At 55.1% G+C, this 66,533-nt stretch overlaps 3 protein-coding genes across 3 annotated transcripts in view; all 3 read right to left on the bottom strand.

Moving 5' to 3' along the window:
• Nucleotides 1-12,717: 12,717 nt before the first annotated feature.
• MS4A10 (membrane spanning 4-domains A10) lies at nucleotides 12,718-24,881 on the bottom strand. Its single transcript, XM_047072087.1, has 7 exons — nucleotides 24,846-24,881; nucleotides 21,201-21,419; nucleotides 20,628-20,747; nucleotides 20,059-20,115; nucleotides 18,300-18,431; nucleotides 17,014-17,124; nucleotides 12,718-15,209 (listed from the first exon to the last, which is right to left on the bottom strand). Exons 1-7 carry the CDS (start codon nucleotides 24,879-24,881, stop codon nucleotides 15,099-15,101), a joined length of 786 nt encoding a protein of 261 aa, XP_046928043.1. The 3' UTR covers nucleotides 12,718-15,098.
• A 5,302-nt stretch (nucleotides 24,882-30,183) lies between these two features.
• LOC124504717 (membrane-spanning 4-domains subfamily A member 15) lies at nucleotides 30,184-37,583 on the bottom strand. Its single transcript, XM_047070207.1, has 6 exons — nucleotides 37,353-37,583; nucleotides 34,736-34,858; nucleotides 33,679-33,735; nucleotides 31,691-31,783; nucleotides 31,209-31,322; nucleotides 30,184-30,300 (listed from the first exon to the last, which is right to left on the bottom strand). Exons 1-6 carry the CDS (start codon nucleotides 37,581-37,583, stop codon nucleotides 30,184-30,186), a joined length of 735 nt encoding a protein of 244 aa, XP_046926163.1.
• A 24,912-nt stretch (nucleotides 37,584-62,495) lies between these two features.
• The window catches only part of LOC124506096 (membrane-spanning 4-domains subfamily A member 8-like), a 9,714-nt gene continuing 5,676 nt past the window's right edge, over nucleotides 62,496-66,533 (bottom strand). Inside the window, exons 3-6 of the mRNA XM_047072086.1 lie at nucleotides 65,668-65,727; nucleotides 64,298-64,435; nucleotides 62,784-62,894; nucleotides 62,496-62,600 (exon numbers count right to left, since the gene is read on the bottom strand). Coding sequence (XP_046928042.1) covers nucleotides 62,496-62,600; nucleotides 62,784-62,894; nucleotides 64,298-64,435; nucleotides 65,668-65,727 — 414 coding nt within the window. The remainder of the gene's footprint in view (nucleotides 62,601-62,783; nucleotides 62,895-64,297; nucleotides 64,436-65,667; nucleotides 65,728-66,533) is intronic.

The raw sequence follows: 66,533 nt of genomic DNA, 5'->3' as shown, positions 1-66,533 counted from the left end.
CACTTAAGTGGCTGGAGCTGAGCAGACGTCTGTCCGGATGTCACTTGCCAAAAGGGATCTTAGGCAAACCTCTTCATCCACCTCCTGACTTGGCAGTGAGGGAAACCAAGGCCTGGAATGCCTGGCCAAGGGTCACACAGCCAGTTAGAGGCAGACCCAGGGCCCCCCACCCCCAGCTGGGCACCACTGGTCTGTAGAACTCTTGGAAGCCTTGAGGTAGGTCCATTTTGGGCATTCAGCCCGGTCCTCCTTCGCGGGAGATTAGCAGTTAGTAAGTGGGTTGCCTCCAAGGGACCAGGCTCCGAGCGTGCTAAGCACTCTGTGTGTGTCAACTCACTGAGCTGTCAGAACCCGGGGAGACAGGCACCCTTGTCTGTGCCCAAGCACAAAGCCTGTGTTCCTTGCGCGCTGTGTCCCTCATTCCATGTAAGCATCCTGATAGTTTCGACCTCGCCTTCCAGAATGCTGGGTTGCCTCGGCTGATTGCCCCAAATTTGTGGTCATTTGTTCCAAGCTGTGACCTTGTTCTTGGCTTCTTTGACCCCGGGAGCAGCACCGTGACCTTGCCCTTGACATGCTGCATCCCTGAGTGTCACCCAAGAGACGTAGCTTCTCCCAGGCTCTCTCCGCTCTTTCTATCCTTCTCTGCCCACGGACAAGGTGAGGGAGCCTCCATTCTGGAAAGAGGCTCAGAGCTCCCGGCTGGTGACCGGATGATGTAGGATTCAAACGTGCGGTTCGACTGCTACTGTGACCTCAGTGCCGGACAAACATCCTCAGCCCACACTTGCTGACCACGGGCCAAGACCCACTCAGGCCTGGTGGGGAGAACGGCCTGCAGGTGTGGGACATCAGCAAAGGACAGTCAAGGGGAAGCAGAGGGAAGCTGACTGCTTACCCCAGAGTGGCCCCAGGAGCAGGTCACCCCGCTGGCTCTGGGTTCAAGCAGCCACCCTCCGGGATGCGGTGGCAGCCCCCGGCTTCCTGTTATTTTCCCAAGCTGGAGGCCGTGCAGGGAAAGCCTTGCAGCTTTGGATGTTCTCCGGCTGCTCTAACTTTCCTGCTGGAACGTGCCCTTGGCCCTGCAACTCCTGCCCACTCCGTAGCTGCTGGGACTGGCAGTGGCTGTTTCGTGTCTACCTTGGAGGGAGGAGGGTCTGTGGGGACTGAGTGGTCCACTTACCCCCGAGGTGGCTGGCCGTCCCCGGAAGAAGAGGTCCTTCCTGCCGGGGCGGGGGAGGGGGTCTCCTGGGTCTGAGGCTGCAGGGGAGGCTCCTCCGGGCTCTGCCTTGACACCCTTGGGGTTTCGGGAGGAGGGGGCATCACTGGCTGTTGCTCCTGGCTTGTCACCCCTGATGCGCTGACTTCCAAGGGCAGCTGGGCGGGGGGGGCCGGGCTGCCTCAAGCTCGTGGGAGGGAGCTAGAGCTGGGGTCTCGGAGCCTGCCGCCTCAGACATCCTCTCCGTGGAGCTCCTGGGCACACCCCTATGTCATCCAAGGATGCGGCAAAACATTCCCAAGCGGATCCCCATGTCCCGGGTCCCAGTTTCCCCATCTGCATTGCCAGGAGAGGACATTGGTAAGACATGGGGGTTTACGCGTGTGCAACTTGCAGCCGTTAAAAGCAGAGGTCTGGCTGTCTGCAGAGAGCGATACGTATGCATCTTAAACAGGGCTGAGTAGGAAATTAAAGCCAGAAACCGAGCGAGACGTCACAATGCCGTTTGTGTCAATTAAATCCTTGCACACCGGACGGTTCCCCGGACAAACACACGCGGGCGCCAAAACATACCGAGGGCGCTGCCTGGGGCCGGAGGATGAGAGCCGGGAGGGCGGGTACAGGGACCAGTTGAAGCAGGTGGGGGCCGGGTTGGGACCACCTGCCTTAGGCTCAGGCTTACCAACGAGCATTTACAATTCCGTAACCCCCATCTCCGTCGCACTCACGGGAAACAGTACTAGCTTGCCTGGGTCACACCGTTCATAGGGACCGGAGCTGGCCTCCGAGGCAGGACAGCGGGCCACGGAACCCGAGTTGTTCCTGCTTTGGGGCTTCCCTCCCACCCCCACCCCTCCCCCTCCCCCTCCCCCTTCCTCTCCCCTCCCCCTCCCTCTCCCCCTCCTGCTCTGCCAGGCTAGTTAATAACCCCACCGACTCCGCAGCTCACGCCTGTCTCTGCGGCTCGTTAACCACGTCTCTAGTTCCCTCAAGTGGGTGCCCCTGCTTAATTACTACCCATCCCCACCCCCCCCCGCCGAGTTGTGAAGGGCTGTATCACAGGTCAGACGGACGGAAATGGGTGGGCCCACGCTAGCACCCATGCCTGTGGATGTGACCCCCACATCCTGTGTTCAGTCCACTGGCTCACGCTGCCTCCCTTTGCAAAAATGGGGGACCTTAAAAATAAACAACAGAAACCCCAAACACCTCAAATTATGAGTGAGCTCAGGAACGGAGAGCTGGGAGGCCCCCAGAGTCAGAGGCCTGAGACTTTGAGCCTTCCCCTGACCGTGGGGGCCTCCATCGGCAGCCTGGGCGCCTCCTCCCCTCCCGCCGCATGGCTCCTTCTCTTACCGAGCCCTGCAGCCTCTCCCTGCTCCAAAAAGGGCCCCGCTCCGTCCCGCTGCCCGGCCCCTGCTCCGACCGCATCCACAACCTGCCACCTTCTCCCTTCTCCCATCCCCTGTGGCCCAGTCTTGCTTGATCGCCACCCTCGGCTGGGTGCCTGCTAAAAGTAACCAACACTTGGGCCTCAGCATCTCCAGGTGAGGCGCCTGGGAATCCCGGCTTTGAGCACCCCCTCGGGTGATCCTTCCACTCAGGCCAGCTTGCGGGTCGCAACCACGCATCCACCCCTCGGGCCCTCGGCCCCTGCCGTGTCTCTGCGGCACCAATGAGGTCTGGCTGCGTGTGTGTTAGCTGCTTTTTTTCTGCTAGACGCAAACCATGTGCAGGAAGCATGGACCGGGGGGGCCTTCCTGAGGCTTGAAAGTGTGGTCCCCACTTGGGTCCTGTAGACCTGCCTCAGGGGGCCTCCTTTTATAAACGGGTGCCTCCTTTTGGGATGAGCACTGGGTGTTGTATGGAAACCAATTTGACAATAAATTTCATATATTGAAAAAAATAATGATAAAAATAAAAATATAAATGGGTGCCTGCCGATCGCTCGCCAGTCTCACATCAGCTCAGGGCCATGTCTGGGCCTAGGCAGGTGCTGGTCAGGCCGGCATCCCCACCCCTCCTTCTGCTGGAAGCATCCAGAGCCCCACGTTCACTGCCTCCCCAAGCTTACTGTGGGCGCCGCTGTTGCCCCTCAAAGGTCAGGCCTGGGTTCTCCTTCCTCCAAGCTCATGGCCACCTTCACTCTTTTATTTTCGCAACGATTATTTTCCTAGGCTTCCTTCGCCACTTCTGGGGGCCGTGACCGTGGAGGAGCTGTGGGCGGTGCCAGCGTCGGGTGGAAGGCAGGCGTTGGAGCTGGCGGAAGGGAATGTCTCCTGAGTTCAGTGGGAGTTGGCTGGTGACGGTAGAAGGAACAGTTTGGAGGGCGGGGGGTGGGGGGAAACGTAGCTTTTTCCTGTAAAGGTACTGACTTGCTGTGTGACTTTGGCAAGACCCTTCCCCTCATGGGCCTCAGTTTTCTCATCTGTAAAATGGAGATGTTGGACCAGCTCACGAGCCCCAAGGCCACTTCCAACTCTAACTGACATTCTTAGTCTCAGGTTGAGATCAAGTAGACATTCCTAGCATAATTGTTAGTGACGCAGGGAAAAAAAATGCGTCCATCGTCCAGGTGGGTGTGACTTCCATGCCTGACATTTGTGGGGTCCTGCCTGGACTCTGCCTGTATTTCTGCAGAATTTACCTTCCATCGACTGTATCCCAAAATTCGTATGTTGAACCCTGACCCCCAATGTGATGCTATTTGGGAGTGGGGTCTTTGAGAGGTGGTCTGCCCTCACGAATGGGCTTAGTGTCCTTACGAAAGAGGCCCCAGAAAATTCCCTTATTCCTTCTGCCATGGGAGGACACAGAAGACAGTCTGTGAACCTGGGAGGGGGCTCTCACAGGACACCAAATTTGCCAGCGCCTTGATCTTGGACTTCCAGCCTCCAGAACTGTGAGAAATGTCTGTAGTTTAAGCCACTCAGTCTATAGTGTTTTTGACGCAGCAGCTGAATTAAGACGGAAGCTTTTAGCCAGGCTCCGGGGCTCGCCTGAGTTAAGCAGTGATTGTTGTAAGGGCTGCACTGGGGTTCCATTAAATATGCTGCTTTGTGACCGGGAATGTCACCCCTCTGATGCTCGGCCTCCTCATCTATGTACGGGGTGGTGGTGGGGGGTGTATCCTCATGCCCGGGGCCCTGTGGGTGCCAAATCAATTCCTTCTGTCTCCCCTCTGCCCATCCAAGCTGGGGAGGGGTCTGAGCCGAACCCCAGCCACGTAGCTCTGCCCTCCTTCAGCCTTCCCCAGACACATCCGGAGAGGAGGACAAAGTCAGCACATGCCCGGGGATACAAAGCTGGAAAAATCCCAGCAGCCTCCCCCGTCTGGCCGGGCTAACACCTACGGAAGAGCAGCTGACCAGATTCAGTTTAAAAGGGAGAGATTGGCCAAGCACGGACATCTTAGGAAAGGATTAGCTCCCGAAGGTAGTTCATAAATGGGGTAGAGGAATGTGGGAGGGTCTCAGGGCAGGAGAAGCCACCGTGTGAGGGCCACGCATCCCCCATGAGGAAATGGACAAAGACAGAGTGTTTGGAACCTGAGGGAGGGGGACAAAGGCTCACAAGGAATAGGAATTTGTTGGGAATTCCTTCCTGGGTCATCTCAGGAAGAAACACGGACGCATAAGCCCCAGTGTCTGGGCCCCAAGAGCTTGTTGGAGGAACAATAATGGGTTCAAGTCTAATCACAAAGTTCAAGTCAGCTGTGCCACTAATGTTCTGTGGGGTGACGACGGGTCAGTTAATCCCTTCCCCGGGACTCAGTTTCCCCATTTGGAAGATAATGGGGATGAGCTGGAGTGATTAGTATCGTCAGAGTTCTGAGTGAGGCTGTCAACCCCATGCATGTTTCTAGCGGGGGTGGGGGGGGGAAGCGAGCACCTCGCTGGCTCCTGTTGCCATGGAAACAGAGGAGAATAAAGTCCTCCTGCCCGTGTGGTTTGAGATGCGGCTGGGGACACCCAGGGAGCAGGGAGCCCGGGCAAGTCGCTTCAGGGCACGGGACCCTGGTGCCCAGGAAGGCCGTGGAGCAGAGACTCCCGGGAGAGCTGAGACGCCAGTTTGGAAATTCGCTAACTCTGCCGACCACGCTCTGTCACCCTCCAGGGCTTCTAATTTGTACCCAGAGCACGGCGGAGACCCACTGTGGGTTGCCCACTGTTGTTCTCATCATCTGCGTTGTTATACAGACGATGAAAGACACCGTGCGAGGCAGGAGCTCGTGGGCGGGCGGGGAAGACGTGCACGGACCCAGGGCAAGTATTTGGGGCCCTGGACGGAACTCCCTGATTCCTGGGCCTTGTGTCACCGACAGGGTATGAAGTGCTTGGAAATAAGTGGCTTTAGGAGGGAAGCCTTCTTGCTGGCGGCCAGTTCCTCGTGACTTAACACTCACTTTCTTTATTCGTTTATGAGGCTTACTTGGCTCCTGGAGGGCTGGGACTTTGAGACCCTTAACCATGAAGGGCCCACCGTGAGAGCCAGCGTGCGGTGGCGGGCAAGGAGTGTGTTGGTGGGGAGGAGGGAGGGTTGGCTCCATGGAGGAGTAGGTGAGCCCGGGAACTTTCCAGGCAAAAGAGCCAGATGGGGGAGTGGAGACGCCACCTGATGGGGCTGGAGAAAGACGGTTCTGGAGAAAGACAGTTCTGGAAAGGAGAAGAGGCTGGAGGGATTCTCTAACGGCCACGGCCACGGCCACAAAGACAACCAGTGAGGGTAGGGTGGGTGAGACATACTCCTCCAGGCTTTCCCCCTCCAGAAAGCAGCCCCTGGGGCTGTTCACCTGTCCTCTGGAATCACAGGTGAGAGGGTCCCAGATAAGGGTGGCTGTTGGGGAGCCCTCTGCTCCCACCCTCCTCCCTTCCCTCTCCTCAGAGCCCCCTCAGCCACGTTCTTCCAGATGAGAGAAAGGGTCCGGCCCTGGGAACTCCTCAGAAAGAGTCTTTTCCAGGATTTGGAGTGGAAGCGGGAGGCCGGGACAGAAAGGGAGCAGCGGTGGCCACAGGACACAGAGCAGGGACAGCAGGGGGGAGGAGTGTGGGGTTGGGGCCGGATGGTGTCGCTCTGCCCTACGCCCGCCAGACGGGGACCTGGTGCAGGCCCCTCACACTCGTGGGCCTCGGTTTCTGCTCTGTAGCAGTGGAACAATGGCTAAATGCAGGGCTGTCTGCCCTGACCCTGCAGGGCTGTCTGTCCACCCTGACCCTGCACCTCTGCTGGTTAAAGGCCAGGAGCTGGAGCTTGGACTTCCCCCCGGCCAGCAAGGGGACTGCTTCTCATGCTGGGTGGAGGGGGGCAGAAGGACCTGCTGGAGGAATGAACCGTGCCTTTCCCCTCCTCTCCTCCAGTCTGTAGCCTCATTTGTTCTGCCTCCTGGGAAGGGTAGACACGTCTTCTGAGGTCTGTCTGAGGTCCAGAGAGTACAGGGGACAGTAAGAGCATCTTTATTTGTGTTAATTTATATATTTATTTATTATGAATTAATTTATTTATTTTGAGAGAGAGCAAGACAGCGTGAGCAGGGGAGGGGCAGAGAAAGAGGGAAACACAGAATCCGAAGCAGGCTCCAGGCTCCGAGCTGTCGGCACAGAGCCGGACGCGGGGCTCGAACACGAGAACCGCGAGATCATGACCTGAGCCGAAGTCAGACGCTTCACCCACTGAGCCACCAGGTGCCCCAGTGCTTTCAACATCACGTCACATCTGGTGGCTGTGTCCTTGGAGCAGCCTCGGGAGTGGGAAAGTCAGAGGGAAGCCACATTCCAAGGATGGGGGGGGGGCGGTGAGGAGCCTCCGAGTGCCCGGGTCTAGCTCACAGGACAATTGGCGGTCATGTCTTTTTTGATCATGGTCCCCCAGCGCTTGTCCACGTTTCCCTGAAATCCTTCTCCGAGAAAGTCACTGTGTTTGAGCGGGCGCTGCACCCACATCACTGGGATACGGAGGGGAGGTAGTGAGGCCAGATGCCCACACCCACACCCGTGCGCACATGCGTGCACACACACACACACACACACACACACGTTCTTGGGCCACTTTCACCTTCCCGATGTTGGAATCTTTGCCCCATGGCTGCTTTTGCTTCCCTCGGGTGCACCTTCCCCCTCTGTGCACTTCGTACACCCCGCCCCCACCCCCCTGCATCGCTGTTCTTTTCTCGGCCCTCCCTTCACCATGTCTGTCACCTTCCTGTGTCCTCACGAAGCCCCAGGCTCCCACCTGTTGAGGTGGGCTGGCCCAGCTTTGCTGGCCAATGGAGCTCCGGGGCAGAGAGGGGCCCTGTGCTGTGTCTGAGGTCTCACCCTCTTCAGGGCCACACGCGGCCCCGGCCCCACCCTGCCTCATACCTGCTGTGTCACCTTGGACAAGTCACTTAACCTCTCTGAGGGCTTGAGGTACCGGCCAGAGCAGGGCGGGAGACTGACTGTGAAGAGGGTCTTTACTTACCCTTCTGCAGGATTAAACAGGCAAGAAACTCCTGATTACCAAGCCTTGAGTGCCGGGCGCAGGGGCTTGCCCCTGAGCCGATGAGCCAGAGGTTAAGTGCTGGCCCCCACTGAGGTGAGAAATTCTCCTGACTTTTGCACACCACGGTCTCAGAGAGATCTCTCCAGAACATAAATCGATGGCTCCCTGTGGCCGACAGCACACTCTCGAAGTGCTGGCCTCATTCTAACACGGTTTCCCAGCTTTGGCAATATTGGCCTGGGGGGCTGGTCCTTGCTGGGGGAGGTGGGGCTGTCCCCGGCATTACCCCCGCCTCCGCTCACCAGAGCTGGTAGCATCCTCCACAACCAAAAATGTCTCCAGACGTTGCCCATGAGAACCACTGCTCTGGCCCAGTTAAGCCTGAGTGGCTGGAGGTAGGGCGTGGCGGGGTGGGGGGGAGAGGTCTGCACAATTTAAAGGCTCCCAGGTTCTGATCCAGGTGGTTCTGGGGAGGGCCCTCTTCCTGGCCTGCCGGTGGCCGCTTCTCACCGAATCTTCTCGTGGCAGAGAGCAGAGACGGGAGCGAGCGCTCCCCTGCCTCTTCCGAGGGCACGAATCCCAGTCACGAGGACCCCACCCTCGTGACCTAACTTCCTCCCGAAGGCCCCGCCTCCTAACACCGCCACACGGGAGACTGGGGTTTCCACATAGGAGTCTGGGGCGGCGTGGGTGGGGGGGGGGGCGCAGACCTTCAGGCCACTGCAACGCTTTTTATCTTACCTGCTGTCTGTGGATGCTTAACTCCCGTGTGGAGAGGTTCTTTTCTGTATTTGGAAATTCCATTTGTAATTTCTTTTTCTTTTTTTCAAGTTTATTTATTTATTTTGAGAGAGACAGAGGCAGCACGAGTAGGGCAGAACAGAGAAAGAGGGAAAGAGAGAGACAACCCCAGGCAGGCTCCGTGTTGCCAGCGCAGAGCCTGACTCGGGGCTTGAACTCACAAAACCTAGAGATCACGACCTGAGTGGAAACCGAGAGTCAGACGTTTGACTGGCTGAGCCACCCAGGCGCCCCCTCCATTTGTAAAAAAAATTTTTTTAATGTTTATTTATTTTTGAGACAGAGAGAGATAGAGCATGAATGGGGGAGGGTCAGAGAGAGAGGGAGACACGGAATCCGAAGCAGGCTCCAGGCTCTGAGCTGTCAGCACAGAGCCCGACTCGGGGCTCGAGCTCACGGACCGTGAGATCACGACCTGAAACGAAGTCGGACGCTCAACCGACTGAGCCACCCAGGCGCCCCAACCCCCCTCCATTTGCAATTTTATAACTGTTTCCTGCTTCCCTCATCCCGTGCCTTTGCCCATGCTGTTCCCCATATTAGGGCACTGTTCCTGCCTTGGAGGCCCACCTCAGGCACCCAACCCTCCTGCAGGGATTCCCTGAGCACCCCGTCCCCACGTTCCCCTGACACCCTGTCCTGCTGGTCCTGTGTTTACTTCCATTCCCGGGAGCCACCCGGCAGAGGGGCCTTTTTGCCTCTCTTTTAAATTCCCACGTATTCAAACACCAGTCTAGGGGTTTCTGTGAAAGTATTTTGTAGATGTGATTGGATCCATAATCAATCAACCGGCTTTATGTGAGGGAGAGTTTCCTAGATAACCTGGGTGGGCCTGATTCAATCAGTGGAAGGCTCAGAGAATAGAAGTGGAGCTTCCTTTACGAAGGAGAGACTCTCGTGGTGGAGGGCGGCTTCGGGCGGGGCCCCCCGAGATCCAGCACGCCCCCCCCCCCCCGTGTCTGCTGCGCCCAGGATACACCTGCCTGCCCGGCCCCCACAACCACGGCAGCCGATGCCTTGCAGCAAATCTCAGTGTGTGACTCCCCCTGGTTCTGACTCTGGCGGAGCGCTGACAGGTCCGGGTGGGCAGGGGCCTGGCGCACAGTAGGCCGTTTGCTACTGAATGCATGCAAGGCAGCAGGAGGGTGGGGAGCAGTGGGGAGGCGGCGGGGGGGGGGGGGGCAGGTGGTCTGGTCGCAGCCCTGGGGGCGGGGCGGGGGGTGGAGCCCAGCGGGTAAGCTCCAGGCTGTGGCCTGGAAGAAAGGCAGGTCCGCTCACGCCTTCTCTGCCTCACCCCTGAGGTGTTCCGGATCGGGTCCCTAGCACAGTCCTCACCACACCTGTTTCCCTTACAGCAGCTGCACATTTCTTTGTGCGATCGTTCGTGCCCGTCTCCACCCCAGAGAGGCCGGGGGCTGTCGTTGCTGGACTCATTCCCCAGACTCCCAGGGAAGGTGGGGGCTGGGGGTGGGGGTGGGGGGCACATCATGGGTAGTGGGGCGACGGCACCAGACCCGGGCTCCAGCCCCATCTTAGTCTAGGGCCTGCTAGGTCACCTTTCAGACACCCGGGCCTCAGTTTCTCCACGCGAGGGGTTAGGGAGATCACCCATGAAGAATCTTCCAGTGCAAAAGTTCCACGAGACCGGGAGGTCGAATCAGGTTCGAGGGTCCGAGTAAGCGTCTCAGCTCGGCCGCAGGGTGCAAACCCGCTTCCTTCTTGTGAACGGGGTGGGGAGGGCAGGTCCGCTTTCCTTGCTTCTCAGACGTCGGTCATTCAAGCTCTACTTTCGCAATTTTTATGGTTCTCTCTGTGCCTCGTACCATTATTTAACGGGCCTCTTCGGGTGGACTTCCTTTTTATAATTTTTTTTTCCAATGCGATGATGCTCGCTGCCCGAGGTCTGCTGTCTCCCCGTGAAGGGACATTAGCTGGTGTTAGTTAACGACACAGCAGTCCCAAAACGGAGACTTTCTCCCAAAAGAAATCCAAGAGATTGAAGGAGATTGAAAAGGGGACTCCTCCCTCCACACGCGCACTGATGTTCTTTATCACCATGTTCTTGTCTCCCACACCGTTCCCCACCGTGTCTCACGCTTCGGGGAACACTGAGTTGGTACTTTCCCATCCACAGTCTTCTCTGACCCTCACTACCACTCGGTGGGGGGAGGAAGCGCCATTCCCATTCTACAGATGAGAAAATGGAGGCTCAGTTCCATGAGGAGTCAGTGGTACAGGAAGTTCTTACCGCAGTGACTTTCTATCTCCCCCGAGCGCCGTGATGTCCCCTGCCCTGACCAGGACACGCACGACTCTGTGTGTGCTCATTTCTCAGGAACCCACCGCTCACAAAGCTGGTCCCTCCCCAGGCTCAGGGGTGATCGGCGGTGTCCTCACTGGGGAGGGGAAGGCCTCACTCCCCATGGGGACCGGGGGACAGAGCACTCTGGTTTATTTGCCCCAAGACCACTGAACTGACATCTCTAAGCAGCGGCATCTTGAGGCCAGCTGTGGGCCGTGACACCTTTTCTGCTGGCTCACTGTCGCGGAGATCTAAAGTGTTAGAGCTCGCTGAGGCCCTGAGGGTCATCGAGGCCACTGTCCACCCCCCCCACCCCCCGCCGGCCGCTAGGCTCATGAATCCCTTTTGGGGTTTGGTAATCGTATGAGCCCTGGGAGCATTTCCAATTTCCCTTCATTTACACATGGTATATATGATAATGAAGAAATTTTAAGAAGAAAGAATGAGTTTACATCACTGTACTCGATATAAGACTGTCGAGTTAGTGTTTGCGACATTTGAGAGTTTCGTATACTAGACATTCAGCTCTTACAGAAAGACCAACGTCGACATTTTCCCCTCTGATAAGTGATGTGACCTGTTTTGCTTTCTTAAAAACAACAACAACTCTGTAGGAAAAGCAGGTATAGAAAATGACAGTGGTTGGGGCGCCTGGGTGGCTCTGTCAGTTAAGCGTCCGACTTCGGCTCAGGTCATGATCTCACGGTTCGTGGGTTCGAGCCCCGCGTCGGGCTCTGTGCTGACAGCTCGGAGCCTGAAGCCTGCTTCGGATTCTGTGTCTCCCTCTCTCTCTCTGCTCCTGCCCTGCTCATACTCTGTCTCTGTCTCTCAAAAAGTGAATAAACGTTAAAAAAAATTTTAAAAAAATGACAGTGGCAGTGGCAAGCTATGACAGTGACCCCCATGCCCGGGATTACTAACCGAGGGACAAGCAGGTTCCCGGGTTTGGGACATGACGCAGCGAGAAGGCCCCGCACCACCCCTGCGGAGTTCTCCCCAACGTTCAACGTTCACCCTGCATCGACCCAGGCCTCCGGGTCACTGCCAGGTGACAAGAAAGGGGAGGATGGGGGGCAAGGGAAGGACACCGTGAGGAAAAAAACAGACGCTCCACAGACAGCTGTTCTTTTCAAAAAGCCCCTGTCATGAGAAAAACGTGGGAGGATTGTTCTAGATGAAAAAAAAACACAAAGTGATGTGACAAATATAGTGCATGAAACTTGACTGGGTCCAGGTTTAACCTGAAGTACAGTAAAGGACATTTTTGGCACCATGGGGGGAATTCAAATATGGACAGGGTCTCCATAAAAAAAAATTAAAAAAATTTTTTTAACATTTATTTATTATTGAGAGACAGAGAAAGACAGAACACGAGCAGGGGAGGGGCAGAGAGAGAGGGAGCCACAGAATCCGAAGCAGGCTCCAGGCTCTGAGCTGTCAGCACAGAGCCCGACGCGGGGCTCGAACCCACGAACCGCGAGATCATGACCTGAGCCAAAGTCAGACGCTTAACCGACGGAGCCACCCAGGCGCCCCCCCCAATTTTTTTTAATGTTTATTTATTTTTGAGAGCGGGAGGGGCAGGGGAGGGGGGGCACAGAGGATCTGAAGCAGGCTCTGAGCTGACAGCAGAGAGCCTGATGCGGGGTTTGAACCCACAAACCGTGAGATCACGACCTGGCCTGAAGTCAGACGCTCAACTGACCGAGCCATGTAGGCGCCCTGGAATTAAAAAAAAAAAAAAAATTATGTTTATTTATTCATTTTGAGAAAGGGAGTGAGAGAGAGAGAGAGAGGGAGGGAGAGAGAGAGAGAGAGGGAGGGAGAGAGAGAGAGAACAAGAGAGGGAAGGGCAGAGAGAAGGAGAGACAGAATTCCAAGCAGGCTCCTCGCCACCAGTGCAGAGCCTGATGTGGTGTCTGAAGTCACGAGCTGCGAGGCCGCGACGTGGGCCGAGGTCAAGAGTCGGATGCTTAACTGACTGAGCCAGCCAGGCGCCCCACCCTGGAATCATCTTTAATTTTCTTACTGTGATAATACTATTGTGATTATGCAGAATGCTCACATTCTCAGGAAGAAATGCAGGCAGAAGAATCTGGGGACGGAGGGTCCTGGTGTCTGCCACTTCCGGATGGTTCCACACAAAGGCTCACACGGAGGTGCAAGGGTGCCTGGGTGTGGACGTGCATGCACGAGACGGATACACATGGAGAAAGAGGAAGCAAGCGTGCTAACCTGACACCCCAGTTGAGTCGCTCTACTCTCCTTTTCATAGATTGGTTGAAACGAAACCGCCGGTCCAGTACAACATCCCATTTTACAGACGAGGAAACTGAGGCCCTGTAAGGGGATGGGGCCGGGTCAAGGTCACAGAGGAAGCGACCGCCTGAGCGGAAATTTGCACCTGGGATCTCCAGACAGCCAGGCTTTGAGGTTCTTTTCTTCGGATTCTTCGTCCTAACCGTTTGTCCCACACATCGGCCCTCTGATGCTCCGTCCAAGGCCAGGGACTTACGCTTGACATTCTGCTCCAAAGCCAGCTGTGACCCGCAGACGCAGCAGAACAGAAGCAGAGACCAGAGGTTACCGGCAAGTCACTAACTGAGACCAGAGGTGACAGGCAGGAGTGGCAACAAGGGAAGTGACGACAGAATTCAGACAACCTTGAACCCCGGGAATATTCAGTGCAGTGACGACAGAATTCAGACAACCTTGAACCCTGGGAGTATTCAGTGCGAGGCTCGGGAACCCCGAGGGCATCGCTGCACCCTGGGGTTTTGTAGGACTGCGATCCCGGACAGCTGAAAACCCGGGCTACCACACGGCAAACGACCCATCTGGGAAGACGGGGTTCCCGTGAACTTTGAGGGCTGACTTTGCCGTGTGCACTGTGGTGGCTGTCGTACGGGCACGTCTCATCTGACCAGTGAGAGTAGCGCTCCTGGAGAGCGGGGGCCATCCTGTCGCCACGTCTGGGCGCCGTCAGCGTGGAGTCAGGGTGCTCGGGTCCGAATCTGGGCTCTACTGCTTACCAGCTGGGTGCCTTCGGGAAGCTTGCTTAACATCTCTGAGCCTGCGTGTCACAGGGATAGTGACAGAAGCTACACCACAGATTGATGGGAGGGGCAAATGACACGAGCTGTGGCCCAGAGTCAGAAGCCCCGTCTCTATTGGGCAGAGTGAGTGCCGTGATTCTCCAGGGAAGAGAGTCCAGGCAGAGGAAGGGCAAGGCGGTGGCTCAGTGTCTGTGGAGCCTCAGGGAAGCCGGGGTGGCGAGAGGCAGAGAAGCAGGTGCTGAGATCACCGCGTGGGGTGGCAAGCGAGTTTCGTCTTATGTTTGCAGCGTTTCCATCGTTTTTGTGCTTTGCTTCTTTTCGTGGAAAGGTATCGGCTTCCTGTGTGTTGCTGACACAAAGTTCCCCTCGACGATAATGCGCGGCGAGAAGGAAAATCACTTTATGGAAACATGAGGGGAACAGAATACAGTCCGGAAATCGCAGGAATCACAGACTGTCCCGGGAAGGCTACATTCAGGAACGGAGAAGGCGGTTCTCCCTCGCTTGGCCTACTCCGCGGCGCCAGCCGGTGTGGACCTGGGACCTGAAGCCTCACTCACGGCCTTGGATATCACAGCTGGAATCCCGAACCTGACTCCTATCTCTGAGCTTTCCAGCTGCGAGGCCCAGGTCCCATCATCTACCTCTCCCTCAGAGTACAGGTGGAGACACTGAGGCCCAGGGAGGCAGGGAGATGCGTTAACCGTTTGTTGGGGGAGAACTGGGCCCCGTTTCCATCCGACTCGAGGCCCCGGCTGCGCCCACCCCCGATCCAGGGATTCAGACCCACGCTCCCCCAGAGACCTCACGGTGGGTTGAGTCTGGAGGCCAGGCCTCCCTGGGCTCTGAGGCTCCCTTCTGTGACTCGCCCCACGCCCCCCGTGGACGAGCTCCCCGTGTGTCCGCCAGTGACTGGAGGGCAGCGGACAGGGAGGGTAGAGGGGTGGAGTGGGGGCTGGGGTCTGTCCCTGGGTGGGTAGGACCTGGCCGTGCTCTGGTCCAGCTGAGAAGCTGACATGTTGCAGGGGGTGGGGCCCGGGGGTCCCTTCTGGGCCTGCGGGCATGGGGGCCGGCCTCTACCTCGGCCACCAGCACGGGGCAGACATTTCTAGCAATAGCCCCGTTTGCCCCTTTCTGGCAACCGCCTCTTCGGAACTGTGCAGGGAGAAGGGACCCGGGGGGAGGCGGTGAATTCTGACAGTTTGGGGAGCCCGGGGCCTCCTCACCTCTGCTCTGGCTCGTCTTACATGTCACCCCGAGTCATAGTCACATCCCCATAGGCTGGTGGAGGACTCATCGGTGGCCCCCGGAGCCCCCACGACGATGTGTCCGGAGCAAAGGATAAGTCACCTTCCTGCAAAAGAGAAGCCACCGTCCCTGCTGCTACAGTTGGGGAGTGAGTGGCCATTCACAAAGCACTTATCCACGGGCTTACGTGCTCAAGGTTCCCCCAAAGATGGGGAAACCGAGGCTTGAGAGACGACGGAGGGACTTCCAGAAGGCCAGTGTGTGCCTCTCTCTCCGCCTTCTTGTGGTCGAGGAGGGAGCAGGGAGAGGGGGACTGGCCCCTGGTTCTGAGCCTGTTACTAGTGTGCAGGTGACCTTGGGCAAATCACTTGCCCCGTCGGCTTCCCTGATGGGGCCGAGCCAGCTGATTTGCCAGGGTCCCTCCTCGCCAGAACACCTTCCAGGGGCCACGCTGGCAGTGTCCCCGGTGACTGCTGTCGTGTCCTCACCACTCGTTTGTGACGAGGGTGCTGCAAAGCCTGTGCCCGGAGCCATTCTCTCAGACAGAGGGGGGCACGGAGGCGTGTGGGGGAGGGCCAGCTTGGCCACTCACCGCGTGTGACAGTGGGGAGTCACTTAACCCTGCTGAGCCTCCTGCTTCCTCTTCCATATGCGTAAGCAGAATTAGTGATAATTTGTGGCCACGGCAATGGGCAACCAAGAGAGTCGCCTGCAGTGTTTAGCGCAGTGCCCAGCACACGGCAGATGCTGATATCCGGGAGCGGTGACTGTGAATTCCCCCAGCCGGGGAGGGGGCCTCGGTGTCCCCATCCTGTAGGGCGGGGTTGGCCTCAGTGACTCAAGGCCCCTTCCAGCTCTCTGATGTCTTAACGAGAAGACTTCCTGCCAGCCAGCCAGCCAGGCAGTAACTGGGACAACCAGAGGGGGTTTGGTAAAGCTCAGGGCCACACGATCCTATCTGTGCCAGGTGAAAACCCCAAAAACGGATGGCACTAATGAGAAAACGCTCCGAGTGTCGAACTCGAAGGATCGCCGGGATCACATGTTTTTAGTGTTCGGAAAGTTCAGATTATAATGGGAACTTTTTTCCTTTAAAGAAATGAGCCTAGGAAAGTCACCTCTGGTCAGGGTCAGGGTCACCGGCGTGGGGCGAAGCTAATCTATTCCAGAATGTACCTGGCCCCAGCCTGCCGTTCCGCCCTCCCCGCCCCAGGCGGACCAGCACTTGGCCATGGGGTGGACACACCTCGGACTGATTCCTGGATTTCCTTACGGGCTGACTGACCTTAGGAAGTGAAGGAAACTCTCTAAGCCTCAGTTTATTGATCTTAAGAATGGGGAAGTAACTACCTACCTCCAAGGGCTGTTGAGAAGATTAAGCTAAATCACGGTATGGGTTTTGGTTGTGTGTGTGTGTGTGTGTGTGTGTGTGTGTGTGTGTGTGTTAATCTTCAAGTCATGTTTTTCTAAAGTGCTCATAACGGGATTGCCTGTAGCTCGAAATGCTCAGTCTCCTAGGACGCCCCCCCCCATCCCGCCTCAGTTACTCCCTCCACAGCCAAACCCCACAACATGCTATAGCTCTCCTGGCCTTCCCCTTCCTGGCCCCAAGCCAGTGTCCATGACTTTCTCTCTGCTGGAGGTCCTTGCTCCCACCCTGCCTGCAAGTCGGGATCCCGCCCAGCCTCCAGCCATCTCCCTGTGACAGCTCCCTGGCCTGCAGATGTTTTCTCCTCAGTGACTCTGCAATTTTCACCTTCAATCAGCCTTTGCTCCCCCCTGACTTGTCTCCCCGGCTGGACTGTGGTCCCGCCTCTGTCTGTGGCCCCCACTAAGTGCTCAGCGACACCCCTGCCTGCCCCCTCCCCTTCCTGAACCTCGTGTCCCCACCCATCTCTGGAGGGCCTCACCTCTGCAGACCGGCGGCCAGCCCTGCAGACTGTGACGGCCGTGAAGCTCAGCAGGAAGAACTCCAGGAAGGAGAAACAGAGCAGAGCCAGCTCCAGCCTCTGGATGTAGACCTGCAGGGGAGGGGGGGAGAGGGAGACAGAGAGAGGCCTCCTGGGTATCTGCACCCCTCAGGCTGGCGCAGGCGGGGTCAGACCCAGCCAACAGGGGGCAGCAAGGGCTTCCGCCGCCAGGTGTGCCTGGGCGGGGCCGGGACTGGGTCCTTCTTAGGCGCTGCTCTACGCCCACCTCCCGGCATCTGTGGGTCCTCAGCGAGCATTTATTTGTCTGATGTTGGAGGGCTGGAGAATCTTGTGGGCCTCTGGTGGCACCGCAGGTGACCTTAAGTGCCATCTCATCCAGCCCCACTTAGATGGGGACACTGAGGCTCAGAGAGAAGGAGCGCCTTTTATTGTTGGGGCAGGGGGAGCTGGGCTTAGGACCACCAAGCAGCTGGGACATCTCACAGGGCACGAGCGTGTGGATGGGGAGTGTGTGTGTGTGTGTGTGTGTGTGTGTGTATGTGTGTGTGTGAGTAGGCCTGCCTCTGTGCCTGCACATGCGTGTGCATGGGGGAGCTCGATAAGGACCAGCCCCCCACCACCGTGGTCAGGGACCTGGCCCAGAGGCCGGCAGCCACCATGTGGAGTGTCGGGCCCACCTTCTGCTCCAGGGGCCCCACGCTGTGCTGAAAGGGCCCTGGGCTCCGAGTTGTAGGCCCAGCTTTGAGGCCTCGCTGCACCCCTGACACTTGCTGTGTGGCCTCGGTCTACGAATTTAACCTCTCTGGACCTCAGTGTTCACTCCCCTAAAACGGGGGTAATGAAGTAGACTCAGCCTGCTCTGCAGGGCTGCTGAGAGGCTCACCCATAGTGGGGTCACTGGGGCTATGTCGTTTACAGAGCCTTGACCAGGGAATTGGCCGTTCTAGAAGGGGGTCCTGAATTTGCTGCTCAGCCGTACACGGGCCCCTCTCCCTTCTGGGCCTCAGGTCCCCTACCTGCAACAGTGGGCTCGGACTCAGTGACCCGAGGCCTCCCGCAGCTCCCTGCCGCTGACCAGTGAGAAGCCAGCATCCCCCCTTTGCCCCGTGTCTCAGGAGGGACGGGGTGGGAACAGATTGGCTGAGGGCTTCAGCTCCGGTGCCTGGGCTCTGGAAGGTTTCCTGAGAGCCAGAAGCGTCCTCCTGGCCAAGCCCAAGGCCGCACCTTCCTGGGAGTCAGGGGACCCTCGGGGCTGGGGCACTCACTGTGCTGTTGGGGTACGGGGTCCAGATCGGGAAATCAAACGTCCTCTCCAGAAAGAGATCTTTGGCAATGACAAAGAGGCCCGCTAGCACGCAGAAGAAGCTGACGCCGTGTGCTGTCAGGCAAAGTATCTTCTACAAGCAAAAGTCACAACCGTCACCCAAAAGTTAGAGACCCAGATCTAGGCCCCGTGTCTAGGCCTGCCAGGTGCTTGCTCCGTGGCCTCAGGAAAGACTCTGCCTGTCTCTGGACCCGAGGCTCCTCATTTAAATGTGACTTTCTGAGATAGCTGACCACCGGGGAGGCCCCAGGTGGCTTTCACCTTCTATGGGACAGGGTTGGGGGAACGCAAGGGCTGCTTCCCGACCCACAGACTTTGTACCGAAGAGGGATGTTCCCACCACTGTCTCCCTCTCCAAGCTGGTTTTGACCATCCTGGCGTCAAATATGTCGCCTGGTCAGGGCACTGGACGTCCAAATGGCCCCTTACCCATCCCCCCCTCTCCATAGGCTAGAGCAGGAGGAGCCCCAAAGGTGCCCCACGCTCACACACTCTGGGTCTGCCTCCGTCCCCACCCGCCACGGTCCCTGAAATGTCCCCATTCCTCACCGTCTTGGGTTAAACACGATTCCAAGAGCCTCTTATCAAGAGCAAACCCTTGTAATGGACAGAGTGTGAACATATGGAAACTCCAACTTGTACCAGGACGGACGTCCCTGCAGTAAAGCCTCCCTCTGCCCAGGCGTAGGAAGGGGGAGCCTTCTGGTTCCGAAAGGGGCCCAGCCCAGGAGGAATGGCAGGTTTTTGCCATGCATCCCCTGCCTCTGTGGGTAAATGGCAGCACACTGCCCTGTTATCTATGCCTCTTGAGAAGGCAGGGGGATAGCCCCAGCCCAGCCCGGCCGGAAGGGCACAAATGTGGGCCAGGCCAGGGCTTGTGGGGCAGAAGGTGGGCTGAGGCCATGAAGTAGGAGGGGGTAGGAAGGGTCCTTCTGTCACCGATGTCCGTCCATCTGGCCAGTCTTGTGTCGGTGTTTACTCTGGGCCCACTCGGGCCACCCCGGGCTGCTCTAGCCCACCTGTGCCTAGGAAGGTGCTCAGACACCCCACGGCTTAGTGTACCGCAGAGAGATGAGAAGACAGGTAAGTCCAACAAGCTGTGGGGATACAGAAGCCAGCCATAGCAGGTGGGGAAAGACTACCAGGAGGACGGGGCACGGAGGCTGAGTTTTGAAGAATGATCAGGAGTGAGCCAAAGCGGGGTGAGAATGTGCCACCCGGAGCGGGCAAAGTTCTCAGGCCGCGGACAGGGTGGCACAGAGGAGGACAGAGTCCTGTCTGGCCGGTGGTGTCTCTGGAGATGAGAAGCAGATAGAAAGCGGGCCAGGGCCCGCAGGCCTCGTGGACTTGCTGCTATTGGAGGCAAGCAGGGGCTCCTGGGCACCAAGGAGGTGGACGGCCACGGAGGGGTGGGGTCAGACTTGCACTGCGGAACAACGGGTCGGGCTGCGGTGTGCAGACATGAGGCCAGACGGGCCGGACGTGAGGACAGAACTGGGGCCCAGGAAGGGCAGTGGGGGAGGGGCAGACCTCGGGGCCCCGGGGACCCTTCTGCTGTCGGGAAGACTCGTGCCTGCTCCCAGCGAATCCCAGAGAACGGCTTCCCGAATCTGTACTCCACACGGACGCCCTTCACAGAGCTGACCCGGGGAGGACTGGGGACTGGGATGGGAGGGAGTGACCTCACTGTTTCCACTCACCAGATAAGTCTTCAAGACCATGTCCGTCGTTATCACCAAGATCCCTGAAATGAGAAACTGCAGGCCAGATTGGCAACAGTCATGAGGGAGGTCGGGGTCCCCTGAAACCCAAAAATTTGCTCTCTTCTGGCTACTGTCTCAGAAAGCCGAGCTCTGGTGGCAAGGAGCTCCCCCTGCCCACCACGTGGCCCATCCTGGACCTGCCCTGGCCATGCTGGTCTCCCCTGGGCACCCGAGCCCCCACACCAGGGATGCAGCTGTGCCCGGCGCCTCCCGACCCCTCCCAAGTCCCCAGCTCGTGCTTGCCCTCCTGCCGATGCGCGTGTCCGGTTAGGGGAGTGTGCAGACAGCCCGGGAGTGCTCCCCTGGGATGCAGGCCTGAAGGGGCCTCCTGGGAGGGGCCGAGAGGACAGAAGCAGCGGCAGGGAGGCTGGAGAAAGGGGTGGGCACACGCTCCCCCCCCCCCCAGTAGCTCATTCTGACCCACCTACGTCCAGCCCCCAATGCCGGGGTCCCCCAGGCCTGCCCACGGACCCCCACATCCGGCCCGTGTTTTGGTACCTACTCACAGAGGCAGCCCCCCAGAACGGATACCAAGACTTCAGCACCACCAGGTGAAGATCCGTGACAGTAGAGACCAGGTAAGTCCCAAAGAACAAGTGCAGCAGAGCGATGACAACATGGAAGGCCTGGGGGCGGGAGGGAACAGGCAGCCACTGCTGGGGGACCCGCTGGTGCCCTGCGCCAGCTGGCTGGTCCCAGCCCACTGCCCACCTTCTAAGGGATCCTGGTGGGTCTACGGGGAAGGACTGGCCCCTTGGAGAGGCGGCTGGGAATCCAGTAATTGTCCCTCCGCCTGTGGTGCTGCTGGGGCCTCCCAGGGCGGGGGGGGGGGGGGGGGGAGGGGACGGAAGAGAAGGGAAGGGGAGAGACTTCTGTTGAGGACTTGCTGTGAGTGACACGGCGCCAGTGCTGGTGCAGGTGTAGACAGCCTCTCCCACCCCTCGGTGGCGTTTTCAGTTTTCAATCCGAGCAGGAGTGTGAAGCAGGGCAGCTGGAGGCTCTCCTCTCTCCCTCCCTCCTCGGGGCTCCCCGGGTGTCCCCCTCCTCCACTTCCGGGGCCCCAGGAAGTGGGCACTCACGCCCAGCTCCTTGAGAAGGCTGCTCCTCTTCCTGGGCTTCTGCTGGTGCCAGGCTGGAGGCAGGAAGCCCGGTGGGCTCGGCTCCTGGGGCAGGTATCTCTGGCCGGGCTGTGTTGGGCTGGGGGTCTGCCATGGCGGGAGCTCCCTCACTTCCGGTCTGGGAATAATTGTGGCCACCCCATAGCCTTCTGCTGCCAGGACTTGGGCCAAGGACCTTAGCTGCGGATGAGGGAGAGAGGCTGGGGCAGAACGCATCTCATTTCTGGGACTTATGTCTGGTCAGACTCAGTGTCACCTCTGTTCTCCGGGCCAGGGCCTTCCAGAACAGTCTGCTCTGCTCAGTAACCCCTGAACTTGGTTTGACCTGGAATAACCTGGCTTCTGGGGATGGGGAGGACCGGCCGCTTATAGCCTCTGTGGCACTGCAGGGACACCGCTCCTTCTGGGGCAGAAGAAAGGGTCAAATTCCCAGCCATTGCAAGACAGAACACATCCAAACTGGCGATGGTGGTTCCTCTTGATGGGAAAGAGGATGGAAGGAAACTTCTGCTGAGGACCTGCTATAGGTCAACGCTGAGCCAGGAAGTCAATATTTAACAGTGAGTCAACATTTACAAACATTTCCTCCATTCTTGGCAGTGGGATAAGCACTTTACATGCATTATCCGATGTCATCCTTGTCCCAAACCTCTGGGGAAGTCCTGTGGCTTGTTTCCATGTTGCAGATGAGGCCCAGAGAGGTTAAGCCACTTGCCCAAGGTCACACAGTCAGGAAATGACTGGGCTGGGACTCAAAGCCTGGCAGACTGGCTCCCGAGTGCGTGCGCTTAAATCGGTTACACACTGTTGCCTCAGTGAATGAAAGGAAACGTTCTGGATGTTTCAAGAGGCGTGAGAGAGAGGTTGAGGGAAAACCTTGCGGGGGACTGAAATCACCACTTGCTGAGGGTCCCGGTCACGATGTTGTATACTGATGGATGCTGGGGCACGTGGGGCTTGGGGGCTGCCTGGGGACTTAGTGAGAAAAGCTGGTCTTTCCCAGGAGAACGGGAGTGAGGTGGGGTGCGGAGGGGAGGGGAGACAGTTTATGGAAATCGAGGTAGGAGACAGTTGTCCACGGGGATGGGACTCACAAGTAACGGAAGTGGACCGTTCTTACTCTTTTTTGGTAAAAAGAAAGGGGGGGGCGCCTTCCCCTCAATCTTAATTCTCAACTTTAATCCCAACTGAATGCGTTCAGGAGGTGCTGCTTGAGCACCCCCATTTTTGCAGGTTTCCTGCCGTGGGGGTGCGGAAAGCAGGAGGGGGAAAGAGCTTTGGGGAGGCTGGGACGGACAAGGGGCCCGGATAGCTAAATTCCAGACGGGGAGGAAAGGAAGGGACCGTGTCCAAGGGCCAAAGGGCCAGACAGGGGGCACGGGCTCCATGCTACGTGACGTGCCTCAGTCCCCGGGAAGTTGGCTCCATTCTGTAAACGAAGACACGAAGCCTCAGAGAGGTCCGAGGCCTTGGCCGAAGTCACACAGCAAGAAAGCGCCTGAGGTTTGGGTCTCTGTGTGGTTGGATGCCACTGCTCTGCCCTGGCTGCTGGGCCCTCTGACAAATGTCTCCGTTGGCCTGGTTCCCGATTCGGAGGAGAGGCTGGGGGTCCCAGCAGCTGAGCCCAGATTCACCATGATGCACGACATCATGATGTGACTCTTCGGTGACCTGACCCAGCTACGTCTGGGGATTTGTTCTCTCGATTGCCAGCATTTCGAGCAGAGCCCCTCCGACAGAGACAGCTGGACCGGTGGGGGCACGGGGTGGGGGGCGCAGCTGGTGGCAGAGGCCTATCCAGTCAGCCACCCACTGCGACTAGACTTCTCTGGTGTACCAGGGGAAGGCGGGACTTAGAGCTGAGCCTGGACGCCACTGGGGAGCACGAAAGAAGGAAGATGCCCCGGCCGGACTGGGTCGTCCGGGGAGATCGTGAGACCTCGGTCCCCGGAGGTGCACCTCGTACCTGCGCTTTCGCTTTCCAGAATGTGGCAGTGGGAAGGGTTCAAATATCCACTTGGGGGTCGTGTTCAGGGAAGCAGAGTAACCCTTCTCAAGGTGTATTCCATGGAACACAGTTAAGGACAGAAAAGGAGCAGAAGGGAAATTCTGGGAAATCCTGGTTATCGACTTCGCCCTCTTTAGCAGAGTGGAGGGCCTGAGAATTCTTGTAGGGGAGCACTCGATTTTAACACTAAGGACATTTCCCACACTGAATTGGCCGTGGAACCTTTTTTCTCGTAGTCCACGGACCCTACAGTTGTTGTGTGTGGAACGCTTTTGGGCCGAGAGGCCTTAAACTGGCAAACATTTGGTTCTAGGGGATTTTGGCCTTCTTTGCCCCCGCTTTGGTTTTCTCCTGCACATATCGTGTGTGGTCGGGGTGGGGATTGGACTGCGATCCCTAGGTGCCACTTCCAATTTCAAACAACTCTCTCTCGGGACAGGGGTCTGCTGCGGGGATGTCCTGCCACCGGGAGGGAGGGGTGCTGAGGGCGGGACTTCGGGGAACCAGAGGGACAGTCTGTCTGCTGTGAGGTTCCCACTTTCTGAGGAGGGCGTGGGCTATGAGCCCTTAGAGGGCTTACACACTATTGCCCCCCCCTCTCCGCGCCCCCGCCCCCCGCCCCATGTCCCATTCCTCCAGAACCTGGTACAGAGCTGCTTGGGTGGAGATGGGCTGATTGGGGTGGGGGTGGGGGGCAGCCAGAGACCCAGGGGGGCGATGGCCTTGGTCCCTCCCCTGTCCCGCAGCCAGCTGAGGCCTTGAAGGCCCAGCCAACCTGGCGTTCCCAGGAAAGCCAGCCAGGGCCCAGGTACCCTTTGTTCCTTCAGCTCCTGGAAGCCGGCTTCCCCCGGTGTTTCAGGACAGCATGCTGGTATAAGGGGACAGTCCCCAGCAAGGAGCCCAGGGGCCAGCAGGAAATGGAGGCCTCCACTCTAGGGTGGAGTCAGGAGGCCTGGATTCTAGCACTGGCCCTGTGTGGTCTTGGGCAAATCCATTCCCCTCTTTGGGGCTCTGTTTTCTCATAATTTGTGTGTGTGTGTGTGTGTGTGAGAGAGAGAGAGAGAGAGAGAGAGAGAGAGAGTTTCTGGGAGTGGAATGGAAACAGCTACAGCCCTTCCCACCTCTAATGGTCAATGACTGGTGGCAGATGGGTTCTAGGCAGTGGGTTCCTCCTTGGGGCAAATGCTGTTGGTGCCCCCCGCTCCCCATTTACCGGGGGGTGGGGCACCCATTGCCAGCTGCTGTAATCGCTGGTGCTAAGGGCTCCTAACTGCTCCCCTCTGGGAGTTTAGTTACACCCCTCCCCCAATCTGCAGTCAATGACTGGCACGGGGTACAAGAGGACAGTCCCTTTGCCTCAGGGCAGGACCAAGCCTGTGCTCCCAAGCACCCCTGGCGTGGGATCAGGCTGAAGCCAGTGGTCAGCTGAAACCGCATCTGTCCTTGGATTGTTTCACCTGCCCGTCCTGCCTTTTGCTCTTCTCCCCAGAGCACTCCCTCATAAACCAGTCGCACAAAATCCTTGTCTCAGGCTCTGCTTCTATAGAATCTGACTGAAGACACTCCCCTCCTTATTCCTGCTGTAGGGGACCACTTACCTGGCCCTGGGACCTCAACTGGGAGCTTCCGGCCATGCTCTGCCCTCTGGATCCGACTCAGGCCCACAGAGACAATGGCAGAAGATCAGAACATCTTTATGACGTTAGACTTTGGATCTTTTCCCTCCTGGCCCCGCCTTCTGCTTCAAGCCCAGCAGCCTGTGAGCTGTCAGGATCTTCCCCACCCCCCAAACCCAGGCAGGTAGAAATCCTTGCACCCTCTTTACAGCTGCAAATTTCCTTCGGCAAATCAACCTGTTTACAATGCGGGACAGATGGGGTGAAGAAGGTTGTAAATCTTCATAGAGTCACGGTTGAGCCTTTTAAAATATCTTTCTGGGGGGCGCCTGGGTGGCGCAGTCGGTTAAGCGTCCGACTTCAGCCAGGTCATGATCTTGCGGTCCGTGAGTTCGAGCCCCAGGTCAGGTTCTGGGCTGATGGCTCGGAGCCTGGAGCCTGTTTCCGATTCTGTGTCTCCCTCTCTCTCTGCCCCTCCCCCGTTCATGCTCTGTCTCTCTCTGTCCCAAAAATAAATAAACATTGAAAAAAAAAATTAAAAAAAAAAAAAATAAAATATCTTTCTGGGGGCCTGGGTGACTCAGTCGGTTAGGTGCCTGACTCTTGATTTCGGCTCAGGTCATGATCTCACGGCTGGTGCATTCGAGTCCCTCGTTCGGCTGTGTGCTGACCGTGCAGAACCTGCTTGGGATTCTTTTCTCTCCCTCTCTCTCTGCCCCACCCCAATAAATAAATAAAGTTAAAAAAAAACTTTCCAGCTTTGGAAAATTTCAGACATTTCCAAAAGTAGAGAAAATGGTCTAGTGAACGCCCTCATACCATTGCCTGGGTTGCAGCGGTCATGGGCTTGTAGCTGACCTTGTCCATCTGCCCCCACTCCTCCCCACGGGGAAGCAGTGCTCTGGGGTCCCACAGCTGCATGTGTAAACATGGCAGGATTTATCTCTGAAAGATAAGGACTCTTTAAAAAGACTATGATCCCGGGGCGCCAGGCTCCGAGCTGTCAGCACAGAGCCTGACGCGGGACTCGAACTCACGAAACGTGAGCTCATGACCTGAGCCGAAGTCGGACGCCCAACTGACTGAGGCACCCAGGCACCCTCCCCTGTTTTTTTTTAAATATATATATATATTTTTAACATTTATTCGCTTTTTGAGAGACAGAGACAGAATGCGAGCAGGGCAGGAGCAGAGAGAGAGGGAGACACAGAATCCGCAACATTAAAAAATATTTAAAAAGACGACGATCCTGTGTCACAACTAAACAGTTAAGGCATGTGAGGTTTTGGTGCCCACTGGGCTGCACTGAAGCTCACCGCGGTGACCCTGCAGAGCCCTGGGCAGTACAGTTTTGCGACGACTCCCGTGCGGCACAGAGAGCTGCTCTGGCCCAGCCCTTGCTACCTACTGAGCGTCAAACGTCTGGTCAGTGTTCCGGTTCCTCCGATCGTGTCAGGAGCGTCTTGTTACCTCTGATTCTACCACTTTGTAGCCGTGAGAGCTCGGGTGAATTATCTGACCTCTCTGGGCCTCCGTTTTTCCCTCTGCAAAGCGGGGATCACAATACCTCTGGAAGGCGTTGCTAGAGGGTTCAACGAGTTAGAATATTAAAATGCTTCCAGCCGTGCCTGCCCCGTGTCAGGGGCTGTGTATGAGTATTAGAGTCACTGTGCGCTCCCAGGGGTCCCTCACACCCAGCCGTCACTCCCGCTGCAAGGTCGCTCGCCTGTCAGACCTGCCAGATTGGACAGCCTTTCTGCGAGAGGCGAGGCCGGGCCATCAGCGGCTCGGGAAGGTCCATTTCTCCTGTCGGGACACCCACCCACCACCGTCTGCAGGCTGGTTGGTGCCCCCTGACCTCCTGTGTTGTGCGTCCCCGCTTTGCACCGATTCGTCACCCACACCTTTAGTCCCTTGATCGTGGGATGAATGTTTTTCTGGAAGCTGTGGTTTTTCACTGGGTTAGAGGTTTCTGCTTCGCCACATAGTCACAAACAACACGCGACGCACACGCACACAGGCACACCCGTCCCCCCCCTCCCCGCACCCTCGTGCGTTAACCGACTCACTCTCAGAAGCTTTAAGGAGCGCTTAGGATGGGCCGGCCACGCTGCTATGGGCTGGAGGTCCCGCAGGGGCGGGGAATCTGCCCTGCCCTTGAGGAGCTTGGGGGCTGTGACAGGCAGGATAGGGACCCCCCCCCCCCCTGCCTGGCAGTGTACACATCCTGATCCTGGAACCTATGACTTGGTTACCTGCTGCCGTAGAAAGACTTTGCAGATGCCATTGAGTTAAGGGTCCTGAGAAGGGGGCATCATTCTGGCCTAGCGGGTGGACCCCATATAATCACAGGGGCCCTCCATGAGGGAGGCAGGAGGAGCTGAGTCGGTGACAGCGACCGGAAGCGCTGCTGGCTTTGAAGGTGGAGGCCAGGGTCACCCGCCGAGGGTTGCCGCAGGGCCCTGAAAGCTGGAAAAAGCAAGCAAAACGGTTCTCCCCTAGAGCTTCCACAAGGCACTTGGCCTTGCCAATTACCTTGACCTCAGGACTCCTGACCTCCGGAGGATGAATGTATTGTTGAAAACACTGAGTTTGTAGAAATTAGTTACAGCAGCTGCAGGAAACTGATAGAGCCCAGCGGGGAAGAGGGTCAGGGAGGCAGGCAGCTGCCTGGCGGGGACGAGATGTGACCCTGGATGTGTGGCTGTGTGAACAGCCCAGCAGAGGCCACCTCACCTAGACAGGGGAGAGAAGGATGGGGAGAGGGAAGGCTTCCTGGAGGAAGTGGCATCTACACGGAGGTCTGAAGGAGGGTGGGAGTTCAGTGGGACAGATGGGAGAATGGGGGGCCAGCAGGGACTGCTCTCCAGGCAGAAGGGTCTCCCAGGTTCAGTACGGCTGCGGGTCACGCGCCGGGGGAGGATGGGGAGAGACAAGAGAGGGGAGCAGGCTCTGTCTCCAGGGCTTTGTAAACCTCCCTGGGACTCTTGGACTTTAGCTTCAGGGCAAAGGAGAGCCCCAAGTGGCAGGGCAGTAACCCCATGGCTTTTGTGCCTTAGAAAATTCCCCCTGGTTGTTATCTAGCCTAGAGATGGGCAGAGCCAGCTAAGAGCTGGGGACACAGGCTATAAGGTCAGCTGATGGATGTCACAACGTGGGTGAGAGATGACAGTGGTCCAAAGGTGCTGGGAGGAGGCTGGAGGGAGGGGTCCGAGTTGGAAAGAGCCAGGAGAATCGCGTGGGTGATCATACGTGGGGATGAGTGTGTGGGGACCAAGATGGCTCTCAGATTCTGCCTTGGGCACTGACTGACACAGGGGACCCAGGAGGGAAAATGGTTTGAGCTGGAACAGAGGCTGCAAATTCCTTGTCGGTGGGAGGAAAGCCAATGCTGGAGCTGGCTCACAGGAGAGGTCTGGGTGCGAGGCAGATTTGGAAGCCAACGTAAGCGCCACGAGGACAGAGACATTGGCCAACTCCCGGTGTCCCCAGAGCCCGGACACACAGCAGGTGCTCAAGAAGCACTTGCCGAAGAGCGTGCAGTGCCCAGAGGAGTCCAGGGGAGGTGAATTTTAAGGGATGGATGGAGCGGTCGTTATTAAAACAAGGCTTTTTAAAAGCCCATTGATCTTGGTGACAAGGAGGTCACCAAGCATGGCAGCAGCCTTGGAGAGAACAATTTCAGCAGAGCGAGTGGGAAGGGAGGAAGCAGACTCCATCAAAAAGAGAGAAAGGAAGCCCGTAGTCGAAGGCTTTTGGGGTGGGTGGCTTTCAAGCTGGGAGAGAAGGGACACGCTGCAATTTTCACGCTGGGAAAATTAAACCGCACAAAACTCCCCGCTGTGAGTCCCCCGATCTGGTCTAGGGATTTTGAAAGCCAGAGCTGGTTGTAACCCCACCCCAACTCTGCCCTCGCAGCACCTGGGGGCCGGGGCTTCCTGAAAGGGCTGAACGGCACCAGCCAACTGCCTGCCTTTGGGAAGACCTCACGGAAGGGGCAACAGTCAAATAGGGTCTTGAGGCAGGAGTAGGAGCTTGTTAGATGAAGTGTGGGTGCTGAGAAACGCAGCCAACCCGTCTTTGGGATGAAAAAGCAGGAGGCAGGAGGGGCAGGGGTTGGTGGAAAGCACTTGGTTTTGGACCTGGAGAGCTGTGGTGGTGACACGCGGACTAGCGGGAGCTAGGTTCAAATCCCAGCATTGCCTCTCGCTGGCCCAGTGGCCTTGGGCACTTGATTCGATCTCTTCAAGCTCAGTTGTAGAACGGGGATATGGATGCCTGCTCGTGTGGGCTCAGGTGGGGCCAGACCAAGTGCCGGGATCGTACCACCCAGACCCCAGCTCCCACAGAAGCCCCCTTTCTGTGACGGGGGACCCAGATCTTCTGATAAATATGGGACAAGCCTTCGAAGCCCCTGTGGTTAAAAAGAAAAAGTCATTGCAGTGAGACCAGTTCAAAGTGTAAGCCACACTGTTTATTTCCCTCTGTGGTATGGATGAGATGAGCCACCCACCGGGACCTCTGACATCTGGTAGGGGTGTGTCCTCTGCCTCAGACCCCAGCTCAGCTCACAGTGACCTTCAGGGGAAGCTCTGGTCCCCGGGGGGGAGGGGCTGCCATGGCTGTGCACCTGTGGATGCTGACTGGGGTGCAGTGGGCTGGCCTCAGCCCTCCCCTGCACCCTCCCCAAACCTGACTCCATTTAATACATAAGGAAAATGAGCTTCTCCAGGGGGCGTGGGGGGACATCGCCTGACTTAGACCAGGACTTCGGGGAGCCCTGGGAAGGGCCTTGGATGCCATGTAGTTAATGCGATAGTTTCCAGGTGGGAAAACTGAGGCTCATGACATTGCCATGATTGCAAAGCAGAGAGCTGGTCCTGGAGCCTGGAGCCCTGAGGTCAGGCCGCGGCCAGCTGTGTGGCCTCAGCACTTGGACTCTTTTCTGGAGGATTCTGGGCTCCTGAGCTTAACGGTCTTCCCAAGACCCGAGGGCAGCCTTGAACCTGTCTGCCAGTGAGGCCAGGGATTCCCCCGAGGAAACCGAGAGAAATGCAGAGCAGCACATGGGGACAGTTCCAGAAGGGTGACAGGGCCCACGGAGCTGAGTGAGGGACACTCACCCTTGACATCAACTAGCTCTTTTAGGAAAGAAGCCACTGAGGGAGATGTGTGGGACAGACGTCCCCGGGGAACACTTCACCTGGGTGCCGCGATGTGTGAGGATGGGGGTGGGGGGATGGGCTGCCCCCAGATTAACGCGGTGGGGGTGGGGGGAAGGCTGGGCCCACGGGCTGGACTCCAACCGGCGGAGTGACCTCTACTCGGATGACTCCTTGGGCACATATGCCACATTGTCGTAGGCGGGGGGCGGAGAGGCTGCGGGGCTGGGGATGTTGAAGTCAGCGCTGAAGGCGTTGGGCAGGAAAATCACAGGCTGCAAAGAAAGAACCCGCGACAGTCCTGGAGGGCGCTGGTGCCTCCGGGCGGTGTTGCAACAGTGCCCCCCTGTGGTCATTCTGAGAACAGCGCCCTAGTAATGAATTCCGTAAGGGAATAAATAATAGGCTGACTCACCGGCTCCACTAATATTTCAAAAATATTTACGGGGGCCGATTAGGCGTTGGGAGTGCAGCAGTGAACAAAAGAGACAAGAGTCGCCTTTCTCTAGGAGCTAAAGTTCGGGCGTTCTTTCTCCCTGGGCGGCCCCTGCCCCGGCTCCCTCCCTTGGGTGTTCAAGGTTCAAGGCCGACCCTCCGGATTAGTTTCCCTCCCTGTGAGCGCGCACTCCTCCGCGCAAAGCCTTTCAGTGGCCTCACCTCCCAGTTTGCACAAAGCCACCTCCCAAGCAGCACCCCCGACCCTACGGCCTGCCTTTCCGCCTGAGGCCGCCTTTACTCCACCAACGCCCTACCCGCCCCCCTTCCTGTCTTCACTGTCCTCCAGATTTGGGGAAGCTAAGCTAATTTCCCCCTGAAGTGCGCTGCCCTCTGTGATGCCCCTGTCTGTGCCTCACGGCCTGCGAACTGCCTCTGTGCACAGTACTGCCCTCCAGGACCTCCCCGGGCTCTGCAACCAGGCTCCCAGAGCCGCTGGTCCCTTGGTCCTGGCGCCCCCTTGTGGTCGCGAGGAGAATAGTTCCATCCTCCCCAAAGACTTCGCTGGGTCCCCAGATGTGCAAGAGTGGGGTGGCGGGGAGGCGCAGAGGGGAGGAAGAGGGACTCGTTGCCGCTCCCAATTGCTTTCCCGAAGGAAGAAGGAAGAGGCTGGAAGCAGAGCCTTCCCAGCCAACAGCCCTCCTCAGAGGCCCCGGGTGGGGTGGGCGGATGGGGGTGGGGTGCTCACCGTGTTGGCTTGAGCGCGGGTGGCTTGACACCCGAAGTGGGTGGCAATGACCGCAATGAAGAACTCCAGGATGGTGAAGATGGTAAGCACGGCCAGATAGCCCCTGCCCACATCCTGGGGACCACACCCACAGTCAAGGCAAGCCCGGGGCTCTATGGGAGGAAGGGGCCCCAGGGGGACGGTAACTTGCCCGAGGTCCCACAGCCGGCTGGCAGAGCTGGAGCTGGAGCCAGGCCTCCTGCCGTGCGTCCTGTGCCCTCCCCTTCCCTCCGCGGGGCTGCCCCTCCGTGTCCCCAGGCCTGTTCTTGGGAATGGGATGTCACGGGGCTATGCCTCCATGGGGTCTGTGGGGACTGACAAACTCCGCCCAGGCCCAGGGCCCTGGGGCTCCGGGTGCCGCTCACTCTCGCCTCCCCCACCTCCTGGATGTGGCTCTCCCATGCTCTCCACTCCGGGGGGGGGGGGGGCGTCTGACAACACACCCAGTTAGTGACACCGAAATCCATGAGCAGAATGGCTGTCCCCGCAAAGGCCGCAACGGCGCTGAGAATGTTTGTCCCCAGGCTGCTTCTCACCTGCAGGAGGGAGAGGAGCAGAGGGAAGAGGCCAGGAGGAGAAGGGACAGAGGAAGGGGCAACAGCCCTCCCGCCCCCTCCTCCCTGGGCCAGGGCTCGGTGGCCACCCTGCGACGCATGCGTTTCTGACCCCTCCCCCTTCTCCGGTGCTCCTCCCACGCCTCAGGGTCGCCCTGCCGCTTTCACTGTGGGCGGGGTCTCCAGCAGGGTCCCTGCCTACCCTCGCGGTGCCCGCCCCCCAGGCCTGTGCCCTGCGGGTGCAGCTGCCCCGGAGCAAGAGTCAGGGAGGCCCTCTGCTGTGGACACCGAGGCCCAGCCGGGAGGGTGATGGGGTCCCTTCCATGAGATTCCACACTGCAGACCCCAGGGCGCAGGGGGCAGGGGAGAGTCTAGGGGCAGGTGCTGAGGTGAGGGTAGGCCAACCCCTCACGGGGAGGCCCCGGGCTTCGGGTCAAGGGGATGTCTGGGTGGTCCAGACGGTCACGCAGGGCTCACCCTCCCTCGGCAGCCGAAACCTGATGCTCTTTTGACCCAGCAGCTGGAACCTTCTGGCTGCATTGCCCTGGCCTTACATCGGGGGATTGGGACTGTGGGACCCACTCAGGTTCAAAGATCCCTGACTCTTCTTCTGCTTTTCTTTTCTTTTTTTATGCCATCGAGGAGGTCATGGGGCCCTGAGTGGCCTCACGGGAAATCAACTAATTGGTCAATTAATCCAACCAAGCGCTGTTGAGTGTGTGCTGCAGCCAGATGCTGTCAGAGGCGCTGTGAGCGCGGAGACAAGTCAGGTCCCTGAGCTCCTGGACTTCACAGCCTGAGGGTCCCCGAGTCCAGTCCTGCCCGGTTGTGACCCATTCTCCACCTGGCCCAGCACCGGACGGCCCCCGAGAGTCCACATAGGACAATGGGTCCCTGCTTCTGCTCGCAGTGGCCTCCCTTAAATAAAGGCCCTTAAAATAAATCCCACAGTCTCCTTTAGGCCCTGATTCGTCTCCCTCCCCTTGCCCTCTCTGTTGTGTCCTACCTCTCTGCCTCCTTCATCTCTTATAATCTGCCCTGGCTTCCGTCCCCACGGCCAGCCTCTTCCCCATGGGATACTGGTCCCCGGGCTCTTCTGTGGCTGTCTCCCTCTGAACAGCGAGCTCGGTGGCACCTGCCCCAGGACCCTAGACTGTCCGGGCTGAGCGGAATGACACCCGTTATTCCTCCCCCTTCTCCCCCCGTCCCCCTGCCCCTGCTTCTTTGTGGCACTTTTCACGATCTGTAACTACTTACAGATCTGTAACTGTTACCAGACTGTCTATAACTGTTACCAGACACTGGAGTGTAAGCCCCAGGAGGGCAGGGCCTTGGCCTTCCCTGCTGTGCTGAGCCTGGAGCCTGCTGGCTGGATGCGCTCCCCTGCAAAGCCCACATCGCCTCCCATTGCCCGCAGAGGGGTCCCAGCCACTACCCATGACGACCAAGCGCGTCTCTCCGTCTGATTTCTTTCCACTTGTCTCCCCAGACCTCTGCCCCGGTCTCGTGGAGCCACACATGGTTTCCATAGCAACCCTGCCCAGGCCTTCTCCTTGTCTTCTCATGCTTTTCCCGCCACCGGATTTCTAAATGCTCCCAGCCCACCAAGGCCTCGCTTAGCCTCCTCCTCTTCCAAGAGACCTTTTCTCTGAAGGGCCATGAGCACTCCGTCTGTGGACCCTCACTTGCTGCCCTGTATTGTATGTCGAAAGTGTATTTGCTTGGTTCCTCCTGTCCTGTGTCCGTGCTGTCTGGCTGTCCTCGGGCACCGGGCACTCAGCAGGCCCCCAGGGAATGTTTGTTGAGTGAGTGAATGGACGGGAGGGGCAGAGTGGAGAGGACCCAGCCGTGGCCCTGGGTCCCCCATTCAGACTTACGAGGCAGCTGGTGTGGTTCTTCTCGGCTGCCACGGAGAGGGACCCTGAGATGACGAACTGTGTGGAGACGAGGGGACCCCGGTGAGGCTTCGGCCGGGACACGGGGCAGGTCACACCATGCCTGGGCTCTGTCAAGGCCGTGGGCACCAGGGCGAGGGCAGTGGCCCCTTGGCTGTCACCTTCCCTGCCTCTCGGCCAGCAACCTTGGGATCTCTCTGTAAGGGTGTCCCCTGGTTACCAGGGGCCTGTCCCGGGAACTAGGGCGGTAGCTGGCGAGGTGCATGTTTTCGAGGGACATCATTCACATCTCATGCAAATCTGGCTCTCTCTAAAGGGGGAATTGTTGCAAAGTGATGGTCACCATTTGCTGGTAATTAGCTCCTACGCGCATTAGTTTTTGATTTCCTCAAACTAGAGGACAGGCAGGGCCAGGACTATGCTTTTCAGATGAGGACGCCAGGCCTGGAGACTGAGTGACTCCATGGTGGCCCACAGTGGTGCTGGGATTCAGACCCCACTGGCCTCACTCCCAAGTCTGCATGCCCCCCCCCCTCCCCGGGGCAGCTGGGAGACTCCCGTCTCAGATGGGGCTATGTAAACCCTGAAGTGCTCTCTTGACATTTGAGATTGCCCACTGGCCACGTGCTCCCCGATTCTGCTGCAGGAGTGGACGGCCAGGCAGGCGGGGTGGGATGTGAGCACAGGAGTGGGCTGGGGTGGGGGGGGGGGGAGGTTCGGAGCTGGTCAGACTCCCAGGGGACGGAGCTCTTGCAGGGCTGGGACCCATGAGGGGGAGTAGAAGGGTTTCTGGGGGGTGAGGCTTGGCATTCAGGTAATACCCAGGTGGTTAGTGCCCTTTAGCCCTGCGTCCCATCCTCTTGGCTCTTGGCTGGGAGCTTTTCCTAGGCAGGAGTGGCGCCTGGAGTAGGGTTTGCAGTTAGGAGCTGGATGTAGATTCAGGCCCCTTCCTCCCCGGGCAGCTGTGCGCCCCAGGGAATGTGGGAGGGGGCGGGTGCGGAGGTGAAAGGCGAGCCCCACATGGCCCCCCGGCACTCACGCAGGCTCCTCCCCAGAAGGGGACGCCGCCTTCGATGAAGAGCATCCCCACGTGGCCGCGGCGGACCATGAGCAGCACGCCGCCGAAGCCCAGGTGGATGAGGCCGATGAGGATCTGGACGGTCTGCGGGAGCAGGCGCGACTCAGCCGGGCGGGCTCCACACCGCCCCCTGCCGGCCGCGGGGAGAACCTGCGCTCCCCCCCCCCCCCCCCACCGTGATGCTTGGAACTAAACTCCGATTCTGCTCTTTTGAGGAGACATCCTTATAGCAACCATCAAGGACTGTCTTAAGGAGGAAAGCCAGCTCCCACATCTGAGGGCCCCCCCACCCCTCGCCTGTTGCCGCGTTTCTACAGATCTGCATCTGCTTTGCGCTCTGACCCGTGGATGCACGGCACCGCTGGGTTGCTACCTGGTTTTCTGAGCTCTCGTTTCAATGGCACAACATTCCCTGCACCGGATGCCTCACCCTTTCCCTCCTCGTCGCCCTGCATCCTGCAGAGAATATCTCCTCGAGCATCTCTCTCATTTCAGTGCCTGTCACCGATCCATTCCAGCTGTGTGCTGGTAGCTGACATCTGGACTCGGGTTTGGGTTTTTCGAAGCTGATCCATTCCCAGAAGTAGGACGGTTTTCCCAAGGAAGGGGACATGTGGGCTTCTGGTAAGTTCCGCCACGTTTTTTTTTCCCCATACGTTTTCGGTAACGATTGAGTTCTAGAACGGAGCAGGGACGTTGAAGGCCACCCCCCCCCCCCCCATTTCAACCTCTGCCTAACTCAGGAGCCCTTTCCAGCTCCTGACTTGTTAATAGCACCCCCCCCCCCAACCCTCAGTGGGGAGGTGCCCACCACCACGCAAACCACTGTGGTCCGTTTACGGGCAGTTCTGACTGGGAGCAGATGACTGGGGAACGTTTTCTTGGGATCACGTGGAATAGGCATGTCTTTCCGCGTGCCAAGGATTTGGATATTTATAGGCACCCCCCCCCCCCTTGGATATTCTCTCCTGTTCTCTCTTCAGCTGCGCATCTTTCGTCTTTGCAGTTTCCTTATGTGGCACGGGGTCCCTGCCACCAGCCCGGCTGTCCTCTGCGGGCTCTTCTCCTGCTCCTGGACACTCCCACCCCTGCCATTACTGCTCACAGAACACCAGCTACCTCCAGCCCCGTGCCCGTCCTCACTAAGCAACGTGCTGCGTGTTTTATAGACGTGGCCTCCTCGAATCCCAACACGGTGAGGTCGGTGTTATCATCCTAATTTGGAGATGAGGACACTGAGGCTCAGAGATGTCCAGCGACTTGCCTGGGGTCTCCCAGCGCTGAAGTGGCTGGCCAGCCACCTCGAAAGCTGGTGTTCGTCTACTGGCGACACTCCCAAACACCCATGCGTAGTTTCCACTCTCTGGGTTCTCCGGCAATGTGGATTTGTCTTGTTGGATTGCTTTGGAGGTCATGGCTTCCCAGGTCTCTCTGAGGCTTCGGGATTCCAGGGGCTGATGACCCCGTCTCCGTGCGCGGTGTCTGGTCCCTTTGCACACCAGTGGACGTGGTGCAGCCTTTAGCGTAGAATCTCGAATTCCAGCTTGTTCAAGCCAGAGCTCCTGCGTGCTACAGAGCGGTGGGGTTGAAAACAGAACTGTACGGTCAGGCCATCCTGGGGTACAGGATGCCACTTAGCAGCTGGGTGGCCTCAGGCCAGTGACTTAGCCTTGATAAGCCTCTGTTTCCTAACCTGTCCGACGGGAGCCATGGTCACCGTCTCACAAGGTGGTGATGGGAATCTAAGGAGCCAGGGCCTGCAAATTCCATGCTCAGTGCGTGCCCGGGAGGCGACAACTGTCATCACCGCCGTCATCACCACCGCCATTGCCTCAGCTATGTTTACATCTTCCATTTGGGGAAACTGAGGCCAAGGGACAAACTGAAGACACTATATATGTATGTATGAGGATGAATATGTCTGCCTCTCTGCCTGTCTGTCTATCTACCTATTTGATATTTTCTTCCCGCCCGGAGACCAACAACTCAAGGCCATCTGAGATTGGCAAAGACCTCATGGGACATCTCTCATGGACCCGCAGGAGCTGCCCCCTGCCCACCTCTCCAGCTTCCATCTCCTCTCCCTTCTTCCTCTCCCTCTTCTCATTCCAGCATGTTAACCTTCTATTTCATCTTGAACAAGCCGCGCGCGTTCCCACCTCAGGGCCTTTGCACCTGCTGCCCCCTCCACCTGATGAGCCCTTCCCCTTGCTCCCCGTGTTCCCGTGGCTTCGGCCTCCAGGTTGTAGCCTCCCTGCCATCTCCCCACGGAGACCTGGCTGTCCCCCATCACTAGCGTCGTCCCTCCCACATCCGTCATTTTTGACCGAATGACCCTATTTGGAGTCATGTTCGCCATTTCTTGGCTGGTGGGGTCTCTGTGCGCTCCAGGGGGGATGGGTCTGTCTGTCTGGTGCACAGGGGAATCTTCAAGTCCTCACTAAGTATAGATGGACCGCCTGCCCCTTTCCGAGGTGTCCGTGAGTGCTCCGGTGCTGGGACGCTCCCTCCCGGCACCTGTGCGCACAGGCCTCAGGTGGCCTGGGAGGGGGGTGGGGGGCGGGGGGTGTCTCCTTACCCCTAAAGCTTTGGGCTCTCCCGTCAGGAACGTCTCCGTCTCCGTGGGCCGCAGGTCGGGCGGCTGGGTGGCCCTTGGGGTCTGTGCCCCCAGCGGCAGCTCCTCAAACTGCATCACCCCGGGAGGCTGGCACAAGGGGCTGGGCAGGATGGCCGGAGGCGGGCGGAGGCCGCCGGCGTCGCTGGGCGGGATGACGACGAACACGCCGTTGCTGGCGGGAGCTGCGGACATGGTGCTGGACGGCCTGGGCGACGAGGGCTCGGGAGAGAATGACAATGCTGCTGGTTACACGTTTGCAGAGAGCCTTTTCGTGTATAAACAACGTGCCTGCTCACTGCGGTCCCTGACGATGGCACCCGAGTCACCGACTGTCCTTGGCGAAGCTTCGCCCCCCAAGAAGTGAAGGGATGTCCTAGATCAAGGCCTCTAGGAGAAGCAGGGCCAAGACTTGAATTCCCGTCTCTGACCCCAGAGGCCCCGCTCTCAGTCTCTGTGCTGTATTACAGGGAAAAGACCTTTAGGAGGACCATGTACTTAAACCGCCTCTCTTCTCCAGAGAGGGCAAGTGACTTGCCCAAGGACACACAGCTAGTATGAGGCAGAGCTGTTCTACCCACCTGCCATTTCCCGTCCCTCAGCCCGGGCTCATGAGCTTGTGTAAGTAATGCCCCTGGGTCATTTCTGGCCATGGACCCTTTCTCTCTGGCCACCCAAACAACTGCTATTAACGTAGCTGAGAAACGCATGCCTTATGGAAGCGCTGTGTGTGGTTGACCCGAGTGAACACTTTGGGGGGAAGCACCCAGCTGTCAGAAGGTGATCTTACTCGGGCACAGAAGAGCGGCCAACGAATATGCCAGATCACACGGAGACGTTAAAAAGTCAGCCTTCTCATTGGCATCGGTTGGTTCAGTGCAGGCTGAGGAGACAGAAGTCAGCGTTTGAATCCTGGCTGCCCTTGTTACTTGAGACATGGGACAAGACGGCCACCTCCCCTTGCCTCGTTTCCTTAGCTATAAAGTGGGGATAATACCACTATGACCAATCTCATAGGGTTTGGCATGAATTAGATGAGATAATGCACACCAGCTTGATTAAAGCCGTCTTTTAGACTGATGTGTTATAATGCTGTTTGCATAAAATGTTTTTTTTTTTTTTTAATATTATGTATGGGGGCACCTGGGTGGCTTCATTAGTTAAGCATCTGACCTTGGGTCAGGTCATGATCTCACTGTTCAGGGGTTCGAGCCCCATGTCAGGCTCTGTGTTGACAGCTCAGAGCCTGCTTGGGATCCTCTGTCTCCCTCCCTCTCTGTTTCTTGCCCCTCCAACCCCTCAAAAAAAATACATTAAAAAAATAGATGTAAACAGGTCACAATGAACAGTTAATTTTTTTTTTACCTCTTAAAAAATGTTTTAAAAATGTTTATTCATTTATTTTTGACAGAGAGAGAGAGAGCGAGCAGGGGAGGGGCAGAGAGAGAGGGAGAGAGAGAGAATCCCAAGCAGGATGCATGCTGTCAGCACAGAGCCCGATGCAGGGCTCGATCCCACGAACTGTGAGATCATGACCTGAGCCGATATCAAGAGTTGGATGCTTAATTGACTGAGCCACCCAGACGCCCTGAAAAGTTACTTTTAGTGCCTTATTTTCCTGTGCTCTGAGTGCTATCACACCCGTTTCTCTGGGGGAGAGCCAGCACATAGACCAAGCAGCAAATTCTCTGTGGTTCTGCAAAGGCTCAGCTGACGAGGGCTCAAGCCTCCCTGTCCTGGGGTGACCGTGCTCGAAACACGTGTGTGTCTCCTGGGGAGCCTCTGAGCCACTTATTTGCGATGCGTCCGACCTACATCGGTGGACGGTGTAGGGCCTGCTGCACAGAAAACAGAGTGACGAGCACCCACAGGCTGTTACGCAAAGTTTTCCACGGCTGGAGGCACCCCGCCAAGGACTCAGATGCGGGAACACAGGGCAAACGTCTGCCGGTGTTTAGGGGGTGACGGAAGTCATCTGTCATTTCGAAAGGGCTTCCGAACATGGCTCCCCGCACCCTGGGAGGAGTGACAATGTGCGGTGGCAAGGACCGAGCTGCACACCGGTTATGCTGTGACTTCCCCATAAAGCGCCCACTCTCCTGGGGCTCTCGTTCCTAGAAACTCACACTGAAATGATCATTACTAGATACGAAAACTGCTTAGAACGGGGCTGGCAAATGTCTGTAAGGAGTCAGACCGTAAATATTTTGGGCTCCGTGGGGCCCCAGGGCCTCTGTTGCAATCTCGAGGCTTCCACAGTAGCTCTAAGCGGACACAGGCCACACATGCCCGGACCGCATTTACCAAGACAAACGGGGCCAGATCTCATCTGTGGGCTCCAGGTTGCCAACCCTTTCTCAGAACACTGCCTGGCATGGTGCCGGGCATTAGAAATGCTCAGTAAATTTTGGCTACTGCTTCAACTATTGTTGATATTGATTATTTGCTGTGCGTTGGGGCAGGATATTGAACTGCTCGCAGCCAGTCTACGAGCCTACGAAACAGGCATAATGATGGGTGTGCACCTGCCTCAGAGTTTCATGGTGAGTTTCATGGATGGATAAGAGAGACTTGGAAATTGGCAAAGTGCTGTGGGGGTGTCAGGGGCCCCTTCTGGGTTCCCGTTTCAAAGCAATGTTGGTACGATCCCATCTCATCGTGAATGTCTCTGGAACTTTCTAAACCAATTCACAGTGATGGAGCTCTATCCTGCTTCACGCTGCTGGCTACAAGGTTAACAAGAGCTTATAATAGATATATTTTTTAATAAAGTTTTTTTTTTATGTTTATTTGAGAGAGAGAGAGAGAGAGCATGAGCAGGGAGGGGCAGAGAGAGAGAGGGAGAGAGAGAATCCCAAGCAGGCTCCATGCTGTCAGCACAGAGCCCAGTGTGGGACTCGATCTCACGAACTGTGAGATCATAATCTGAGCAGAAATCACAAGTTGGATGCTTAAGCAACTGAACCACTCAGGTGCCCTTAGATATATATATATTTTTTGAGGGCTTACTCTTTTCTAGGCACTTCATAAGTGGTATTTCTTATCCTCAGAAGGATGCTTCGGTAATTGTTGGAGGCTTATTCTACAGATGAGACAACAGGGGCTCTGAGCAGTAGAGGGATTGCCCCAGGTGACAAGGTTGCTAAATGGCAAAGCCAGCGTTCAAGTCCAAGTTAGCCCGTCTCCAAAGCCTGCCCGTGTCCCCCTGTTGCTGCCCCAGTGGCAGCCATGGTTACCATTTGCTCGTTGTTCTAGCTTTTCCAATCTGGGCACCATATATTTGGTGTGGCCACATGACTTGTTTTTGTTAAATAAATGTGGTTGGAAGGACATACACACACACACAGCTTCTGGGTGGAGGCATTTAGGTATCAGAGAAAGACACCACAGGGCTCTTTTTCTCTTTGTCACAGTGACTAACAATATCCCAGACAGAGGCTGCTCTGTCTGCCTGGGTCCCTGAGTGAGGACGACGGAGAGAAGAGCTCCCAGGGGACAGGAACACGAGGCAGAGATAAACCTTTATGGAGCTGTTTGTTACAGCAGCATCACCTAGCTTCTCCTGACTGTTACACTCTCGAGAAATGAATGTAACTGGGGGTCAGACGCAGAGCCCACGTCCTCCAAGGAGCCTAGCGTCTAAGAGGAGAAGCAAGAGAAGTTTGCCATTCAGTCCCACAGATGGTTAATGAGCATTTATCATGAGCACCAAATATAGGGGCTGAGAATACAGAGGTGAGTCAAGACTGACGTCCTGCCCTCACAGCACCTCGCAGTGGGGAGCAGGGCCAGTGCCGGGAGAGGTTGGTGGAGGGAGGTTGAAGGGATCTGATCCCGGAAGGATGGGAGTCTGGGGCGAGGGGGACCGCCGGCCCCACAGGTCCTTGCCGTGTGGTGTGTGAACATGGAACACTGAACCCTCTTCTTCCTCTAAGGGAGAGACAGTCCTGGGCTATTAGCTGTTTTAGAGATGAGGAAACGGAGGTTCAGAGAGGGTGAGGGTGTCTCCCAAGGTCACACAGCACCTCAGTGGAAGAACTGGTCTGGGCCCTGGACTCCTGCCTCCCTGGAGGAGGAGCTCTGACTTTGAGGAACTCGCTCACTCCTGGGTTTGGCCCCTGCCTTTGTCAGAGGGAGGGGGCCAGCGCTGGAGCCCCACTCCCTGGAGTGACGCTTCTAAAATGCTTAGAGTCTGCAGAGCAGCAAGCACGTTCAAAACAACCGACCGAGCGAGCCTCCAACCTTCTGCCTCCCCAAGGCAGTTCACTGGAAACCACCCGTGTTCTCGCCAGCATCTAGAAAGGATCGGGAACACCCGAGAGCAGAGAAGGACAGCACTTTAGGGTAGAAGGACACGAGGTTTCAATGGAACAAACCTCACCGCTTTGTCTGTGGAACTGTCGCTTCACTGGGGATGGGGACGGTGAACACTGCCCGGACACCCAGGGCAGGTTGTGGCTCGTGTAGGAGCCTTCCCTGGGGCTCCTCCTGGGCGCTGAGCAGCCCCCGGAAGGGAGCGAGTCGGAATTAACAACACGTCTCCGGGGCGGGAGGTGAGACCTCGCCCTCCTCCGGAGAAGAGAAAACACCTACAGAAATAGGGTCTCGGGTGCTAAGGCGGGCGGGGTGGGGCTGCCCGAGCATGGACGCATCACATAGCTCCCCTCTCTACCCACCCCTGCAGCCTCGGCCAGCACCTCGGCACCCTCGGGATGTGTCACATAGCTCCTGAGACTCGCAATCTCTCCTCTCTACCCACCCCTGCAGCCTCGACCAGCACCTCGGCACCCTCAGGCTGGGGGCCACCCCTCTGCTGCACCTGGGCCGTGCTGCCAGCTCTGTGACACCCAGAAAGAGAATTCTTCTTTCTTTGCCAACCAATCAGCCAGCTCGCCTAAACACTGTGCATGTGTGCCAAGGTCAGGCAGGTGGAAAAGAGGGAGAGTCATGGTCCCCTGCCTCCAGGAGTTTACAGGGTGCCCACCAGGGGACATGACTGCCTGTGACAGATGCAGAAGACACCTAGACATCACCAATAGGCAAGTTACGAGTGGCTGAATGAGCAGGGGTAGTGCTGGCCCCTCGTAGGCACTGCCCTTTACAGTTTGTAAAGAACTGCCATCTGTATGGAAGCCATGGACCTTTACAATAGCCCTGCAAGGTAGGTGTTACTCAGCCCATTTTGCAGACCGGTACACGGAGGGTCAGAAATAGTGGTGTGGTCGAGAGGGACAGGCTGTGGACCTCGCCCTTGGGCATATTTGTCAGAGACATTAAAACAGAGGTCTCCCCTGAGACCATGCTAGGGGTGAGCTCTGCCACGGATGGCCCGGGGTGGGGGACTTGAAAAGCAGGGGGCCGAGGACCTGCTAGATGATGTCATACCTGCATCTGCAGGGTGGGGAGTGGAGACTGGGAGAGGATTTGGGAGGGAACATTTAGAGTGATCTGGGCACTGTGTGCGCGAGAAGTGTTCACCTGGAGACAAGAATGACTGCCGGCTTTAGGGAGGCTTGGAGAAACTGATAGGCATCCCCTGCAATTTGGACCGGAGGCAGGAGCTGGGGGTGTGGTTCCCAGGAGACGGGGGTGTCTCCATAGATCCCATAAGACCCCTCTGCAGAGAATCGGTGTCAGGGAGGGTGAAGCCAGCCGACTAGAGCAGCGGTCAGGTACCCGTCTCCCTGCCCCCACCTCTCCTTCCCATTACCCAGACCCTGCCGTTCCGCAGCTGGGGGGAGGGGCGAGGAGGGGAAGCCGGTGGAAAAGCAAGATGCACCAAGTCCCCTTGTTATATGCGGTGTGCCGGGCTGAGGACCACGCGCCCTAAATCTAGCCATGCCATGACACAAGACCGGCGCCCCCAGGTGGGCAAATTGGGGCTGATTGTCTCTTCTGAGAGCATCCAGAAAAGCCACGGGGCTGCCCTGATTCTGCCCGACACAGTCACTGCTTTTATAAGACAGGGTGCCCCACCTGGTGCCCAGCACAGGGCCGCTCCAGCTTCTCCTGTTGTTAACGACCTATTGAGTTAGATACTATCCTCCTTGCCATCTTGCTGGTAAGGAAACTGAGCTCAGAGACATCAAGCGAGGTGTCTGATCGGGGGCAAGTCACTTTTTCTTCATGAATCTCAGCTTCCCCATCTGTAAAATGGGGCCGGGGGATGCTGGGCCCCTAAATCCCCTGCCAGCACTCAGATTCTGCGGCTCTGGAGCTTGGGGTGAGGTGAACGGTGCTCTTTCTGGGGACTGTTCTCCAGGACCCTCCGGGACAGGCAGGGGCCCAGCGGCCCAGCACATTCCACCCAGGAGGCGGGGCTCATTACCTGTCTCTTTGAAGATGAGCAGGTGGCTTGCCCGGGGTCACCTGGTCTGGAAGGGGAACCGAGTGGGGGCACAGACCTAGGCCCTCTGACTCTACCCTCTGCTCTTCCCCAACTCCCTGCGGCCCCCACCTCGATCTAGGGGTCATACTGTTGGGGCAAGAGGTTGCCCCAGATGGCGTCAGGGAGCCCCAGGGCACTGACTGCACCGGCTTCCCTGCATTGATCCAATGTCCTTAGTCTTCGACCGCACTCACTCATGGACCTCACTGCCTTTGGCTGCAACCAGAGTCATAGACTGACCCTTCCCGCCCCCCTGCAGCCAGGACTTGTCTCGTGAGCATCTCAGGACATCATCTTTATTCACGAGGAGCCAGAAGCAGCTTTGCTCATTCACAGTTGGAACAGCATGGAGCGGTGTTACCAGCTGGAGCAGAGAGGCTCGAGAGGAAGAAGACTTGGGTAAAAATGTGCAGGAGCACATCTGGTGGGGGGGGGGCGCTGCACAACTAGGAGGAGGCCTCTCTGCCTAGTGGTGAAGGTCATAGTGCCCGGGGTTAACCCGGGAAGAATCCACCTGACCACTCTACGAGCTCAGTCAGCTGCATGACCTGGGGCAAGTTGCTTAACCTCCCCGGGTCTCAGATTCCCCATCCGTCAAATGCGTGGCAATGGAGGTGCTCTAGGCTTCCAAGGATGTCCCGTCCGCTTCCCCTGTCTAGATCCCTGCTTCCAGACCCCGCCACTGTCGACCAGACAGGAATGTGCGCCTTCTAAGTCTGACCCTGTGGCATCGGGCTGCCGGGGTGGGGGTGGGGGGAAGGGGGGGCCCCCGACCAGGCTCCTCCAATCCCAGCCCTCCGGGATCTGCCCCACTGGCCTGCAAAGGACGCCAGCAGATGCATAACACGTGATGGAGGAGGGCGGGCCTCGCCGCTCCCCACACCCTCCACCCTCCAGACGGGCCCACGCCCACCCCTTGGCCCCTCAGCAGGGTCCCGCTCTGCTCTGCTGCGCACACTCCCTGAGGACCTGTGGGCGGGGACAGCCCCTTCCCTTGGGTAGGCCTCCCTTCCCCCATCTATGAATGGGGGTCCGGACAATATTTGCCCTAAGCCCCTTTCCAGCTCAGTTTCCCTGCACGTCCTTTTCTTTCCCTTGGAGAAGCAAAAGGGCAGGGTGCCTATGTCTGGGTCGGAATCATCTTTCTGCCCCACTTGGGGTGGAGAGGAAGACTCCATATCCCCAGAAGGATGATTAAGGTCCTAGGGTCTCTAGGGGATACCTGAGTCATCTCAGACTGGCTTTGAGGAGAGCAGACAGATGTCCCTCCTTCGCCCATCACTGGGGGTCCTGAGCCGGCAGGTGCCGGTCAGCGGGAGGCCAGTAGTTCAGATGGGGCTGGGGAGGGAGCTGTCCTGCCCCCTCTTACTGCCAGGTGGGGTAAGAACCCCGGTCACACCATTCTTGGCCCAGTGGTCTCTTCCTCAATCCCTGCGGGATCCGATGCCCCTGCCCCACTTCCCAGTATACCCCCCCCCCCCGGGACCAGGCAGCTGGCCGCTGTGCCTCGGGTACTCACCGAGCTGCCTCCTCCGCTCTGCCCGCGCTGCTCGCTCCCTGCTGCCTCTGCTCGCCTCTTCTGAGTTCACACATATTCCTGTGAAAGGCTTCCTATTCGCGTGGGGCTTGGAAACCCGCTCTGCTGGGGGAGTTGCTGCCTCTGGGAGGTTCTCAAGCCCCTCCTGGCTCTGAGCCCTCCACCCACCTGGCAGGGGCTGAGGAAGCTGAGGAATCGCCCAGGAGAGCGCTTAGTTCCTTCCTTCCGTGTACAGAAGGGGAAACCGAGGCCCAGAGAAGCAAGTGGCCTGCTGGGGTCCCACTGTTAGCACCAGAGCCGTGAGCGGGATCCACACTGGCCTTCACCCTCCTGCAGCGAGGAGGGACGCTCTGAGAGTCACCAGGAGGCTGCCAGACTTCCTTCCCCTGAACTTGCCCCACGTTAGATCAGAGAGGCCAGGTGCACAGCTTTCCGGCGGCAGGGGGCAGCGTGTGTGAGTGGAGGGGCGAGTATGTGAGCTGGTGGGGGCATGGGGATGGATGTGTGAGTATGTTTGCAACCTGTGTGTGTGAATGTGTACGTGTGAGCATGTATAGTATGCATGAGTGTATGTGAGTGTGAGCACATGTGATATGTGTAAGTGAATCGGCATAAGTGTGCATTTGAACGTGGGTACATGTGAGTGTGGGAATGTATGGGTGTGTGAACATGTTATGAGTGTATAAGGATGTGTGTGAGGTTGTGTGAGCGTGTTTGCGTGTGCGTGTGTGTGCGGACAGGGTGGTCTTCAAGTAGCACAGGCACGGAGAATTTGTGCATCAGTTTCTGGATTCAGGTTTGTGTCACTATCACCCTAGAGGCCTCTGCAAAGTCAGGAGGACCACACGGGACCTATGGCATCAAGATGGCACGGGAGATGGTCGAAGGGCATAGCCTGGGCCAGCTCTTACTTAAACCAGGGACAGAAGTGTGACAAGTTGACTGAAAAAATGGCCCCAGTTCTCTACTGCTTCATGTATCCACACCTCTTGCAGCTAGAACTGGAGTCCGTTCTCCCAGAACCTTGAGTCTGGGCTTCCTTGAGGCATCCTTTGCCAACGGAAAGAGGCAGACACGGCCATGTGCCGGTTCTGACCTGAGGCCTCAGGAGGCCTTGGCTCCTTCTGTTCTGTCCTGGAAATTTACATTTGCCACAGAACATGTCCAGGCTGGCCTGCTGGAGGATGAGACACGGGCGGCAAAGCCAGTCTGCCCAGTTGTCCACACCGAGGCCCCATGCGTGTGAGAGAGTGCTGCCAAGGTCAGCAGGGCCATGTAGCTGACCCTCAGCTGAATGCAAACGCACTTGGGAATTCTGCCAAGCCCGGATCAGATCAGGAGAACTGCCGTGCTGACCTATAGACCTGTGAGCAAAAATAGATGCTGCTTGTGGTACGCCCATGAGGTTTCATAGTTGTTTGTTACACAGCCCTGTTGTGGTGATAGCTAACTGAAGCCATTCCTGTCTTTATGGTGGCCCTTTCATCTCCCACATCAGTGACCTTAGGCCAGGGATCAGACAAGCTATATTGGCCCTCTAAGAACTAGAAATAGCAAGAGAAATGGAAGCTCCAGACTGAGCCCAGTGTGAAGCCCGACCCCATCCTCGCCCAACACTTGGAGCTGTTGTCCCGCTGATGACCTGTGGACAGCCCTGCTCTCTAGCAGAGTGATTCCTGCCCTTGCTTTTCCTTTTAGGAATGCTCCATTCTCTCCTGTTATTTGCCAGTTTTTAGAATAGAGGGTGTGGCCTTTGGAAACCTCTAAAGGTGCCCTTTTTTAAAAAATTTAAATCCAAGTTAGTTAGCATGTGGTGTAATAATGATTTCAGGAATAGAATTAAGTGATTCATCACTTACATATAACACCCAGTGCTCATCCCAACAAGTGTCCTCCTTAACGTCCATCACTCCTTTAGCCCATCCACCCTCCCAACACCCCACCAGCAACCCTCAATTTATTCTCTGTCTTTAAGAGTCTCTTATGGTTTGTCTCCCTCTCTGTTTTTATGTTACTTTTCCTTTTCTTCCTTATGTTCATTTGTTTTGTATCTTAAATTCCACATATGAGTGAAATCATATATTTGTTTTTCTCTGACTTGTTTCACTTAGCATAATAACTCTAGTTCCATTCCCATTGTTGCAAATGGTGACCTTTCATTCTCTTTGACTGCTGAGTAGTATTCCATTGTGTATGTGTATATGTATGTATGTGTGTGTGTGTGTGTGTGTGTATATGTATATATATATATATATATATATATATCACATCTTCTTTACCCGTTCATTGGTTCATGGACATTTGGGCTCTTTCCATAATTTGGCTATTGTCGATAGTGCTGCTCTACCACACATTTAAAGAAGAGTTAACACCTGTTCTTTTGAATCTGTTCCAAAAAATAGAAATGGAAGGAAAACTTCCAAACTCATTCTACAAGGCCAGCATTACCTTGATTCTAAAACCAGACAGACCCCACCAAAAAAGAGAACTATAGACCAATTTCCTTGATGAACATGGATGCAAAAGTTCTCAACAAGATACTAGCAAACTGGATCCAAAAATATTTTTTTTTTAATTTTTTTTCAATGTTTATTTATTTTTGGGACAGAGAGAGGCAGAGCATGAACGGGGGAGGGGCAGAGAGAGAGGGAGACACAGAATCGGAAACAGGCTCCAGGCTCCGAGCCATCAGCCCAGAGCCCGACGCGGGGCTCGAACTCGCGGACCGCGAGATCGTGACCTGGCTGAAGTCGGACGCTTAACCGACTGCGCCACCCAGGCGCCCCTGGATCCAAAAATATTTAAAAGAATTATTCACCACGATCAAGTGGGATATATTCCTGGGCTACAGGGATGGTTCAATATCCACAAATCAATCAACTTGATACATCACATTAATAAAAGAAATGATAAGAACCACAAGATCCTCTCAATAGATGCAGAGAAAGCATTTGAGAAAATACAGCATCCTTTCTTGATGAAAACCCCCAAGAAAGTAGGGATAGAAGGATCATACTCATGATCATAAAAGCCATATACGAAAGACCCACTGCCAATATCATCCTCCATAGGGAAAAAACTGAGATCTTTTCCCCCAAGGTCAGAAACATGACAGGGATGTCCACTCTCCCCACAGTTACCCAACATAATGTTGGATGTGCTAGCTTCAGCAGACAACACAAAGAAATAAAAGGCATCCAAATCAGCAAGGAGGAAGTCAAACTTTCACTCTTTGCAGATGACATGGTATTCTATGTGGAAAACCCAAAAGTCTCCTCTCAAAAACCTGCTAGAACTGATCCACGAACTCGGCAAAGTCGCAGGATATAAAATTAATGTGCAGAAATCAGTTGCATTTCTATACACCACTAATGAGACAGCAGAAAGAGAAATCAAGGAATCAATCCCGTTTACAATTGCACCAGACCCTGTAAAAATGCCTAGGAATAAAGGTGACCAGTTTTAAAAATACCACCACTAGGAGGCCATGTATTTCAGTTCATCACAGGCATTGTTTTGTGATTCTTATTGTTGTTGTCATTATTCTTGATTTTCAGATTATTCCTTTTTTGGCCAGTGGGAGCCCCTTCTAACTGGCTCTGGCATCCTTCTGAGATGATCGCTGTGGCCACTGGCTGTTTCCTCTTTCTGGTCCAGCGTATTCCTATACTTTAGTCCATTCTTCAAGGAGACTTGCTTCTTTTTATTTTATCTTATTAATTTTATTATTTTTAAAAAGTTTATTTATTTTGAGAGAGAGAGAGAGCACGTACACGCATGAGTGGGGGAGGTGCAGAGGGAGAGGGAGGGGTCAGAGAGGGAGAGAGAATCCCAAGCAGGTGTCTCGCTGTCAGCACAGAGCCCAATGTGAGGCTTGATCTCATGAACCGTGAGATCAAGACCTGAGGTGAAATCAAGAGTCAGATGCTTAACCGACTGAGCCACCCAGGAACCCCAGCCCCGCTTCTTTTTGGCAGGAAATATTTAGAGGCTACAATCTGAGCATCAGGGTATTTATCAAGCTGAGTTGATATTGTTTCTAGTGGGCTTTCAGTGAGGAGAGCTATTTTTTCATGGTGAGAAATAAAATATGCTTTTGTATTGCTTTCTTTTAAAAAAAAATTTAAATGTTTGTTTTTGAGAGAGAGAGAGACAGACTGAAGTGGGGGAGGGCAGAGAGAGAGGGAGACACATAATCTGAAGCAGGCTCCAGGCTCCGAGCCGGATGTGGGGCTCAAACCCACGAGCAGTGAGATCATGACCTGAACTGAAGTCAGACGGTTAACCAACTGAGCCACCCAAGTGTCCCTACTTTTGTATTTATAATTCAAAATTTGTTTAATATTAGAAGAAAAGTGCCTGGCTTTTGAATATTTAGGTTTTCCCAGTGTTTAACTTCACTTTTTGGGTGTATGGTTCTATATAATTTGGTCACATGTGTGGATTCATGTCCCTGTCACCACAATCAGGACACAGAACTGTCCCATTGCCACAAAGATGCTCCCTCTTTTGGGCCATTATTGCAGCCTCCTTCTACAATTTTTTTTAAATGTTTTAACTTTATTTATTTTTGAGAGGGAGAGAGAGAGAGAGCACAGGTGTGCATGAGTGGGGGAGGGGCAGAGAGAGAGGCAGACAGAATGGAAGCAGGCTCCAGGCCCTGGGCTGTCAGCACAGAGCCTGACACAGGCCTTGAACCCACAAACCATGAGATCATGACCTGAGCTGAGGTCGGAGCTTAACTGACTGAGCCACCCAGGCACCCCACTCAGCCTCCTTCTAACCATAACCCCTGCAACCACTGATCTGTTCTCCATCTGTAATTTCACCACTTTGAGAGTGTCATATACATGGGCTCATACAAGATGCAATCCTTTGGGATGGGCTTTTTCAAAACTCATGATATGCCTTTGAAATCCAAGCTGTGTGTATCAACAGCTTGCTCCTTTTCATTGCTGAGAGGTATTCCACTGGACGGATAAGGTAGTCCAGCATTCATCCAGTGAAGCACATTTGTGTCACTTGCAGTTTTTGGTTATTCTGAATAGAGCTTCTATGAGCATGTGTGTCCAGGATTTTGTGTGAAAATAAATCTCACGTTCTTTAGGATAAATACCCAGGACAGAGACTGCTGAGTCACAGAGGAAGCATGATATGGAACTTCGTAATAGTCCAACAAACTGTTTTCCAGAGTGGCAATGCCACTTATATTCCCACCAGCAACGCATGCGATTTCCAGTTGCTCCTCACTCTCATCAGCACCGGGCATTATCAGTATATTTTATTCCGTCCATTCTAGTAAGCTTGTGGTGGTGTCTCATCATGGCGTGGTGACTGTGTTGAACATCTCTTCAACTGCTTATTTGCAATTCTATATTCTTTAAGTGCCTGTTCAAGTGTTTTGCCCATTTTGTAAGTGGATGATTTGTTTTCTTACCATTTGTTTTTTTACCATTTGTTTTCTTTACCATTGAGTATTTGTTTTCTTACCATTGAGTGTGGAGAATCCTTTATATATTCTGAAACATTGCTATATTGATAGGAAACTACACAGCATCAGGAGCTCTTTGTACTTCGTTCCCCTGACTTTGTCATGGTGGGACTCTGGGTGAGTTATTCTCTGCGCCTCCATTTCCTCATCTGTAAGTTATGTTTTGGGGATTCCACAAGACAGCAGGGGTAGAGAGTTCCTTTATTGTAAGATTTCCTGCTGGATGGTGAGCTCTAAGAGGATGGGGGCGATGTTGGTTCTGTTCCATTTTGTACCCGGGATGATGCCACACCAGGGGAGACTGATGCACAGCATACTGGTTACTGTAATAAGGAAATGCTTTCATTCTTGTCACCCTGGGCCCCTGAGACCTCCAGACCCATCTGTCCAGTGGTTAGGCCCCCTCACTTCCTCTTGATCCAACAACTAAAGGACTAATGCCTGGCCAGAGCAGTGCGCCTCCAGAACCCTGTTCCAGCACCGGGGCCTTTGCTTATCCAAATTTGTTGGTGCCATTGATGTATCAGTTGTTAAATATTTGGATTTTCACCTGGGTGTACCCTTGGCCTATAGCAAGTACTGAACCCCTATCTATACAAGATGACAGTATCTACGTGGTGCCCAGCACATGGTCGTGTGTCCCTCCCCTCCTCTTTCACTGTCCTGGCAGTGCTCTGAATCAGGGATGCAGCCAGGGGCTGCTTGGGGTGCAGGTCTTGAGTAGGGATGACGAAGAAGGTGCAGCCTTGAGCTGGCATTTTGGATCCCCGCCTCCAAGTTTTCCTCCCTGGTGGAGTGAGAATAGATTCCCCCAGGGATTCCTCCCCCCTACGCTCCCTAGCACCATGCCCGGGCACTGCTCTCAGGCCAGCAGTGCTGCTTCCCTACCTGTGGGGTATACATGGGAACTGAAACCTTTTAGAGAAGAAAGGGAGCAGAAGGAACTGGAAAACAGGGGTGGTCGGAAGAGCTCTGGGGTGCGGGCCTGTTTTGTGTCCACTGCTCTGTGGCTGAGGCTCAGAGAAGGATTTTTCTCCAAGTCTCTGTCTCGTCACCTGTGAAATGGGCTGAGAATACCTACCTGGATTATTGTTGGGGACTAAATACCCAAGCTTCGTGAAATGTAGGTGCCACACACATATTAGGTGCCCATCCCACTTGCCCTCCTAGCCCTCTAGCTCTTGGATTAGAATGGTGTCTGGAAACACATTTGAAGGGGTCCATGGCGGTCACAGGGCCCTCTGGTGATTGGTGACAACAGTGTGTCACCCAGAAGTCCTGGCCTGGGAGGCTCCAGGCTCTCAGGTGTGATAGGATGGGGTTTAGACTCTCCACGCATTGTGCTGCCCACGTTTCTTTACTCCTGGTAGAAAAGAAATGCCTGAGCATCATTATTGGTTGAAGTTCTTTGAGAAGTAGATATCACATTAGCAAGAGAAAGGTTTGTGGGTCCTCTCCTCGATGCGTCAGTTGCAAATCATCCTGGAGTGTGTAAGGAGCCCTGCTGCCCTCTTGCGTGGCACCAGGAATATAGTTTCCAGCATCTTGACCTTGCCCTGCTCGTAGACTAGAGCCAGGGCTCTGGAGGAAGGCAGAGATGAAGGGGCGCCTCCCACAGCTGACTGTCGATGGGGTGAAAGGCACATGCGGGGGCCCTGTTAGTCCATAGGGCTTCTTTGTGCCAACGGGGAAAGGTACCTCTTGTCAAGGAAGAGTCGTGCTTTAAATTAGCATGTATGTCTTGCACATCGGATAGCTGGCCCTTTGGGGTGGGGGTGGGGCACGATTCCAGAGCTCCAGCAGGCGGCGTGTGTGCCCATGTCCCTCTTCCACTCATTCCCCCACGAGTGCTGGCCGCAGTGTGCGCCCCCCCTGCTGCTCCCTCTGCTTCTTGGGGGTGACAGCGTGCCTGGGGAAGGGGCCGGAGTTGGACCTCCAAGCGCTCCGTGTGCGCACACACCAGGAGCCTGGGGGCAAATGCACCCTGCAGTTCACCAAGGTCAAAAGATGCCTAGAGCCCAGGGGACATTATTTATGAATTAAAAAAAAAACACCCAAAGACATCAATAACAAACAGAAATGAAGCTGAGGAATAAAGAAGGGAGAAAATGGTTGTTCGTCTGGGCCCAGCAATGGTGTTAAGGCCATGGGCACAGTGGTTTCAGGGAGAAGGGGAGATTTCTGCCGCAATGGCTCCTCCTTGGCGCTGAAATGGGCGACCTGTGTCATCTATTGCTGGACAAAATGAGCTACACCTTCGGGGTGTTTTACCACTGGAGCGTCATTGGGGAAGGAAGGGCTGGCAGGGCCTGTAATGTTGGCCGGGCCAGTGGTAGGGTTGTTGGCTGGGTTGGCACTGAATATGGTTGGAATTGTCTGAAAGGCAAAGGATCTGAGGCCATCACCTTCCTCTGGCATAAATTGTACAAATGGCCACAAATTCTTCCCTTCCCTGTTTCCGTGTCTTTGGGTGGACCTTCCCTCCTGGATGCTGGGCTTGGACACGTAACCTTCTTTGGCCAACGGAACAGTGGTAAAAGTGTGATGCAAGCAGAGACCTGGAAAGCGTTTGCATGTTGGGGCTCATTCTGTCTTGTTGCTCCTTGGACTACTGAGGCTGCCTTGTAAAGAAACCCGGGCTCGTCTGCTGGACAAGGAGAGACAAGCGGACCGGTTGTCCCTGTTGACAGACAAGCTTTCCAACCGCCAGACCTGCAAGTAAGACCATCTGAGATCCTCTAGCCACCGGCTAGTCTTGGAGCTCACAGTAGGGATCAGCTGAGCTGGCCCAGGCCAGAGATCGGCCCAACAGACCCAGAGAATCACGAGCCACATAAGTTTTGGGGTTGTTTGACAGGTAGCGAGGGCCAACTGACAGAGAAGTTGGTAGCTGGACGTGGGGTAACAAAAATTGAATGCATGCATTGTCTTCGGGACTAGGTGGCAAGAGGGGTCTGGGGAAGCAGTGAGAGCCCTGCCGTGGAAGGCTGGATCCACGGTTACCCACGGTAGGCAGTAGATGGAACACTGTCCCGTTTTGGAAGACAGGAAATGCACGTGACAGCGTTTGGATTTGGCTGAGGAGACCATCAGGCAGAATATTGGGAACGTCAGCCGGTTGCTCCTGGAGGCGTATGATCAAGTACTGCAGGAAAGGGATCAGATGGAGAATTATTCAGTTTGCAAGTGGCAGTTACAGGGATATAGAGGGCCTGGAATTTGGTGGGTCAGGAAATCACATCATCTCTTGTTTCCTGGGTCCCCAATGTAGAAATGATACGCTAAGTAAAACTAGACCTGAGAACAAAGATCACATCAAGGAGGGGTCTATACAGCTGTTGTTAGGGCCTTTGGACGACTTGCACAGTGGCAGTGGGCCCCTTCAGCTAGACTCAGAAGCTTCTAAGAATCTTGGGTGCACGGACTGACAAAACCAAGTCCCCAAACAGATGTGGGTAGATCTTTAAAAGAGAATTTTTTTTTTAACATATATTTATTTTTGAGAGACAGAGAGCAGGCAGGGGAGGGGCAGAGAGAGAGGGAGACGCAGAATCCCAAGCAGGCTTCAGGCTCCGAGCTGTCAGCACAGAGCCTGAGGCAGGGCTCGAACCCACAAGCTGTGAGATCACGACCTGAGCCACAGTCGGGTGCGAAACTGACTGAGCCATCCAGGTGCCCTGATGTGGGGAGATCTTAAAGAGAGGCGTGTCTAGGGGTGCCCGGGTGGCTTACTCAGTTAAGCGTCTGACTTTGGCTCAGGTCATGATCTCGCGGTTCATGAGTTCGAGCCCTGCGTCGGGCTCCGTGCTGACAGCTCTGAGCCTGGAGTCTGCTTTGGGTTCTGTGTCTCCCTCTGTCTCTGCCCCTCCCCTGCTCATGCTCTCTCTCTCTCTCTCTCTCTCTTCTCTCTCTCTCAAAAATAAACATTAAAACAATTAGAAACAGGAAAAGAAAAGGATTCTAATAAAGAGCATACGGCCACGTGGGAAAACCCAGAAGACTTGGCGAGTGTGGTGTCCTGCACGCCAAGGGAAGAGAAGCTCGAGAAAGAAGGGCGTGGCCGAGGGAATGAAATGCTGCTAATAAGTCAGGGAGGCTGAGGGCTGAGAACCTGCTTCAGATTTAGCCACGTGGGCATCACGGGGATTTTGACAAGAGAGGTTTTTGGTGAAGAGACGGAAAACCCCGACTAGAGTCAGTTCATGAGGGATGGGAAGGGCATGCAGACATGTTGTTCTGCAGACAACAGAGTTGCAGAAATTGTTCTGAAATCTTCCCCGTAAGGGGAAATGGAGAAACAGGGCAGCGTCTTTAGCTGGCTCTGGCATCAGGAGAGGGTTTCATCTTGCAGAGGGGAGAAATGACATGTCTGGGGGTTGTTGGGGGAGGGTAATTGAGTAGCTTGTGAAAAGTGATGATGTGGATAAGAGTGAAACGGAAGGTGGAAGCAGGTGCCAGGGTGGGGGGGGGGGGCGCTGGGACATTTTCTCTGTAATAAATGGAGGGAAAGCAGGCCATGGTTTCAGCGAGGGCTTTGGTCAGGGCTTGTAATTCTCTTCCGAAGGCATTCAGTTACTTGGTGGAAACGGGAAGCAAGCTCTTTAGGAGAGAAGTGGGGAGGAGGTCTTGGGGTTTGCAGAGAGAAGGTAAGATACAAGGTTGTCGTCTAGAGGTCGGGAGAGTACAGACCAGGGAAGGAAACAGAATAGCTAGACGGGTTTTCGGGCACCAGGGAGGCAGCCGGTTGGGCTGAACCCGGGTTGGGGTTTTGAAGAGCAAACTGGGGTGGGTGGGGCAAGGGACTTGGGAGCTGTTGTAATGGTTGAGCCATGGGGGGAGTCTGAGCTGAGCCACGGGGAGCACGGAGTGGAGATGGTGAGAGGGTGGGAGCCTGATGGGCTGCAGGCCCCGTGGGAGCAGGAACTACAGGGCTTGGTGGTGAGCTGGAAAGCTAGGAGGTGGAGGTCGGCAGTGACCGGGTTCAGGTGTGACCCTGAGAGTGAGTGACTGAGGCAGGGTGGAAGAAGCCATTACCAAGGGGAAGGGGGACTAGTTTCCATTTCTTTTCTGAGTAGGCTTCGCACCCAGTGCGGAGCCCAACGTGGGGCTTGAACTCATGACCCCCAGATCAAGACCCGAGCTGAGATCAAGAGTCGGACGCGTAATGGACTGGCCCTCCCAGACACCCCATAGTTTCCTTGTACTCAGTGGAAAGGGAGGTTGCAGAGAGGCGAGTCTTGCAGACATATTTCTCTTCTCCTCCTCTGCCTTATTGGGTTTGCCCTCATTTGTGTGGGGCTGATGGTTGGTGGAGGAAATCCTCTTTATTGCCATCTGGCTTATTTCCTGCCTGGACATATTTTGCTGACTAATATTCGCTGAAACCAATCACGCAGTCCCATGAGAGATTGGCAGATGCACCCTGCTGACATTTATTTACTCCACTCTTTTTATTGCCTCCCATCCCCGGGGGGGCCTCTGATTATCAAGGGCACAAGAGGATGGGTGGGTCAGAACTAATTCATTCCCACCGTGAGCGGGTAGCTGGGGACATCATGATTCTAGTACACAAAGGACAGTGACTGTTGTCTTCACCATCACCACATGCTTCTCTTCTGTTCCGGGGCCAGCACTGCGGACATGGCAGGATGAGGTGGCCAAAGAGCAACATCTTTGTAGGCAGGGGACATAGATTCAAATCCACCTCCCCCAGTTACTAGTGGTGTGGGCGTGGGCAAACGACCCTTCCTGAGGTCCAGATTTTCAGATTTCTTGTTCTTAAAACATAGTGCCCCTCTGTATCGTTTGTGAAATGGGATCATGCAGGTGAAAGGGCATGGAGCAGAACAGTTTAGTAGATAGTAAGGACTCGACATCAATTCCTTCTTTTTCAGAAGACTGAGTCTATCCGTAGATATTGTTGGGCACCTACATCCCTGTGCCGTGTTCAGTAGTAGTGGGTGAGGGATACTCTTTGATGGTAAAAGACTTCTGGCAGCCTTTGGACTGGCCCCACGGGGAGTCCTTTATGGAGTTTTATTGGTGTCTTACCTGGGCAAAGTCTAAACTTGTTGTTCCTGCCTTCGTTGCCCTTCCATCTGTCTAGGCTCTCCCTATTGACCCCTGGTCGCTGATTTAGCTTTATGAGACACAAAAAAGGGTACTTGGCAGTGGCCTCACCTGGGCAGGAAGTGGGGAGAAGAGGAGGCCCGAGGGAAGGTGAGGGACTTGGGTGTTCTGGAAGCTTTGGTGGGAAATAGATGGGCTGGGACTGAGTCTTATCCAGCACTCCGGTTGCTCAACTCCAAAGGGGAGAGTTATCCTTCTATCTTCCAGGTGATAACTCGGGGAGTGTCTTACTTGATTTTAGACATAGTTTATTCTTTGGCAAAGCTTCTCAGTGGAGTTGTCTAAGGACGGTATGGGCTGCCTTCGGAGGCACCAGCATGATATCTGCCACCATATAAGGGGCTCAAAATCAGAAGGAGCAGTCATTTGAGAAGATGCTATTGGGCAAAGGGTCTCAAACCTGAGTGAGCGTTGGGATCATCTGGAAGGCTTGCGGAAGCACAGACTGATGGGCCCCATCCTCAGAATTCCTAAGTAAGCATGTCTGGGGTAAGGCCAACAGGCTCCCAGGTGATGCTGATATTATACATATGGGGACAATGACAGAGGATATTCAAGCATCAAATGGAGATTATCTTTAAGTTCTTGGTCACCTCTGGAATGCTATGTGCCTATGAGCTTTTGAGGGGAATATTACTGAAATTTGGGTTTTTTCCTGAAACTTTTTCCAGCCTTCCCCATTTCAGTAAGTGGCTCTTCACCCAGTTACCTAAGACAGAAACCTTGGCATTGCTCCCAATTTCCCCCTCTGATTCCGCTCACCCCCCCCGCCGCAGTCCATGAGCCCTAGAGGTCTCCCCTCCAAGCCATGTCCCAAATCTTCCTCTTTGTCCCCACTGTCACTACCTAGCTCAGGCATTCAGCAGATTGTTAATGGGCACCTGTGTCCCCAGGCACTTCCCGGAACTGTGGTTGAGTGCCTACAGCTTCCGTCTGAATTGATTTCACCAGAACAGTCTGATTACCAAGGGCAACAGAAGGTGAGTGGGTCACAGCTAATCCTTTCTCACCATGAGAATAGCTTGGAACATAATGATTCTGGCACACAAAGGACGATCCCCCTCCTCCTCCTCCTCCTCCTCCTCCTCATGGTCATTATCTATCTCCAGGGTGGGCACATGTTTCTGCAAAGGGTCCAATAGTAAATATTTTAGGCTTTGCAGGTTGTATGGTCTCTGTTGTAGCACGGAAGCAGCCAGTCAACCAATGGGCCTGGCTGGTGTCCCAACAAAACTTTATTTACAAAAACATTTGGTGGGCCAGATCTGGCCTTCCCACAGGCCTTACTTTGTCAGCCCCTGTACTGGACTATCACTAAATCTCCTCCCAGGTCCACCTGCCTCCTTCTTCACCCTCCTCCTATCCTTTCCCTACAAATCAGGCAGGGTGGTCTTTCAAGCTGTAAACCAAATTACATCACTCTCTTGCATAAACCACCCCATGGCTTTTAGCCCTAGAATAAAATCCAAAGCCCTCTGTGGCCCCTGCCAGCATTTCCAGCCCTTTCTCGAGACCTTCTCCATCTTCTTCACTAGGTTCCAGCTGCACTGGCTTTCTTTCCAGTTCCCTGGATACTCCAAGCTCTTTTCCACAGGAGCGGCTTCACACAGCTTCCTCTTCCTGCCTGGAATGGTCTTTACTGCCTTCTCTGTGTGGCTAGTTATTCTTAGCCTTCACGTCTCCTCTTTGGAGGGGCCTTCCATGCAGAAATTCTGCCCTCTTCTCCATTTCCAGTAATGCCTATACAAGCACTCTGTTTCCCCATGACTGTTGGCACTCAACTGATCATGTGACTTGCCAGTCCAGCGCTGGGGGGGGGGGGAGGTGTGCTCTCCAGGAGGGCGGGAACTACCTCTGCTCCATCCAGCACGCGGCATACAATAGGTACTTCGTGTCACTGAATGAATGACTGAGGGAGTGGGTACGTAAGGGATTCTTTCCTGGAAGCAAGAGGATACTCTTCATTCTAGGGAGTGTCTGGTGATAGCTGCTGTGTCCCATGTCTTATCCTGAGCCTGGCAAGACAGCAGGGAGCTGTCGAAGATGTTAGGTCTGCACCCAGGGAGACATCCACGTGAATGCTATAAACTGTGGGCAGCACGAGTCCTGGGAGGGAAACGTCAGGGAAGTATGGGCTGCCTCACGGCACAGGGGCTGGGGTCCCGGGAAACAGGTGCCTTTCCTTGACACCCACACAGATACTGACACTGTAATGCACCTTCCAAAGAGTGAGCCCGCTTTCCCAATGGAAGGTCGCAAAGTTCTTAGGGAGGTCGAGAGGGGCTATAAATGTCGCAAGTGTGAATTAGCTACTGTGACACATAGCCACAGTCATATTTTTTCAACTGCAACACAAAAATCAGGCTTTTTTTTTCCAGTTAAGATAAAAAACAAAACAAAACAAAACAAACCAACAGCCCTCGAAGTTAAGCCCTGGACGTCATCACTGCCAGGTCACATTGCGCACCTCTCCGCTGCTCCCACTCTAGATGCCTGCTTTTCCTTTGGAGGCTTCAGGCTTTAGGAACCTAAGACAGCTTCCCTGGGGAAGTAGCACTTGAACTTACCAGTGGAGGAGATGGGGGCAGGCATATCAACTAGGAAACAGAATGATCTCTTCCATAAGAAATCCCACTTTGGGGGATGATGAGCCCTCAATTCAAGACGTGGCTGGAAAGCAGTGTAAACACTTTATAGAGCTTTTGTGCAGTGATGAGCACATTTGAATCCCAGTCTCACTCGAGAGCTGGATCTCAAGTTCCCAGGAGACAGGCTTGAGTACCTGGGCTGGGAAAAGGGGCCAAGGGCAGTGCCTTATTGGAGAGCAATGCTGGAGGCCCAAGAGGAGAGAGAGGAGCTCACGCAGGAGAATGAGGAGGGCATTTGGAGAAGCTGGAGTGGAACTAGCCTAGTGTTTTAAGGAGAGGGCGGTTTGCTGGGTCAAATCCTACAGAGGTCAAGTAAGATAAGGACAGGAACAAAGCCACTGGAGGGCATTGGTGACTTTGGTGATAGCAAAATTGTCACTGGATGGGGAGTTGGGGGAGAAAGCCAGTTGGGGGGAGGTGCCAGCTGAGGAGGCAGAGACGGTGTCTCTGACTGTCATCACCTTGTTTTCCTATGATGTGTCCCTGTTTCTGCAGGGAGCCCTGGACCGGCCATCTGGAGTCTGGGTTCCAGTCCTGTCTGGGCTCCTGGCTGCTCTGATGATGCTAGATGGCCAAGGTCTCTTCCATTTTCTATGCTCCGTTGTTCTAGGGAGGCTGGGAGTGAATGGCATTGTGCAGACGGACCGCTTATGACGTGGTGCAGAGCAAGGATAAACATTTGTTGCCCGCAGGAAGCTGTGAGCTGTCACTTCAGGTGGAAGGCCGTCTGGGATGAGGGGTCTAGCTCCCAGCACATTATCAGGGCAGGTGGTGGGATGGGAAAAGGGCTCTGCTCCAACAAGCTCCATAATGGTTTCAGCACGTGGCAGGTGGCAGGTGCTACGTATCCTGAGATGCACCAGGTGCTCGAGAAGATTCGATCTCCAAGATGACCCACACTGTAGGAGGTGAGGCTTGTCAGGAGTGTCTAAGTTAACTCACAGGCCGGACAGGTCAGGAAAGAGACTCTGAGGACCGAGTGGGAGATCAAGGTTGAGGGTTTGAGGTCTGTGGAGGGAGCAGGTGTGGGATGAGAGAGGGCAGTGAGAGGCAGCAGTAAGGAAGAGGGCAGAAAGAAGGCCAGACTTGCTCTGCTCACCCAGACCTCGAAGAGCAGTCTAACTGGGCCAGTCCCTTTTGGGGAGCCCAGTGTACTAACATCTCAGCTTACAGAACAGATGAGTGAAGGGCTGGTCTAGAAGCAGGATATTACATTTTGATTGTCCATGATTTCCTGAGACCTGGTCAGTTCTAGCAAATGACAACCCACCGCGGCCTTGGAACCCGACTAGCCGATGGGCATCCCGAGAATCCCTGTCAGAGAAGATGCAGAAGAATTCTGAACAAGCCACTGAGAAGAAACTTTTTATTTTATTTTATTTTATTTTATTTTATTTTATTTTTTTAATTTTTTTTTAACATTTTTTTATTTTTGAGACAGAGAGAGACAGAGCATGAACGGGGGGAGGGCCAGAGAGAGAGGGAGACACAGAATCTGAAGCAGGCTCCAGGCTCTGAGCTGTCAGCACAGAGCCTGATGCGGGGCTCGAACTCACGGACCGTGAGATTGTGACCTGAGCGAAGTCGGACGCTCAACCGACTGAGCCACCCAGGTGCCCCGAGAAGAAACTTTTTAGATAAAGCCAGAGGCTAAATATATTTACAAGAGTAAAATCATGTTCTAACCTTTTCGAAGCCAACTGCCATCATGTATATTTAAATAAATATTTAAATTAATGTGTGTAAACCTAGAAGTTCTAGACATAGCCAGTTCTCTTTGGATTATTCTCTTTGCCTTTATAAATAAAGGTGTGTGAGCCTCATAACTTTGGAAGATACCTTAACATTGCCTGAAGACAATGTTTATTCATGAGTACCGTTGCATCCGGGGTAATAGCATATAAAAGGAGTGATCATTTTGTGAGCTTTCTTTGCAAGCTTTTGTGAGCTTTTTTTTCCATGGCTCACTTTCTTCCAAGGTCTTCCCAATGGTGTGGCTCCTTATTGCACTGAAAACCCCTGCTCTCTCCTTTAATGCCCCCCTCAAATTTGCTTCCTCGACAGGCTTGTTCTTTGCTTTCCCCATCACTGCCAGAATAAATCATATCCCTCTCAGGGCGCCTGGGTGACTCAGTCGGTCTAGTGTCTGACTCTTGGTTTCAGCTCAGGTCATGATCTCATGGTATGTGAGTTCAAGCCCCACTATCAGTGTGGAGCCTGCCTGGGATTCTCTCTCCCCCCCCCCCCGTCCCTCCCCCACTCGGTCTCTCTCTCTCTCAAAATAAATAAATAAACTTAAAAAAAAGATGCTCTCTCCTTCTCCCTCTGCCCCTCTCCCCCTGTTCATGTGTGCTCTCTCTAAAATAAAATAAAATAAAATAAAATAAAGTAAAATAAAATAAAATAAATCATATTCCTCCGTTGTATCTCTGTGTGTTCCCACGTTCTGTCCCGTGTTAGGGAAAATTGCTTGCACGTTGTCCTCTCTGTGAGGCCAGAAGTTCCCTGAGGTCACGGACTTTGCTGTGTTCACCAATGTTAAACTTCCTTGAACATACCAAATGCTCAGGACATATTTAATCACCAAATGAATGACTGAAAGAATGAATATTGGGTTGTCTAGACATTTGCTTTTCCAACCATGAGCTCACACAGGTAAGCACACAAGGCCCCAGGTGTAGACACCCCGGGGAAGGATCTCTTCGTTAAAATCCACTTTCAATTTCTGTCTCCTTTTTAATAGAGTTATTGCACCATTTACCAGGCCGAATGGAACAAAGTCACGATGCACGCCCCTTAGAGAGACATTTCCCTAACATTGTCAGGGAAGGAGGATCCTGGGTTTCAGAAGCCCAGAACGGGGAGGTCTTCTTTTGGTCTCAGCGAAAGATGCTTCTAGAAGCTGTGGCTTTGCTTATCTGGAGCCCTGGGCCTCGTTGGAATAAGTCGGTGGCAAGTTCACCGGTTCTGGGACGACCACTGGGTTTGCCATATAGACATTCGGGAGGACCACGCCCACCTGGAAAACACAGGCGCACAGGAGGGGCGCTGGGAGGGGTGCAAGAGGGACCAGGCAGGTGCGGAGGCCTTGAGGCCCTGGGAGACTTCTCTGCTCCTGGGCCGGAAGGGGAAGCATGGTGACCCTGGGGTCTCCGCCCCCTTCCGGGCGTCTTCCCTCCCACCCAGGAACCTCGGGACTCACGTTGTGCTGACAGCAGACCAGTTGGCAGCCCAGGTGGGAAGGTGCACAGGCAATGCCGAACTCGAGGAGACAGAAAATGAGCAGCACGCCCGAAATCGCCACTCCGGGGGTCTGGAACCAGAGCGGGTAGAGGTCAGGAGTGCTGGCCGGGGTGTTCCAAATGTGGCTCTGCCGTGGACTGTCCCTGTGGCTTAGAGGAAGGCCCCTAACCTCGTCTCAGCCTTGTAGGGACAATGTCTCACCAGGCTCGTGTGAGGGTCAAGGGTGTGTGGACGAGACCTGGTCCTTTGACACTCACTGCCAGGGCTCCTCTAGAGGGAAGGGTGGTCATCCTTCAGGAAAACACCTGGATCACGTGAGCGGGGAGGGAGAGGAGGGGCGGCTGCGCACTACGCGGACCTCTCTGTAGCTGCACTCACTCACCAATCCGGCAGCCACGAGCCCTGTAGCCGCGAGTCCCGTGTGGCTGCCGAGCACTTGGGATGTGGCTGGTCCCAAAGTGACAGGTGCTTAAAGTGCAGAGTACACTCAGGATTTATTTCAAAGACCGAGTAGCCCAAATGCCAAATAGCAAATTAATATATATATTCATTTTGCACGGATTACGTGTTGAAATGACATTGGGATATATTGGGTTAAATAAAACATATTATTAAGATATTTTTACTTGTTTCGTTTGCTTCTCCTTCTTTTTTCTTAAGGCGGCAACTAGAAAATTTAAAATCACACACACAGCTCACATTATATTTCTACTGGGCAGCCCTGTTCCACAGCACAGGTTGGTAAATTATGATCCATGGCCCAACTCCTGGCAGCTGCCTACTTTTGTAAGTAAAGTTTTATCGGAACATAGCCATGCTCATTGCTTGTGGATTTTCTGTGGCTGCTTTCCCACTACAGGGCAGGGTTGAGTACCTGCCATGGAAACCAAATGGCTGGGACGCCTGGGTGGCTCAGTCGGTTAAGCATTTGACTCTCGATTTTGGCTCAGGTCATGATCTCATGGTCGTGAGATCGAGCCCCACGTTGGGCCTTGTGCTGACAGCTGGAGCCTGCTTGGGTCTCCCTTTCTCAACAAACAAACATTAAAAAAAAAAAAAAAAAAAAAAGAAACCAGATGGCTTGCAAAGCCTTAAGTATTTATTCTCTGGCCCTTCACAGAAAACCTTTGCTGACCCCTTGTCCATAGTCATGGGCAGCAAGGTGAGAACGTGAGCAAGGATTCAGGTAGAGGCACGTGTGTGTTATTGTCACATTTAATTCTCCTCATAATGTCATAAGGTAGATTACTCTGTTGTAAAGGCAGAAACTAAGACTGAGAAAAGTCACGTGCTTAAAGTAACACAACAGTAAAGCGACATGTCGGGGACTTTAAACATTCTTCTGATTCTTGATGGTACTTCCTTCTGCTGTAGTGCTGTGTGAAGAAGCTTGGTGTTTGGGCCTTTTAACAATTTTCTAAATGTAGCCGAGTCTGAACCTGTGGGGGGATGTTGGCTCAGAGGGGTACTCACCACACCCCAGGTGTCATAGTAGGAATAAGAGTCAGGGCGGGCATAGATGGGAGGGAGACTCATATCCATGATGAAGAGTGTCATTCCAACCACAGAACAGATTGCGCTGACAATGTTCAAGCCCAAACTGCCATTCAGCTGAAGAAGACACAGAGGGTCAGGGTGGGAAAGGAAAATCATTGTAGCTGGGATGAACAGAGACTCGAGCTTCTTAACGTGAATCCCTGGAACCTCAGTTCTGTAGCAAGTAAAGTGATGTTCTGTGCAAAAAAGTGTGGGCGTAAGTTAGCTTTGAGAAAAGCTGGGCTGAACAAAGTGAAACAGGCCTTTGCTGTAGGACTTCTCAGAGCCTTTAACAAGGATCACGGATCTTGTGGAGAGGGGACTAGTCAGTCGCCGTTTCCTCGAGTTTACCTACCCATCTTCGACTTGCTTATCCCACTGGGGATAGGTAGGAAGCTCCTCCCAGTGTCTTGGGATGCGACAGGCTCTGATGTCCCATGATTCTGGGCCTTGTGCAGAAAGACATGCCCAGATCTCATGAGGCGCAGGGACCTGGCCATCCTGAGGCCCCCCACCCTAGACGACCTGCCGCGAGGGGAACGAAGGCGCTTTCTCGGCCCATTGTTAGGGGACCTCAGAGTCTTGTTCATGGGATTGGCAGAGACCGCTTGGCCGAATTCCTGAGGGAAGCAGGTGGTTGCGCCTCCCCTGGCTTCCCTGCAGAGAGGGCCAGAGGCCCGCTCTGTGCGCCACGGCCACTGGCAGTGCCCGTTCTGTTGCAGGGGAGCGTGGGCCCCCGGGACTTTTGTGCCCCCTCCGGCACGAGCCTCCGAGGGACGGGTGCTGTTCTGTCCCTGCCTCCACACCCTGAGGCCTTCACTCAGGGCTGTGTTATCTTTCCTTCCCTTGAACCCTCTGGACTCCTTCCTGCCATGACTCTGGCCAGGTTCACGTGCTCCTGCGTGTGAGTATGAGTGAGCACATGTGACAGCGTCTGTGTCTGGTTAGAAGTAAGCGCGAGGAGGGGCGTCTGGGTGGCTCAGGCGGTTGAGTGTCTGACGTTTGGTTTCGGCTCAGGTCATGACCTCACAGATGGAGCCCCACATCGGGCTCTGGGCTGGCAGTGTGGAGCCTGCTTGGGATTCTCTCTCTCTCTCTCTCTCTCTCTCTCTCTCTCCCTCTCTCTCTGCCCCTCCTCCCCCCCCCACACTCTCTCTCTCAAACTATGTAAATAAACTTAAAAAAAAAAAAGCCTTATGAAAGGAAGTAAGTGCAAGGATGAGGGGGGGATTGTGCGCTAACCTTTCCCCACCGTGTGTGTCTCCCATAGGTCCCGCTGGGAGAGCCCGGGTCAGGAGGTGACTTACCAGGTAAGAGGATTTTGGCTGATTTTCGGCTGACACTGAGAGGGATCCTGAAATGATGAACTGGCACAGAAGAGCGGGGGTTTAGAAAGAGGTCAGAGGTTAGGGCCCCATCTCCAGGTTTCCATGATTCTGGTCACACGTATTCTCTCATGCACACTAGGTTCCTCTGCTGGGACCTCCAACTCAACATGGGGAAAAGGAAGGAAGGATGGAAGGAAGGACGGAAGGAAGGAAGGAAGGGAAGAAGGAGGGAAGGAAGGAAAGGAAGTAGAAGGAAGGGAAAAAGGAGGGAGGGAGGAAGATAAGGAAGAAAGAGGGAGGGAGGGAGGAAGGGGAAGAAAGAAAGAAAGAAAGAAAGAAAGAAAGAAAGAAAGAAAGAAAGAAAGAAAGAAAAAGAAAGAAAAAAAGGAAACAGAAAAGGAAAGGAAAGGAAAGGAAGGGAAGGGAAGGGAAAAGAAAGAAGAGAAAGAAGGGAGGGAGGGAGAGAGACAGGGAGGGTAAAAGGAAGGAAGAACAAGCTCTCTTGTACCATATGACAAGGCAGCAGAGTGAGATAAATACAGATTCTAGGACTGAGCTGACCTGGTTTTTCAGTTCTGGCTTGAAACTCATGTGATGTGGGGAAGTGATTAATTTCTTGAGGTCTTTATTTCCTCACACGAACAGCGGGAAAAACTACCTGTCCTCCTAAGGGTGACCGCCAGGAGCTGATCCATGCCTTGCGTGGGTCATTTGGCATTCATTATCTTACACGCAGTCGAGCTCGCACATAGGAGATGTGCAGGAAGTATATTTCTTTCCTTGTCTTTTATTTGCCCACAGGCACATCTTGTTGGCTTGCCATCCTTCCCTTGGGATTCGTTAGG

The sequence above is a fragment of the Lynx rufus genome, unplaced genomic scaffold, assembly GCF_022079265.1.
Source record: "Lynx rufus isolate CCGP_SWC_20201006 ecotype Redwood Valley unplaced genomic scaffold, mLynRuf1.p SCAF_9, whole genome shotgun sequence".
In the NCBI taxonomy this organism is placed as follows: Eukaryota; Metazoa; Chordata; class Mammalia; order Carnivora; family Felidae; genus Lynx; species Lynx rufus.
This window is presented reverse-complemented; position numbering and strand designations above follow the sequence as displayed.

Bases quoted from the DNA above. Each gene is read 5' to 3' on its own strand.
- MS4A10 (XM_047072087.1), bottom strand. From the start codon at position 24,881: ATGGCCGGAAGCTCCCAGTTGAGGTCCCAGGGCCAG. The intron at 20,748-21,200 runs GTGAGTGCCCAC...TCCCGCCCCCAG, and splicing joins GCCTTCTCAAGGAGCTGGGC to GCCTTCCATGTTGTCATCGC. The intron at 18,432-20,058 runs GTGAGTGGAAAC...TTTTGCTTGTAG, and splicing joins TGGTCTTGAAGACTTATCTG to AAGATACTTTGCCTGACAGC.
- LOC124504717 (XM_047070207.1), bottom strand. From the start codon at position 37,583: ATGTCCGCAGCTCCCGCCAGCAACGGCGTGTTCGTCGTCATCCCGCCC. The intron at 33,736-34,735 runs GTGAGTGCCGGG...GTCTCCACACAG, and splicing joins CCTTCTGGGGAGGAGCCTGC to TTCGTCATCTCAGGGTCCCT. The intron at 30,301-31,208 runs GTGAGCACCCCA...CTTTCTTTGCAG, and splicing joins CCCGCGCTCAAGCCAACACG to CCTGTGATTTTCCTGCCCAA.